Genomic DNA, 62,145 nt, shown 5'->3' on the forward strand with positions numbered 1-62,145 from the left:
GAGGAGCCAGCATCGCCACCCTGAGAGAAGTGATCACAGTACCACTGACAGGACCTGTCACCGTCCCTCTGAGAGAAGTCAACGTCGTCATTCCAAGAGGAGACACCGCAGTCATTCTCAGAGAAGACACCGTGGTCACTCTGGGAGGAGACACCGCGGTCACTCTGAGAGGAGACACAGCAGCCACTCTGAGAGGAGACACAGCAGCCACACTGAGGGAATCCATCAGAATCTCCCCAAGGAGAGGCTCAAGCACAGCTCCCCTAAGGAGAGGCCCAGACATAGTTTGTCTAAAGATTCCAAGAGTTACTCAGCCATGCCTCCCGCAGACCAAAACGAGAACTTCAAAAGCAAGACGAGTTTGGAGGCCCGAAGCTAGTAGATGAGGAGAGCTCTGCCCCTGTTATAAATCGTCTTCCTTAAATTTTCACCCTTTCCTGGCTTCTTTCCTGCTCAGCCACTGCCTCCAATTCCTGCACCCTCAGCAATGAAAGGGCTGCTTGATCTCTCTACCTGGGGGAGGGGGACAGAAAATGAGTCTGTAATTTCTCTAAGATCAATAAAGGGGCAATAATTGATCTCCATGTGCATCTACAGGACCACGACCGGGGTGGGTGCGGAAAACTGGGACAAGTGTTGTCGTGCAAAGGGACTGAGCACCGGGCGGGAGGCCAGGGGCCGGCTGGTCTCCAGACCCCGCCCCCTCGCTCCAGCCCCGGGCCCGCGTTCTCCCAGGCCCCGCGCCGCAGTGGGGGGTGGGGTCTCCGGAACCGAGGGGGGCACGTCACATGACTCTCCAGCCGCAGCCCCCTCGGAAGCTGCTAGGCGGAAGTAGACGTTCAGAACCGGGCTAGGCGGCGCCGAGGCCACATCCGGGAGAGGCGAGGAGAGCGGAAGTGGCGTTGGTCTGGCCGGAGCCCTTGGGTGAAATTGTTAGGCGTGGAGAGGGAGTGATGTCTTCCAGACTCGGTGCAGTCCCCGCTGTGAGTTCCTTGGGGTGACCGTGATGCTTTAGAGGGAGCGCTGTCGAGCCAGGAGCACGCGGCCCCTCGCTTTTGTCCTGTGCTCAGAGTTGGTTTTTATCAGACCCCATCGTAGGCCCCACCCTTTTAGATCAGATCCACCTGCCCCCCTCTTCTTTCCCCACTTTTTTTGCTTGTTCCCCACCTCCCTAGATTCAGTTCCTCTCCAGATTGCCATTAGTTTCTGTTTCTTTTACATCCCACAATGCCTCCCATAGCCGTTGTCTTTTTTCGCCTCCCTGTTAGAGCCTCTGCCTGGGACAGAGCTTTGGGAATGGGGGAAGATGAAGGCGCAGGTATTGTCACCCGCCTGTGCGTTGTAGGAAGGGAGCACCGTATACTTTTTCTGAAAAGTGCTGCCTTTTTCCGTTTGAGGTAGTTGCCCCGGGAGAGCCTCATTTCTTCTGGGCACAAGGGGGAGTCATCTCTTTGTGGTCGAGGTCCAGAGGACCCTAGCCCTCACCCTGTGCTTGTGATTTGCTAGACCCCGGGACCCACGTCCTTTAAGCAGCAGAGGAGCACCAGGATCGTGGGAGCTAAGAAGTAAGTGAGGTTTTTCTGAGGTCTTTTTTTAATTGTGTCGCCAGAGCTGACAATTGGATTGATGAAAATATCCTGTATCCGCACTGCCCAGTATCGTAGCCACCAGCCACGTATGACTTTTAAGCACTTGAGGTGTAACTAGTGCAACTAGCAAATGGATTTTAATTTTTATTACATTTTAATTAACCAAATTTAAATAGCCACCTGTAGCTAGTGGCTACTGAATTGGACAGTGCAGGTCTAAACCTAGTGTAGTGTAGTGGAGGAAAACAGCTTGCAAAAAAAAAAAAAAAAAAAAAAAAACCCAAAAGAACAAATTATAATAAAACTAGAACATATGATTCAATGGTAGTCCAGCATTTCTCCCCACATGAAATTCGTGCTCATAAATACATTGATGATCTTGGAAGGAAGAGAAAATATGGTTGGGGGAAATTCTTGTATTTTCAAACTATTTGGCTGCAAGGCTGGCTTATTATTTTGTATGCTGAATGTGCTAAGTTTTTAATAGTTAAAAGAAAAAAATTGAGACTCTCATTAGATGGATGAATTCATTCAGATAACATTGACTAAATGTCTGCTTTTTTGCCAGCTGTGTATTTAGATATACAGAAATGGAAAACAAAAGTAGAAATCCAAAGAGGGGATTTGCAAAAAACCAACAAAATACGATGTAATAACTAAATATTTTAAAGTGAGAATTTAATATAGCTGTTAGGAAAAGGGAGTGATAGTCTGAAAGGGAGCAATAACCACAATAGATCATCTGTAAGCATAGGCTTGAAAGTGGAGGAATGATGCAGTTAGCCAGGAGAAAGGATTTTTCTGAAGAGAGAACAATATTTGAATAGGTAAAAAGTAAATGGGATAGCAAGGTGTTCTATATGACTGGAATGGAGAATGGGGTGGAGTGGTCATTCAAAGAGGTTAGCCAGATCATGAAAGGTCTTTTTTTGGGGGGGGGGCGGGGGGAGGATACCCGTTATTGAATTCAGGGGTGCTTGACCACTGAGCCACATCCCCAGTCCTATTTTGTATTTTATTTAGAAACAGGGTCTTACTGAGTTGCTTAGCGCAGGCTTTTGCTGAGTCTGGCTTTGAACTCAAGATCCTCCTGCCTCAGCCTCCCGAGCCCAGCTTGAAAACAAGCCTTTTTTAACAGCATGCTCAGGTGTTGGACTTTTATCCTGGAAGGGAAAGGTCACTCTGGTAACTTTATGTAAGATGGATTAGGAAGTGTGTTGGAAAACTGGTTCAGAGGCTATTTTAAGAACAAAAGAGAGGAATGAAGAATATGTGGGGAACAATACATAGGAAATATACATGATGATATAGGCTAGAGCTAATCAAAAGAAAGACAGGATGTCTGTGGGTTTCTGGCACTGGCAAACAGCTGAAGGTTGGAGTAATTCACTGAACTGGGAATTTCTGAATGAGGAGCAACATTTGGAACAAACATAAATGGATATGGACCTCAGGTGAAGGGCTGGTCTGAAATGAAAAATTGAGAATTATTCGCTATAAAAATTAACTGAAAACATATTTTCTTCTACAAAATGAGTATTCATGATATCTTCTAGGGAATGTGTTTAAAGCAATATTTCTCAATGTGTACCTTGGTTCACCCAGGGATGATTCTTAAAAAGTATAAACATGGATGGGCTTCCATCCATTAATCAGAATCCAAATCATTGGGATTAGGGTGTGGGAATCTTTATTTAACTAGCTTCTTTAGAAATTGTGAATTTGAAGAAACAAAGGTGAGAAGAGACTAAAAAAGAGTAGAGGATGAAACCATGGAGAATGTTAGCCTTTATTTTAATTTAATTTTTTTGGATTGAACCTAGGGGTGCTTAACCACTGAGCCACATCTCCAATCCTTTTTATTTTGATACAGGGCCTTATTAAATTGCTGAAGCTGACTTTGAACTTGAGATCCTTCTGCCTTAGCCTCCCAAATTGCTGGAATTACAGAATTGCTGAGAATACAGGCATGCACCACCTGGCAAACCAGCCTTTATAAAGATTTTGTAGAATTAAAGAAGTCTGCACACTGGGTGCAGTGGCGCATGCCTGTAATTTCAGTGGCTCCGGAGGCTGAGGCAGGAGGATCATGAGTTCAAAGCCAGCCTCAGCAGAAGCGAGGTGCTAAGCAACTTAGTGAGACCTTGACTTTAGATAAAATACAAAAAATAGGGCCGGGGATGTGGCTCAGTGGTTGAGTGCCCCTGGGTTCAATCCCCCTGTACCAAAAATAAATAAATAAAAGTCTACAAAGAGTACTGGGATGAACTAAAATACTTTTTTTAGTGAAATCTAAATATTTACATGTAGAAGAATGAACTAGAAGGTCTTAAAAATTCTTATAGATCAGAAAAGGGTTGAAAATTGGCTTAACTTTTCATCTTTGTAATCAGAAGCAGAGACTTGCCACATTGGTGATAAATTATAAAATCACCATAATTATGATAGCCATTATATCATAACAAAGCTTTTTCTTGTTATGTTTATGGAAAGGGAAGTTTGAGGTTAATCTGGTTTCCACAAATGGTCAAATGTTCTGAATTGATAGTATAAAATATTTAATGGTTTTTGTTGAGTCCTTTACAAACAAAAGACAGACTTAGAGACAGGGATCCCTAGCTATCATGACTTAATCTCCAGTATATTAATCAAGTTGATCATATGATCAACTCTGGATCTTTTACTGTGTTCATGCTTATTCATGAGAAAAGATATATGTATTTCTGTGTCTTACACTAAGAAACTTGTATAGATGGGGCTGGGGATGTGGCTCAAGCGGTAGTGCGCTCACCTGGCATGCGTGTGGCCCTGGTTCGATCCTCAGCACCACATACAAACAAAGATGTTGTGTCCACCAAAAACTAAAAAATGAATGTTAAAACTCTCTCTCTCTCTCTCTCTAAAAAAAAAAAAAGAAACTTGTATAGAGTTTCCTGAGAGTAGTCACATGGGACTTGGCTGTTAATGGCTGGTTGGTACAATCAAGTCTTTATTGAGTAGTGATTGATCCCAGTGTTTAGGATGGTGGGTTTCAGCCCTAAAGGACTGCCAATTTCCATTTGAAGTATAATTGATATAAAATAGACTGTACTTATTCAAAGTGTACACTGTGAGCTGGGGGAATATCTTGGTGGTAGAACATTTACCTAGTGTGTGGCAGACTCTAGGTCCAGTCCTTACAAATAAATAAATACTACCTTACAATCAGTTTGTTTATAAAATGCATCTCTGAAACCATCATTGTAATCAAGATAACAAACCTTTCTATCTAACCCCAAAGTTTTTTTTTTTGTTGTTTCCCTTTGCAGTCCATTTCTTTCTCCTCTCCCATCCTTAGGCATTACAGTCCTATTTTCTGTTTATGTACAGTGGTTTACATATTCTAGAATTTTATAAAATGAAATCACAGTGATTCTCTCTCTCTCTCTCTCTCTCTCTCTCTCTCTCTCTCTCTCTCTCTTTCTCTCTCTTTTTTTCTTGTACCAGGAATTGAACCCAGGGTTGCTTAACCACTGAGCCACATCCCCAGCCTGTTTTTACTTTTTAATTTGAGACAGGGTCTCACTAAATTGCTGGGGGCCTTGCTAAGTTGCTGAGGCTGTCTGAACTTGAGATCCTTCTGCCTCAGCCTCCCAAATCACTGGGATTGTAGGCTTGCGTTGTTGTGCCCATCTCATATGAGTCTTATATGGACAAATATTTCCATTTTACTTGATTAGTACATAAAATAGTATCTCCCATCCTAGGTTGACTGGATTATGTGGCAGAGTATGTTTATCTTTTTATGAAACTGCCTATGCAAAATAGTATCATTTAAATTCATACCAGTAACATAAGAATTGATCCTTTTAATTTTAGCTAATTTAATAGTTGTATAGTGATGTGATTTTAATTTTTGCTTTTTATTCATTTTAAATGATGTTGAGCATCTTTTCATGTTCTTGTTGGTCATTTATTTATCTTCTTTTGTAAAGTATTTACATCTTTTACCCATTTTTAAAAAATGGGGTTGTCTTTGTTTTAATATTTAAAAAAATCTATACTGAATATAATTCCTTTGTCTAATAAATATGTCTTGACAAACAAAATCTGGTTTGTTTTTCATTCTCTGAGTGATGTCATTTGAAGGACAAAAGTTTTAAAGTATCATTAAAAAATTGTTTCATTTGCCAGGCATGGTAGTATTCGCCTGTAATCCCAGCCACTCAGGAGGCTGAGGCAGGAGGATTGCAAGTTCTAGGCTAGCCTCAGCAACTTAGTGAGGCCCTAAGCAACTTAGTGAGACCTTATCTCAAAATAATAAGTAAAAAGGGTTGGGGATGTGTCTCAGTGGTTAAATGCCCCTGAGTTCAAGTCCCAGTACCAAAAAAAAAAAAAAAAAAAAAAAAAAAAATTGTTCATTTATGTTTCTTGCTTTTTTATTCTCTTTAAGAAACCTTGCTTCCCCTAATTGCAAAGATTTTCTCCTATCTTCTAGAAGTTTTGTAGGTTTTTATACATAGGTCTTTGACCCATCTAGAGTTAATTTTTGTGTGTGGTGTGTGGTGAGGGTCAATGTCAATATTTTTACATTAGTATATTCAACAACTGTTGAAAAGACTTTCCTTATTGAATTGCTTTGATACCTTTATCAAAAATCACTTGAAGCCGGGCATGATGGTGTACACCTGTAATTCCAGCTTCTTGGGAGACTGAGGCAGTAGGATCACAAGTTTGAGTCCAGCCTGGGCAACTTATCAAGAACCTCTTTCAAAAAAATTTTTTTAAAAAGGTCTAGCTACACCACACACACACATAAAAATTCAGTTGCATAGAGCTGGGGATTATAGTGCATTGGTAGAGTGCTTGCCTGGCATTTGAGAGGCCCTGGGATCAGTCTCCAGAACCTAAAAGAAAAAAAAAAAATCAGTTGAACATGTATCTGTATAGGTCTGTTTCTGGATAGTTCTTATTCTGTTCTGTTAATGTTTAGAGTTAAGTCTTGAAATTAGATAAGGCAAGTCTTATCTCTTTTGGCATTTAAAAAAATAATTTTAGTTATTCTAGGTTTTTTACATTTTTATATAAATTCTAGAATCAAGTTGCCAGTATCTATAAAAAGAAACATGTTGAGTATTGATTGGTATTATATTGGATCTAGAGATTCATTTGAGGAAAATGCCATTTTAACATTTTTCTTATTTATGAGCATGAGGTACTTTGCCGTTCATTTAGGTTTTCTTAACACTCTTGGCAATGTGTTGTAGTTTTCATAGTAAAAGCCTTTGGATGTCTTTTGTTAGTATTTTATGTTATTGTAAATGGTATCATTTTTACGTCACTTTCTAGTTGCTTGTTGCTAATGTATAATAATTGACTTTTTTTTCCTTTCCTTTTCTCCGCCTTTGTTACTGGGTATTGAACCCAGGAGCACTTTACCACGAAGCTATATCCCCAGCCCTTTTTGTTGTTGAGGGTCTTGCCTAGTTGCTGAGGCTGACTTTACATTTGTGATCCTCCTACCTCAGCCTCCTGAGTTGCTGGGATTACAGGCCTGTGCCACTGTGCCCCACTTAATAATTAACTATTGTATCTAGCTTTGTATCTTGCCACTTGGTAAATTCCCCCCCCCCCTTTTTTTTTGTGGTGCTGGGTATTGAACCCAGGGCCCTGTGCATATGAGGCAGGCACTCTACCAGCTGAGATATGTCCCCAGCCCTGCTAAATCCCTTTATTAGTTCTAGTAATTTTTGCAGATTCCTGGTATTTTTCTTTGTAAACAGTCACATAATCTGAAAGTGTGGACAGTTTTACTTTCTTCCTTTTGATTTTTTTTCCTTTTTGTAACCTTATTACAGTGTGTTTCAACATGAAATAATCTGATCCTTGAGGTTTTTTTTTTTTTTTTTGGAGAATTTGACAATTTCAGTTTAATAGCTGTAGGACTATTCAGATTTCCAGTTCTTTTTTTTTTATGTCATTTTAATTTATTGGCAAAGAGTTATTCGAATTATTCTCAGTACTTTAATGTTCATATGATATGTGATAATAACCTCTTCAATTTCTGATATTACTTATGGTATCTTTTTTTAAAAAATTGATCAGTCTAGCTATAGGATTCTCAATTTTATGATCATTTCAAAGAACCAGATTTTCCCTATTGTCAGTTTCCATTGTCTAGACCATCGATTTTTCATCTTTCCTTCTTTGTTTTACTTTGCTCTTCTTAAGTTATCGTAAAGTTAAAACTTTAGTTATTAATTTTTAGTCTTTCTAATACAAGCAGTCAAAACTTAAGTTTCCTTCTAAGTACTTTAGTTTCAGCCACACTTTTTTTTTGTACCAGGGGCACTTTACCACTGAGCCACCCCAGCTCCCCAGCCCCCTCCCCTTTTTTTAAAAAAATTTTTAAATTATAGATGGACACAATATCTTTATTTTTTTGTGGTGCTAAGGATCAAACTCAGTGCCTCACATGTGCAACGCAAGCGCTCTGCCACTGAGCCCCAGCCCTCCCCAGCCCTTTTTTTACATTTTATTTAGTGACAGGCTCTTATTGAGTTGCTTAGTACCTTGCTGAATTGCTGAGGCTGGCTTTGAATCCTCCTGCCTCAGCCTCCTGAGCTGCTGGGATTATAGGCATGGGCATGCGCCACTGTGCCTGGCTCAGCCACACATGTATATAAATTTTTCTTGTTTCTCCAAATATTTTCACATTTCTCTTGCAATTTAATTTTTGACCTCTAAATTATTTAGGAGCAGATTATTTAATTTCCACATAGTTTTATTTTTTAAGTGTTTTTCTTTTTTTTTTTTTTCAGTAGTTTACTATTATTGGTTTCTGTTTTCATTTTGATGTGGTCAAAGAATGCAATGTTATTTTCATTCCTTTAATAAAAGTTTAAAGTTTATGGCCCAGCCTGTAATCTTTCTTGGTGTGAATGCACAATGCATTCACTTGAAAAGAATGCATATCCTGTATATTGGATGTAGCATTCTATGAATGTTAGTAACTCAAACAAGGTGGCTACTAATGTAGTTTAGTTCATTTATATGTTCACTGAATTTTTGTCAAAATTCTACCAGTTGCTGAGAGGAGAGATTAAAATTTCCTAAAATTGTGGAATGTCTATTTTCCCCTTTAATTCTGTCAGTTTTTGATTTGAGTACTTTGAGGCCCTATTATAAGGCACTTACAACAGGTAATTATGTCTTCCTGATAATTTGACATTTTTGTCATGAAGTGTCTATCTCTGGCAATCCTGTCTGTCTTGAAGTCTGTTTTATATGAAATCAAAATAGCTACTCCAACTTTCTTATGTTTGCTGATTATCTGGGATAGGTTTTTTAATTAATTTACTTTCAATCTGTCTATGTCTGTATTTAAAGTGTGCCTCTTGTAAGCAAATATATTAGTAGGGTCTGCCTTTTTATTGATTATTTCAATCTCTGATTTTTACCTGCAATGTTTAGACCATAAGCATTTAAATTAATATCGGTATATTTGGATTTAGGTCTGTTCATATATTATTTGTTCTCTTTCTTGTTTTTTTCCCTTTGTTGTTCTTTCAGAGTATTTGAGTGCTTAGTGTCCCATTTAAATGTATTTACCATAACTGGGTTTTTGTCTATGTCTCTTTGTATTTTTTTAAGTGGATCCTTTAGGATTTATAATATTCATATTTATCCTTTAACAGTCTGTTTAGATTTTATATCTAACACTTTGCTTAATTGCAGAAACCTGGGCTGGGGGTGTGGCTCAAGCGGTAGTGCACTCGCCTGCCATGCGTGCAGCCCAGGTTCGATCCTCAGCACCACATACAAACAAGGATGTTGTGTCCGCCGAAAACTAAAAAAAATAATTATTAAAATTCTCTAAAAAAAAAAAATTTAAAAAAAATTGTAGAAACCTTACAGCCATATAGATTCTTTTAATCTTTTGCCCACCTCCCATTATAGTATAGTTGTTTTATGTATTGTACCTACATACCATATATTGAAAAACTCTACAAGATAATGTTAAAATTTTGCTTTAAAATTTTAAAAATATTTACCCAGTGTTTACCATTTCTGTTGCTTCATTCTTGAAAATCTAAGTTTCTCTCTGGTATCATTTTTCTTCGGCTGGAATTTCTTCAGCTTTAGCATTTCTTAAATCTCTTAGTTTTTATTTATTCGAAGAAATATATATATATATATATATATATATATATATATATATGTATATATTTTAGATAACTTCATTTTATTTGTTTATTCTTTCTTTTGTGTGATGCTGAGGATCAAACCCAGGGCCTCACATGTGCTAGGCAAGCATTCCACTGAGCCACAACCCCAACGCTGCCCCCCCACCCCCGAAATATTCGTAAGTGTATTTTCACTGAATGTAGAATTCTGAGTTGACAAATCTTTTCTCTCAGGATCTTACAGATTTATTTATCTATTTATTTATATTGGTTCTTTTTAGTTATACATTGCAATAGAATCCATTTTGACATAATTATAAAAGCATGGAATATATCTTGTTCTAATTCAGTCTCCTGTACCTCTCCTTTCCCTTCCCTCCCTCCACCCCCTGGGATCTTACAGATATTGTTGCATTGTCTTCTGGCCTCCTTGATTTCTGTTGAGAAATCCATAATGGTGTGAACCTCTGGTCCCTGTAATGTAAGATGTTGCTTTTCTGAAGCTGTTCTCTAGATTTATTTTCAATTTTTACTTTTAAATAATTTTGTTTGATTAAGATGTGTCTGTATGTGTTTTCTTTGAGTTATCCCACTTAGTGTTTGTTGAGCTCCTCGAATCTTTTAAACTTATGTCTTTCATTAAATGTGGGAGGTTTTTTTATCATTAGTTTTTCCAAATTATTTTTCTTTCTCCAAGGAGAAGAGAAGGTATCTCTTCTCCTTGAACCGTAGCTACACTTAAGTTAGAACTTGGAGATTGATCCACAGGTTGTTGGGTCTGTTCTGTGAACTGTTTTTTTTTTTGTTTGTTTGTTTGTTTTTTTTCAATTTCCTTTTTCTCTTTGTTCTTCAGATTGGATCATTTCTATTGCTCTGTCTTCAAGTTCACAGACTCTTTCCTCAGTCATCCTCATTCTGCTACTGAACCCATGCAGTGAGTTTTTATTTCAGATATTGCATTTTTCAGTTCTGAAATCTCATTTGATTCTTTTTTATGCTTTCTGTTTGTTGATAATTCCTGCCTTGTCTTTCATTTCATGTGTATTTTCCTTTATAAGCAACTATAATAGCAGCTTGAAAGTATTTGACAGTTCTGGTATCTGTGATGATTTATTCCTTTGAGAATTACATTTTTCTGGTTTTTTGTGTTGCATGATTTTGGAACTTATCTTTAATATTGTGAATATTATTTATATAAACTTTGGATCCTATTGTAATCTTTTGTAGGAATCTTGCTGTTTTTCTTTTAGCAGGCAGCCTGTTTAGGTTCAAGCCCTAAGTTCTGCCTTACCTTCTGAGAGCAATGGTTAAAAATCTCAAGTTTTGTCCTTTACATTTTTGCTATGATGTAAATGGGGACTCATCTCATTCACAATAGCCCAAGAGTTAGTTTGAGATTTCTTCAGGTGTCTCAGATTGTCAGTTCTCTAGGCTTTTGCTGCATTGTTTTGGGTCACTTAGTTCAAATTTTATTTCGGTTTTCAGTCTTTACTAGACTGATTTTAATATGCCTCTCACATATCTTGCTAAGGTTAGGCTGTGATTTGTATGGCTTCAAATGCAAAATTATGGAATCGCCTTCTGTGCCTTTCTTCTCTCCAGAATTTTCCATACTCTTGCCAACAGGGATTCCTTTTCCTGATTATGTAACCAGAAAGTTGGGGTTTCTGTTGGAATTTAAGCTGCCCATACTGCTCTGCACATAGGCCCAGCATTGTTGCAGAGTCATGAAACAACTGGGAAACTCATTCCACATAGGTAACATCTCTCAGTTTTTACTCCCCTGCATAATCCACTGCTTTTGTTTAATATCAGAGTCCAAAGTTTATCAGTGTAATCAGCAGGAAGGATGGGCTGTAGTGAGCTTATGCTACCATACCAGAACCAGGACCACTCTATTGAATTTGCAATACGGGACCTCGCGCAGAGAACTGAAAATTGTTCTTCCCTACTCATAGGATACTGAAGCCATCTTCTTTTATGTTTATGCTGATTTCCATCCCCTTCCTCCCAAAGGAAACCATGTAAATAGGTGTCATGTTTGTCCTTAAATATTTATGAATCCTTTTAAAACTGGAAGAGCTGCTTTATATATGTATTTATTTTTAATTTACTGAGATGACATTGTAATAGATTCTGTTTCTTTTTTCATTCATCAGAGAATGCCTTTTAGTTAAATTCTGTGTGTAGAATTGGCTTATTGTATCTGACAACTACATAGTATTTCATAATTGGTATCTATCACATTTTATATATTTTCCTAAGGAAGGTCACCTGGGATAATTAACTTTCATTTTCTACTCTTACAAATGTAAGGTATGTGTGATTTTTTTTTTCTCCTCCCCAAGATTGGGGATTTAACCCAGGGGTGCTTTACCACTGAGCTACTCCTTAGTACTTTTTTTCTTAATTTATTATTTTGAGAGAGTCTAAGTTGCTATGGGTCTCACTAAATTGCTGAGGCTGGCCTTAAATTTGCAATCCTCCTGCCTCAGCCTCTTGTCACTGGAATTACAGGCATGTGCCACCATGCCCTGCTTATTAATTTTTTAGAATATTTTTAAAATTTTTGATGGACCTTTATTTTATTTATTAATTTATTTATTTGTGGTGCTGATAATTGGACCCAGTGCCTCAAATATCCTAGGCAAGTGTTCTACACTGAGCTACAGCCCCAGCCCCTCAGTAATGCTTTTTAATTGATATACTCACTAGTCTTAGATTTAGGAATCTAGATCTAGCTTTTTATCAGGAGTCTCTAAACAGTGTAACTCAGGTAAGATAGCATTTTTTTCTTCAGCTGTAGAAGCTAAGCATTGTGTTGCCAAGTTAAGACAAGGCAGCTCTCATTATGGTTTATAGAGGAGACTGAGCAATAAGGAAGATGGATCAGATTAGTGTCTACAGACTGGTTTTTTCCCTTTCTATTCTCAGAGATATCCTTTAGTTACTGTCCCTCTAGCAGAGAGAGAGGGAAATTTGGACATATCTGGTTACTGATCTAGGGGATCTGAGAGTCACAGAATACCCAATTACATTGCTTAAAATTTCTTTTTCTTAGATAAATCCAGGAAAGAATTTCTTCCTTCTATTGCAAAATGGACTGCTTACTCTTTTTGATTATAATGAAGTATAATAATAATTATATATGTTGTGTTAGACTGATCAATGTAATTTTTAGATTACAATTTATAATTTTTTAAAAAAATTAGCCTTCTTTATATATATATTTTAGTTGTTGATAGACCTTTATTTTATTCATTCATCTATGTGCAGTGCCGAGAATCGAACCCAGTACCTCACACATGCCAGGCAAGTGCGCTACCACTGAATCACAGCCCCAGTCCCAAAATTAGCCTTCTTAATAAAATAAAATTAGCTGCCTTAGTTTTTTGCACAAGTAACCGACTTGATTATCTTCCTATGATAAAATAATTAATAAGGGTTTTACTCCAGACCCTCGTTGGTACATGATTTTTGTGTCGTGTTAGTAGCAGGACCCAGTGCTCCATAAAGGATAATAGTTTCCAGTACACTATCCCTCACGATGACTCCTTAAGCGGCTCATCATCTGCCTCTTCATGTGAACCAGTGAGTGATTTTCCAGCATCCTTCCGAAAATCTACCTACTGGATGAAAATGAGGAGAATCAAACCAGCTGGAACGTCTCGTACTGAAGGTATCAGAATTAATGTCTGTTTCCAAAGGCAGTGTGCTCTGAAGTTATATTTTGAGATAGTTGCTATAAGTGATTCTTTTTTTTTTTTTTTTTAGTTAGGCACAATGCCTTTATTTTGTTTATTTTTATGTTGTGCAGGGGATTGAACCCAGTGCCTCACACATGCTAGGCAAGCGCTCTACCACTGAGCCATAACCCCTGCCCTATAAGTGATTTTTAAAGTATTAAATGCCACAGACGTTTAACCTCATTAGTGATTAAAAGATTTTAACGTGGTAGGCTATTGTGTACTGTTAGCTTCATGAATTGTCTAATAGAGTAAAATACTGCTGACTCTACTCTTCTAGTTTAAACTTCAAATCAGCCTTCTTCTCTATGGGATTTGAACTTCTTTCCTGTGTTCTGGTTTGCTCTTTTTTTTGCGGATGTAAGGGCTGGATAAAGAGTCATGGTAGTATATTCTAGAGAGTCACAGTCACAAGTGACTGGTAGTAGCTCTCTATCTTGAACAGTTCTTCTACTTCAGTGATAGCCTCAAATCAAGAAACAAAATATTTCCTGAAGACTTTTTTTACTCTTAGGGTAGAATTGATGATTCCAGAGTGGAGGGTCAGTCAGTTAATTAGAAATTACACCAGCTTTTCTAAAGATACCACAACACTTCTTTGAGGCCTGCATTCACTAGTGATCTTTCTCTTTCATAGTCTTGTGAATGATGTCTTGAAGACAGGCCCAGAAGTTCATTTACAAACTGTACTGAGTTGGTGTTTTGTTTTTGTGTGATATTTCAGGGTCAGGTGGAGCATCAGCAAAAGGAAAAAGGAAACCCAAGCAGGAAGAAGATGAAGATTATGGTGAATTTCCTCAGAAAAAGCATAAGCTTTATGGTAAGGGGTTCATTTTGCTACTTTTTCCTTAGGTCACTAGGCTTTATTCTTCGAGGATAAAAGAGAATGAGACTTTGGGGGCTGGGGTTGTGGCTCAGTGGTAGAGTGCTTGCCTAGTATGTGTGAGGCACTGGTTTGATTCTCAACACCACATTATAAATAAGTAAATAAAACAAAGGTCCATCAACAACTAAAACAAAAAGAGGGAGGTTTGGGCCTTTGTTGTCTTTAGGACCCTTTGAATTTGGGGGTGGGAGTAGCCTCATCCTAACTTTTGTGACTTAAAGGAGGCAGGCAGTTGAATGAGTGGGGTTTTGTGTCCAGGTGAAGGGGAGGGAAGAGATTTTGGTGTTAGGGAGGGGTTAGTAAAGGTAACATGTTGAACTCCATGTCTCCATCTTATGTCAGGGAGGAAGCAACGGCCTAAAACTCAGCCTAATCCCAAATCCCAGGCTCGTCGTATTCGGAAGGAACCGCCAGTTTATGCAGCAGGTATGCTTTCTTTTGGAAGCTTTGCGGGATGTAGTATAAACTCTGGTTTATTTTTGTTGTCCATGAGGAGTGATGTACTCAAGCATTTCTTAAGGAGGCATTTGTTAAGTGTCTGTTTTGGAAAAAGATAACTTTTAGAAGTTATATACAGGAAGAATCTGTATATAATAGCCAGGAAGGGGAAAAACCATTTTATGACACTTTTCCTAAATTGTGAAATTATGATTTTTGTTTCTTGAGAATACTGCAGATCACAAAGTGTCATTTTTCTCTCCTTTGTAGGCAGTTTGGAAGAACAATGGTACTTAGAAATCGTGGATAAAGGCAGTGTTTCCTGTCCTACCTGCCAGGCAGTGGGGAGGAAGACCATAGAGGGTTTAAAGAAACACATGGAAAACTGCAAACAGGTTAAATATCTTGTGGCATTTCATAATGGTTAGGACTTTTTACCCAAAATTTAGACCTGGTACTGTGTATAATATGTTGAATACAGAGGGTTAGGGGGAAGCGTTGTGTGGCAGAGAGAATGTAGACTTTGCACTTGACAGACTTGGGTTTGAATCCTCACTTAGTTATTTGTTAGTTGTGGCATTTAGCTTTTTATATGTGGACTTTAGTTTCCTCTTTTGTAGAATGGAGAAAAAATAACTACTGTGGGTATTCCATGTGTGGATAAGAAAGAAGTAATGCATGCTAAGTGTTTAGCCCACTGCATAGCAATTTGTGGTATTCTGTTTCTCTGTTGAACAGTGGGGTACTGAGTACTATGTTTTTCTTTTAGGAAATGTTTACTTGCCATCATTGTGGGAAACAACTTCGTTCACTGGCAGGGATGAAGTATCATGTCATGGCGAATCATAATAGTTTGGTAAGAGTGTCTTCTTTGTGAGCTCATGTGGTGTGTGGATATCTTTTATTAGGTGAGTGTACATATCTCAGTGCAGGTGATTGAGGTTCTGGGACCTCATAGGTGTGTAAGAAGACTCTATTCAAGATTTATGCACAATGAAACCATGGAGGTAGACCGTAGATACTTGTGTGGGTAGGTTATCCCCAAAGGCTCATATCCTGGGAGGAAGAGGCTCAGACTCTTATTTATATTCTCTTTACTTCCTTTGTCTGTCTAGAAGATGGAGAAAGCTAGATCTTGGAGAAAACCAGAATATTAGCTTAGCTGCTAGTCCAGTTCTTCATTTTCTGTGTTTCTTTTGCTGTCTGGCATTTCCATGAATCATCTACTTATTTGCTTCTCTTGATTTCTAGCCCATTTTGAAGGCTGGAGATGAAATAGATGAACCAAGTGAGAGGGAACGGCTTCGAACAGTCCTAAAGAGACTGGGAAAGCTCAGGTGCATGCGTGAGGTAAGAGCTCAAGGACAGCAACTGGTCCCTGGAGTCCCAGGTCATTGTCTTTCTTTTGTTGTTCTCCATTTCTCCTTCTTTTCCTTTATGGACTTCCTAGTTCTTACAGCATATGATGGCCCCTGCTTCTCTAGGTCTCTTGAATTCATTTATAGTTCTTTATTTTCTTTCTCATCCCCCAAAGTGCCTTCCTCTTTGTTTAGAGGGATTTCTTTACCAACTTTTTTTTTTGTGTGTGTGTGTGTGATGAAGTAACCTCACTGTGATGAACAACTTTAATGTTGCTGGCTGTTTGATATTGGGGTGGGGTTGGATCACAGACCAAGCAGGAAACTATGATACAAAGTAGGTGCCTGGTTATAATTCAGCAAATGCCAACTGTATTAGTCAGTTTTTTACTGCTGTGACTAAAAGACCTGACAAGAACAATTTTAGAGGAAGAAAAGTTTATTTGGGGCTCACCATTTCAGAGGTCTCAGTCCATTCCTTGGGGCTCAATTAAGGCATGGTGAGTGTGGTGAAGGAAGGTAGCTCACATGATGATCAGGAAGCACAGGGAGACTCCACTTGCCAGATACAAATGTATACCCCAAGTGCATATCCCTAATGACTGTTCTCCTCCAGGCATACCCTATCTGCCTTCAGTTCCCACTCAGTTAATTCCATCAGGGGATTCACTGGTGGGGTTAAGGCTCTTATAATCTAATCGTTTCTCCTCTAAACCTTCTTGCAATGTTTTACACGTGAGCTTTTGGGGGCACACCCAAATTACAACACTAAATAAACTGATTGAATATCATGGCTCACAGATAGGACATCCAGGGAAAAGGAAGGATTGTACCAAGGGGAAATGTTAGAGAAAGTCTTATAATATCACAGTGTTTTTTTGTATTTTCTGGTGGTGAATGGTTTATAGCTTTTTATAAATTTAGGGATCATGTCAAAAGATGTAAGATTCTAGCTGGGTGGGACGGCATGGCAATTGCCTGTAATCCCAGTAGCTTGGTAGGCTGAGGTAGGAGGATCACAAGTTCAAAGCCAGCCTCAGCAACTTAGCAAGGTCCTAAGCAACTTAGTAAGACTGTGTCTCAAAATAAAAAATATAAAGATCTGGGGACGTGACTCAGTGGTTAAGCACCCCTGGGTTCAATCCCTGGTACCAAAAAAACCCAAGATTTTAGATTCTAATGTGGGTCTGTTTCCTGTGTTCAGAGTTGCTCCAGTACCTTCACCAGCATTATGGGATATCTATACCATGTTAGAAAATGTGGCAAAGGGGCTGCAGAGCTGGAGAAGATGACCCTGAAGTGTCACCACTGTGGAAAACCATATAGATCGAAGGCTGGACTTGCGTATCACCTGAGGTCAGAGCATGGGCCTGTGAGTATTGACTCCTCTCTAGACCCTTTTTTGGGGTTGTAGTTGGTGGTGTGTACCCCTGCCTCTTTCTGTATATCTTGGTTTGTCCTTTTGTGTCAACTTTTAATCTTTGAATGCTTTTGTTTTCTCTTTCTAATTCTTTTTCTCATTCTTATTTCTGACATTGGGACATTATTAGGTTAGGGAAATGAAAATTCAAAGTATAGTCCAGAGCTGGAGATGTTGCTCAGTGGTAGAGTACTAGCCTACCATGTACAAGGCCCTGAATTCTACCCTGGTACCACAGAAAACAAAACAAACCAAAAAAACTAAAGTATATTTAAGGAAGAAGTGAATGTTTTTTATTTTTCCTTGGTACTGGAAATTGAATCCAGGGGGCTTTTTCTATTGACCTGTAGTCTCCTGCCCTTTTTATTTATCTATTTATTTTGAGATAGGGTCTCATTAAGTTGTGGAAGCTGGCCTGGAACTTATAATCCTTCTGTCTCCCAAGTAGGTGAAATTACAGGGATGCACCACCGCATCCAACTTTATTGTTGCATCTTTTAAACTAAAAGCATTCCCCTTTAGTTGGAAATTTTTTTGGACTCTGTCCAGCTTGTCTCTATTCTAATTTTTGTTTTGTGTAAATGTGTGTTGACTTTTTTCCCCAGATTACATTTCCAAGCTTCCCTGTTGTATGTTTTTGAGAGTCAGGTTTATTAAGATATAATTTACATATGGAATATTTGCCCTTTTTTTTTTTTTTTTTTGTGATGCTGGGGATTGAACCCAGGGCCTTGTGCATAGGAGACAAGCACTCTACCAGTTGAGTTGTATCCCCAGCCCAATATTTGCCTTTTTAAATGTACATTTAGGAGTTTTGGCACCTGCATTCATGTAACCACCACTGACCTACACGTCCAGTGTAGTTTTTTGGTACTGGGGATTGAACCAGGGTGCTGAGTCATATCCCCAACCCTTTTTATTTTTTATTTTGAGACAAGGTCATACTAATTTGCTTAGGGCCTTGCTAAATTGCTGAGCCTGGCCTAAAACTTGTGATCCTCCTGCGTTAGCCTTTTGAGCCATGGGATTACAGATATATACCATGACTCCCAGCAGCCCTTTATTTTTCATTTTGAGAAAGGATCTCACTAGTTGTCAAGGCTGGCCTCAAACTTGGAATCCTCCTGCCTCAGCCTCCCGAAGTCACTGGGATTGTATGCATGTGCCACAGTACTTGGAGATAGTTTGTGTTTAGTGAAGTGTCTGTTCAAACCCTTTGATCATTTTTTGGGCAGATTTTGGGGGATTTTAAATTGTTTTATTAAGTTGTAAGTATATTTAGTTATTCATATATTCTGAATTCAAGTCCCATCAGATATATCATATTTTACAAGTTTTTCAAATAACAGAATTTTACATTTCAATAAAGTTCAATTCATTTTTTTTGTTTTTGTGGGTTTTGTATTTGTTTATCTAGAAAATCTTTTCTTTTTCTAATTTGTAATTTTCTGCGGTTGCTGTAATTCACCACAAACTTAGTGGCTTCCAACAACACAAATGTTTTACATTAGTTCTTTAATTATTATTATTATTATTTTTGGCATTGGACATTGAACCCCGGGGCGCTTAACCACTGAGTCACATTGTCAGCCCTTTTTTTTATATTTTGTTTAGAGACAGGGTCTCGCTAAGTTGCTGAGTCTAGCTTTGAACTTGCAATCCTTCTACCTCAGCCTCCCAAGCCATTGGGATTACAGGCATGCACCACCATGCCTGGGTCCCCTGCCTCTTCTGCTGTATCTCTCCTACTTAAAATCAACTGATTATGGACTTGAATCACATTTATATAGAATTCCCTCTTATCATCACCTAGATTAGTTTGATTGATTTATGACATTAGCCTAGCCAAATTGACACTTTATAATCACAAAAATTGTTTCCCACAGTTTCTTCTAGAATTTTTATAATTTAATATTTTACAGTTAGAACTGTGGTCGTTTTGAGATAATTTTTGTATATAGTGTGAGGTATGGGTTGAAGTTCATTTCTTTGTATATGAATGTGTCTTGATTTTTGACCACTTTTACTTAATACAACAGAATAGATTTATTTTATCTTGATAAGAAACTTTTTTACCAGTAAAGTATGCTCTAATCTGGTGGGCTCAATGTTAGTGGTAAAGTTAGTAAATAGCTCTTTTGCTACTTAAGGCAGAATGGACAATTTTTAATTGCTGGCCTGTGTTTTGTGTGTCTCATTCTTGCAGATTTCCTTCTTTCCAGAGTCGGGACAGCCAGAGTGCTTAAAAGATATGAGCCTGGAGTCAAAAAGTGGGGGGCGAGTTCAGAGGCGTTCTGCCAAGATAGCTGTATACCACTTGCAGGAGCTGGCCTCTGCTGAACTGGCCAAGGAGTGGCCTAAGAGGAAGGTGCTTCAGGACCTGGTACCTGATGATCGAAAGGTGTGGTAGAGACTTGTATTAATTTTGGAAACATTATGTTTAATATTGTGTTTACTGTATAGAGAAAATCCAGTGTACTTAAGTTCATGATAAGCAACATTTAGCTTCTTTACCCCTGGAGTTGGAGTATATCTGATTCAGCTTAAGTGTTTGGGGTCAGGTAAGGCTTAGCATAATAGTCTGTTTCTGAAGTTTCTCAAGTAGCCCTCTTAATTTTGTATTACTTCCAGAGAGAACCTGAATTCTCGGATTAGATTTTTGCTTAATCTTTGTCTAGTATGTTTCTGGTTTGTTAGTTCAGATGTAGTAGTTTATGTTTAGTTTAGGTAAGTGGTTTCAATTTGGTTTTGTAGCACTAGAACTCCCTGCCCACCAAATAAAAGTTTATGCAAAATACCAGTATATAAGCCGGGTGCAGTGGTACACACCTGTAATCCCAGAGATTTGATAAACTGAGACAGGAAGATCATAAGTTCAAGGTCAGACTCAGCAATTTAGTGAGGCCCAAAAGCAACTTAGTGATACCTTGTTTCAAAATAAAAAATAAAAGTGTTGGGGATATGGATCAATGGTAAAGAACCTCTGGGTTCAGTCTCAGTACCCCCATCCCCTGTCCCCCCAAAAAAAGAAAGAAAGAAAAACTACCAAAGCAGTCCATAAAATAACTTAAAAGCAGATCTGCTCTGGATAAACTGAGGGTCATGAGCCCAAAATTTATCTATTTGGCCTTCCCTTTTTTACTTTCATTATTCCCCTACCTGACCCCTAATATCCTTTTGAGGGATGCTAACCTGTTTGAAAGTCATTGGATTAGAATAGACCTTAGAAGAAGGAGCATCAGTCAAGAGGAGACAGAGGCCATAGACTCTGGGATCATCAGGGAACAGTTTGAGGGCATGTACAATATACAGTTAAGGTCTTGTTACTCTCCAGAGTATCATGAACAGTTTATATTTGGCTTAGGACATTGACTTATGTGACAGGAATGTTATGTCTTAGAAGAAATAAAGTCAAATCCTAGAATCTAACACACCTCTGTTTTGGTCAAAAAACCAGTCCTGTCCAAGGATTTGGATCTTGTTTTTAATATCAGAGCATCCTTTTTTGTTTCAAACTTACTTCTTTATTTTTTTTCCTCTTGCTACAGGCTATCTAAATTCAGTTTAAATGTGAACTTTGCACAGTGATGTGTATCTTGTGATATTACAGTCAAGTTTCACTGAACCTGGTATGTGGTAGGGAATTTGAAATAAATATTTAATTCATTGATAAGATTTAATAGTCTTATTTAGCAGATACTCTCCTAAAATTACAAAACAGTTTTATATTTTTGACAGTTATGGGTAAAGGGCATTATTTTATTTTATAGCATAAAATTTAATTTTGAATAGATAATATATATTCTACTGGTTCAAAAATTAAAATGATGATAAACATTGAGCTATACCACTCTCACCCTGTTCTTGTTATGATTACCTCTTCTGATTGGCTTCTTGTGAATATTTCTAGTGTTTCTAAATATACATGTAAGCAATATGTATTTTCTCAAAAAAATTATTTTTTGGTACCACAGATTGAACTAGGGGCACTTAACCACTGAACCACATCCCCAGCTCTTTTTTTCTTTTGAGACAGGGTCTTGCTAAGTTGCTGAGGCTGACCTTGACCTCTTTAAGTTGTCTCAGCCTCCAAGTTGCTGGGAATACAGGCGTGTGTCACCACACCCTGCTCAAAAGTTTTTAGTTTTGAAATAATTTTTAGATCTCTAGACCAGTTTCATAGTATAGAGTTCCCATGCACTCTTTTTTTTCATTATTATTTTTTAGTTTTAGGTGGATACAATATCTTTATTTTTATGTGGTGCTGAGTATTGAACCCAGTGCCTCATGCATGCTAGGCGAGCACTCTACCACTGAGCCACAACCCCAGCCCGCCCCCCCCCCCAATGCACTCTTTACCCAGCTTCCCCTAATGCCAACACCTTAAATGGCTATGCCACAGTATCCCACATTTTATTTAGTTATTATATCACCTTAGTTTTCTTCAATTTATGGTTCCCCTCTTTGTCTCTATGTCCTTGATGCTTTTAAAGAAGACTGACTGGCTGTTTTATAGAATGTTTCCCCACTATGGATTTGTATGCTGATTTTGAAAGATCAGCTTGAGGATTATATTTTTGGCTACAATACCACCCAGGCAATATTGGCCTTCTTCATGCATCATTTCAGAAGGTACATGATATTGATATGTCCTTTTTTTGGTTCAGGGATTAAACCCAGGATCTCATAACCACTGAGCCATATTGCCATCCCTATTTTTTAGGTTTTATTTTGAGACAGGGTCTCGCAAGTCTGTAGGGCCTCAATAAGTTGCTGAGGTTGGTCTCGAACTTGCAATCCCCCTGCCTCAGCATCCTGATATGTCTTTTTATTGACAATAGTAACTAATCAATTGGGTGAGGTGTGTTTTTCAGATATCTCCAGGGTTAAATTAAATAATCTTCTCCTTAATTAGTGGCTATTTTGTGGGGAGATTGAGAATATGAAAATAACCTGTATCTTATCATACTGCCCACTTATTAGTTTATACTAATGATTTTTGCCTGTAACAAGTATTATTATAGTATTTACCTAACGAAGATTTTTTTTTGTTTCCATAATTTCTTCTACAATTATTAATTAAAATTTATATCATTATAGTCTTCATTCATTATCTCTGGGGGATTGATTCTGGAACCTCTCAGTTACCAAAATCCTTGAATGCTTAAGCCCCTTACATCAGGTGGCATAATATTTGCATAGAACCTATGTACTTCATCCTATATACTCTATTTACTTATTTGTTTTTTAATTATTTTGGTGCTGGTATTGAGCCCAGGGGCACTTAACCACTGAGCCACATCCACAGCCCTTTTTAATTTTTATTTTGAGACAGGGTCTCATAAAGTTGCTAATACCCTGGGTAAATTGCTGAGGCTGGCCTCAAACTTGACATCCTTCTGCTTCAGCCTCCTGTAAGCCCCCTTGCTGGGATTACAGGCATACACTACCTCACCCAGCCTCCTATAACTATAAATCATCTCTAGACTAGTTATAATACCCAATACGGTGTAAGTGCTGTGTAAATAGTTGCTATAGTATGTTGTTTAGGGAATATTGACTAGAAAAATGTCTGTACATGTTCAGTACAGATGAAATATTTTTCTGAATATTTTTAATCCATAGTTAATCGATTCAGCACATGCAGAAGCTAAGGATGTGGGGGTGCCAGCAATATACTCATAGATACTTAATTTATTATTTTGTATAATTCAATGTATTATTTATTTTGCCGCTCAAATTTTCCCAGATTTAGGTACTTTTGAAAGATATTTCAAGTGGGCCCCTGTGTCTCTTTGACATTGCCCTATCATTTTTTTGAACAGTTTTAAACTTTTTATACTATGCTCAGCTTGCATTTTTCCTGCCCCACATCTGGAATCAACCATTTTCCAAGGAACACTCCTTCCTTTTTAGAGATTATGTTTATAAACTAAGACTTTAGTGTTAGGTGTGCTCTTTCCTACTGGGCTTTCATTGTTTCTGGGCTTTCTTGGTACCTAGAGCTAAAAGGTATACATGTTTGTATATTTGTGTATGCACAGAAAATCCATGTTTATTTCTATGCCTATCTGTATGTATATTAAAAGTCATAATACCTTTAATTCCAGTCAACACCTCAAATTTCATTCTAGTTTTCCTCTTCCTTATTTGTTACTCCTTTGTCCAAAAGGAGTTTTTATGAGATGGATGATCATATGTCTATATTTCCCTCTTTTTTTTTTTTTGCACTCTGCTCAGATCTGACTCTTGTTATGTCCAGTATCATTACACATTTTCTCAAATCTAGTATGACATCCAGTAGTTTCAGAATTGCTGACACATTCCCCTGTAGAGTAAAAGAATTACTGGAGAATGTTTACATGCAGTTTTTTTCACCCTTAGCCTTATAAAATATATAGTAAAAGTACAGTTTTCCAAATTTGCTTAGCTTGATTTTTTTTCTTCCTCACCCCCTTCATTATGCTACTCATTTGTAATAGGTTCATGTTTTATTCTATTATATTTGCGTTCTCCCACTTTTCTCCCTCTTCCTCAATTTAAATCATTTATTTTTGAAGGTTTGTGTAATATTACCATATTTCTAAGTCAGACTTAAAAAAGATATACTTCAAGGAGAGTCACTACTCCTTCCTCCAACTATTCCATTTCCATTTTCCTTTTCTTTCTGTCTGTTCCCACCTACCTTCAAAGATAACCAAACCCATTAGTTTCTGCTTATTCTTTCTAAGCATTTTAATGAGATGGATGATCATAAGTCTATATTTCCCTCTTTTTATTTTTCTGTGTCTCTTTGACATTCCCCTATCATTTTTTTGAACAGTTTTAAACTTTTTACACTTTTTACACTATGCTCAGCTTGCATACCTACTCTGTGCTCTGGTTTTTTTTTTGCACTCTGTTCTATTTCACTCTATAATATATTCCTAGAAATCACTCCATGTGTATTCACAGAGATTGTCCTCATTTTCTATTCTTTATTTCTTTTTTAGTTGTAGTTGGACACAATACTTTTATTTATTTTTATGTGGTGCTGAGATCTAACCCAGGGCCTCGCATGTGCTAGGTGAGTGCTCTATTGCTGAGCCATACCCCAGCCCCTCATTGTCTATTTTTAAGTGCTACTTAGTACATAATTTTTATAACTAAGGTCGTTTATTGTATAAAAGTAATAGTTATATAAGTATTCCCCTTTCACCATAAAAGAATTTTAGATGGGCTCATTTGTACTAGCTGCTGAGGAGAATAAATGCTTATAAATAATACCTACTCTATGCTCTGATTTAGCTTTACCAGGGCCTCTTTCAGCTACCTTCTTTCCCCCATTACCTCTCTGGGCTTTGATTTGCTTTTCTCAGAGTTCCAGTTCCTTTTAAGATACTTTATTGTTGAATCATGGAGACTGCTTGCCAGAAGTAAAGCTCTTACCCAGGTGGACTGTGCAGGAACTGTCTCTGCAGGTGCTGTCTCTGAAAGCTCCACTTGCAGTTGTTGTACATGTAACTCATGTCAAAGTATGTGAAAGGAGGTCTAGAAATTATTCTGCTTTTGCAGATAAGCAAAGATTACATGTTATGTTTTCTGGTTTCTTTGCATCTTTTAGATTGAACTTCAGTTGTTTTGTTTTAGAATTTAAAAAATATCAAAATTTAGCATGTTATAATTGAAGAATAGAAATACAGATTAAGGGCTGGGGCTGTGGCTCAGTGGTAGAGTGCTCGCCTGGCATGTGTGAGGCACTGAGTTTGATCCTCAGCACCACATAAAAATAAAATAAAATATTGTGCCCACCTATAACTAAAAAAAAAAGAAAGGAAATACAGATTAACAGAGGAAAACATTAAAATCATCCCAAATTTGATTACCCAGAGAATACTACTGTTAACGTTTAAAAGTTTATGGCTTCTTTTTATCATCTACATATATTTCTGTTGAAAGACTATATGAATACATCTTTATAGTCCTGTCTCTTTTTTCCCTTCTTTTTCAAGGTACTGGGGATTGAACCTAGGGGTGCTCTATCATTGAACTACATCCCTAGCCCTTTTTATTTTTTGAGATGGTGTCTAATAAAGTAGCCTAGGCTGGCCTGGAACTTGGGATCCTTCTGCCTCATCCTCTTAAGTAGCTGGGATTATAGGTGTGCACCACTGTGTTCAGCTCCTTGTGCGTGCGCTCTCTATTGCTCCTCCTCCCTTTGTCGTCCTCCCTCAAATATTTTATTTCTATGTATATGCTCTGCAACTTTAAAAAAAAAAAAAAGAACAGAAAAATGTTTTAACAACAATGAAGCTTTATATCCAAAAGTCTTCTAAGCCTAAATAAAGCCACTTATATTTGTCAGTTTTGGGAACTTTAGAGGGTCTTACATCTTAGATGTTTTTCTATATGAAGATAAACGTGGATTACTGAAATATATAACCTAAAGAGGTGGGTGTGAAGCTTTTGGGATATTTTCATTGGGAGTTGCAGTCCTGCAATAAAATGTTTCTTATCTTCTAGTTAAAATATACTCGCCCTGGGCTACCTACCTTCAGCCAGGAAGTACTACACAAATGGAAGACAGATATCAAGAAGTATCATCGTATTCAGTGTCCTAACCAGGTAGTTCTTTCTCTTTCATTAATTCAGTAAATGTTTCTGAAGTGTCTGCTCTTGTTTTCAATTATTTATTCCTTCATAACAAAGCCCTTGAACTGTAGTGGCTTAAAATAACAGTTATTTTTATTTCTTCACAATTCTGTAAATGAATAATTCTTGTCAGATGAGCAGGCCAGTGCTTGGACTGGAATGTCCCAGATGGCTTCTTTGCAGTTGCATTCAGCTGGGAACCTGGCCTTCCATCTGGCCTCTCTTTTTAGCAGGATAGTGGGACTACCAGCAGGGTACACAATGACTATTCTAAGAACAGGAAAGCAGAAGCTGCATATCTCTGAATGCCTCACTTTAAATTTTCACAGCATTACTTTCATGGCATTGTATTGGTCAAAAACATCACAGGGCCAACCCAGACTCAGAGGGAGGGTAAATAGACTGCACTTCTTGATGACAAGAGAGGCAGAGATTTTTTAGCCATCTTTAAGATTGTAATCACAACTATATAAGCAATACTTAGAAATAAATAAATAAAAGGAGTAGGAGACACATTTGCACTACATAAAAAGGATTTTTAAAAAATCTAAACATGGAATTTTCTGTATTTCTGTTAAGTATCACAGAAAATACTAGGAAAAGAAATGGATTTAACTTTCCTGAACAATTTATTGACTTTCTTTTCTTTTTCCCTTTTTTTGGATCCACCTGTAGTCTTGGAGATTATATCCAGGGCTTCATGCATGCTAGTCAAGTGTTCTTCCACTGCACTATATTGGCATTCCTTGTTTTCCTTCATGCTTTTGTGACTCACATGTGGATTCATTTTGTGTTTGTTTTGGGGCACTGTATATTTATCTTCTAAATGTACAGTTGATCGTATAAATGGCCAGATTGCTAAGAGAAGGATGTTTTTGGTGTAGCCTTCACCTTATTCTTTTCTTTTTCAGGGTTGTGAGGCTGTCTACAGTAGTGTATCTGGCCTTAAAGCTCACCTGGGCTCTTGTACATTGGTTTGTATTTTTTAAAATTAATATTTTAATATATCCTTTAAAATAGTCTGACATGGAAGAGAACTCAGTTTAGGTGAACAGCTAGTCATCCTGTTTACTGTTATCTTCAGAGGCTGCTTTAAAGGCTTCTGTGTTGCAAAGATTCTTGGTCTCATATTGGATGGGATTCCAGGGTATGCCCAAGACACAGAGAAGACATAGCTGTACGCCATACTAAATAAAGGAATTTGGAGAAAAATACATGAGTTCTGAGTCCCTACCAGAGATTCCCTCTGAGCCTCTCCCACACTGGACCTGTTCTGTCTTATTGGACCTTAACTTTCTGGGGAAAAAAGCTACATGTACTTATCTGGATTGGTGAAGATCTTCCAAACCTATTTGAACTATATGGCCTCTGGGGATGGGAGATGGGATAGGGTGTCAGACTAACAGCCATTCACCTCACTGAATCTTTTCCATGTTGACCCAGGTGTCCTACAACCCACGAGCCATGGGAAATGCTGCTACTTTCCAATCTCATTCAGAAGTATCTCCTCACACAAAATGAGCACCATGGAAACCTGAAGCTTCAGGAGGGGAGAGAAGTCTCAGTTGAAGCCAATAAGGGAGTTGTAGGCATCCCAACCAGATCTGTCCAGGAATGCTTAGGAGTTTGTCATCTTGATCCTAGTTTTTGAGTCCTTAAACTAGGCATTATGGATGGTATTCTTCTAATTCTGGATTTCCAAGGCACTCTTTGCAGCAGTGGATTATAGTGGGAAGAATTGCATATTGGTGCTTCTGGTGAACTTGGGGAGTTTGCTCATTTGGGGGAAGAACAAAAGAACCTGAAAGTGAAGTGAAAGGAACCTGAGAAAGTACAAAAATGTGGCATTGTACATAATATAGAAGTAGAAAGACATCAGGTCTTGTTGAAGTTGGAGTAGGTGTTTGTATAGAATTGCATTAGGACAGATTTGCACTGGTGAGAGTCTAAGTTGGTTTTCCTAAACATACTGCTGTTTTGGATCTTTTCCTTTGCTCTAATAATATCCCCCTTTTCATCTCTAACAATCCCTGCACATAATCCAGGTGTGTGTTCCTGATTTTACCAATAACTTTATTTTCTTTCTCTTTTGGAAATAGGGAAACTTTGTGGCTGGAAAATACAAGTGTCTTTTATGTCAGAAAGAATTTGTGTCGGAGAGTGGTGTCAAGTATCACATCAACTCTGTCCATGCTGAGGTAAGGTCTCTGCTTTCCCACAGTGGTTTTGTAATCCTATGGACCTGATACGTAAGCCGCAAGAGAGGTGGACTTTGTCCCTGATTTTATGGTCTAGGAGTGTCAAAAGAAAGTAACTACGGTACCAACTGAGACACTAAAGCTAAAATACTCTCTAAAATTAGACATAATTGTGTTTTTCTATGAAAATTTATGAAATCACTATAATTGAGAGCATCCTTAAGCTCTTCTCTTAAATCCAGACAGATCAGGAATTGGGGAACTATGTTGAATTCACATGTTTGACATTATTGTTTCAAACAATCTCCATACATACTGTTATGCTTTCTGGTATTCTAATGTCTATTGGCAGCCTATTTATTTATTTACTTTTTTTGTGGTGCTGGGAATCGAACTCAGGGCTCATTCATGCCAGGCAAGCACTCTACCACTGAGCCACATTCCCAGCCCTAGCAGCCTATTTTTAATGCTGTTCAATATACTGCATAAAACAGCTATAAAGGAGGGCTGGGGATGTGGCTCAAGCGGTAGCGCGTTTGCCTGGCATGCATGTGACCTGGGTTCGATCCTCAGCACCACATACAAACAATGATGCTGTGTCTGCCGATAACTAAAAAATATTTATTAAAATTCTCTCTCTCTCTCTCTTTTAAAAAAAAAACCACAAACCAACTATAAAGGATTATTGCAGATTCCATATATCATGTTAAGTGTAAATGATTCTTTTGATATGTATCTCTAAAAGATAAAAATTTTTAAAAACATATATCCACAAACATCATTATGCCTAAGAAGAGTTACAGTGATTCTTTAGTATCTTCATATATTGAGTCATTATTTAAATTTCCCGTTAATTGTCTTGTTTTTTCCCTTCAGAATTGGCTTATTCAAATCAAAATCTAATATTTGGTCCATATACTGCAATTTTTTGCTTTTATCTAGAGCATTTGCTATTGTAATAGAAATGGAATGTGAGCCATGTATATAAAGTTTTTTAGCAGCTGCATTTAAAAATATATAATTAAAACAGGTAAAATTAATTTTAATCCAGTATATCCACAATATTATTTTTAATATGGCCATCAATTAATAAATTATGAATGAGATATTTTCAGTTTTTTCATGTGAAGTCTTGAAATTTGGTGTTAATTTTTCATTGAAAGATTATTTCAATTTGGACTGACCACATTTCAAGAGCTCATTAGCTACATGTGGGCAGTGGCTGTTCAACCATGCAGGTTTAGAAGCTTTTTTCTGGTTGCCATTTACTGGTTGGAGAAACTAGATCATTCATATTCTGGATTTTGCTGATTGCATCTTCTGGTGGTATTCTTCTATCCTAGCTGTTTCATATAAATTGATAGTTCTGGAAGATTGATGACATCACTGATTAGATTCAGTTCTTTTTGTATTCTTTTACATTTTTGGCAAGAATACTTTCTAATTTGATTTCATATCCCTTACCCATTAATTTTTTTAATATTTATTTTTTAGTTACAGGTGGACACTATCTTTTTTAAATTTTTTATTCTAATTTGTTATATATGACAGCAGAATGCATTATAATTCATGTTACACTTATAGAGCACAATTTTTCATATCACAATATCTTTATTTTATTTTATATGGTGCTGAGGATCTAATCCAGTGCCTCATGCATGCTGGATGAGCGCTCTACCTCTGAGTCACAACCCCAGTCCTACCCATTAATTTTTTAAACTGAAGCTCAGAGAGGTTAAGTAACTTGCCTATAGTTACATAACTAAAACAGAACTGGGAATTGCACTGAGGAGCACTGGCTGCATAGTTCATGTTCTTGGCTGGTGTGGTGGTGCATGCTTGTAATCCCAGTGGTTTGGGAGGCTAAGGTAGGAGGATTGCAAGTTCAAAGTCACCTCAGCAATTCAGTGAGGTCCTAAGCAACTTAGTGAGATCCTGTCTCAAAAGGAAAAATAAAAAAGGCTAGGGATGTGCCTCAGTGGTTAAATGCTCCAGAAATTAAATGGTTAATTTCTGGGGTCATTCCTCTGTGGCCCACCCCACCCACACCACACAAAAAAATCATGTTCTTGTTCACTACACTGTCCATGAAATAAAAATCTTCTGTGGTTCAGTGCTTTACATCTCATCATGAGATTTATATAAAAGAATGAAATGGATGGGATGATGCTCAATAAAAAGACTGTAGATCATTTATTAAAAGTACCCAGAATTGGGGCTGTAGCTCAGTAGCAGAACGCTTGCTTAGCACGTGTGAGGCACTGGGTTCGATCCTTAGCATGGCATAAAAATAAACAAAATAAAGGCATGCTGTCCATCTACAACAACAACAAAAAGTATCCAGAATCATGTATTAGGTTTCTTCAATTTAAAATATAAAGTTCTGGGGTTGTAGCTCAGTGGTAAAGTACTTGCCTCCCACACATGAGGCCCTAGGTTTGATCCTCAGTACCACATAAACATAAATAAATAAATAAATAAATAAATAAAGTATTGTGTCCATCTATAACTAAAAGAATATTAAAAAAAATATATAAAGTTCTAAGGTATGACTCTGTATACCTGTTTCTTCCTTACTATTTTATGCCCTAACCACGCTTTTTCTTTCATTCTTCCTATACCCCTTCTGTATGTTCTTTCTGTGTTTCTCACTAGATGACTTTTCTGTTCTGCCTCTCTAGGATTGGTTTGTTGTAAATCCAACAACCACCAAAAGCTTCGAAAAGCTGATGAAGATAAAGCAGCGGCAGCAGGAAGAAGAAAAGCGGAGGCAGCAGCACAGGAGCAGAAGGTCTCTTAGAAGGCGGCAGCAGCCTGGCATTGAGCTTCCTGAAACTGAGATGAGTCTTAGAGTAGGGAAGGATCAGAGGAGGAATAATGAGGAACTGGTCGTGTCGACCTCCTGTAAGGAATCAGAGCAGGAGCCAGTGCCCGCACAGTTCCAGAAAGTAAAGCCCCCAAAGACGAATCATAAACGAGGAAGGAAATAGGCAGTCAGTGAAAGTGCTCCTAGGAGAGTGAATGTGATGCTCTTGTCACAGGGAACTATGTGGGGAGGCCTGAGTGGTGGGGCTGAGCGAAGATGCTTTCAGCTATTCGTGTAAGGCTGTGACTTTCTCAGCTCCTTTCTCCTGTGTAAATTTCATTGTCTTCTCTACTAACTCACTTTCATTCTCTCTCTTTCCCCTTTTAGTAGGTTTTCCTACTATTCCTCTTTGGAGTCCTCTTGTTTTTCTCTTCTCTTGCCCAAAGAGCTCCCTCTTAAGGCCAAGTATATGCCCCTCTTGCCCTATTCAAGATTAAGAAACCTGTTTGGTTGTCTTTTCCTTCCTGGGGTTTGAATGTTCTTGGAAGCTCCATTGATTTAGTAGCCATTCCATCATCTAGCTTATAAAACAATTCCAAACTAATTTTTTAAAACCATACTGGTTTATCATTTTGTATTTGTGATATTGTTATAGAAGCTAGAACTGTTGTCACTTATATAGTAGGTTACCCTGTCCTCTTGGGAAGCAAAACTTTATGGAGGCTGTTGTGTGTCCTCAATATGGTTTTAGGATTGAAAGTAAGAAAAGGACTTAGCAAGAAAAAGCTAGAACCTCCCTCCACTGGTTATACTGGGAAATCTTTCTACCAGGTAGCAGTGACTACTAACTAGACCCACAGGCATGAAAAGCAGCCTTAGGAGTAATGTGGCTCAAACATTAAAATGACTAGAAAGAAAAAAGTAGAAGCAATAAATACTGCTCCAAACTTTCTGGGGCCTGAAGTCTCATCTGTTGCAATGATGCCCTCCTGAAGCTTGCTTTTGCTCCCTTGATTCTAAGGATTGAGAAATGTCACAATGCCCCTGACACAGTAGCCTACTGCTCCTGGTAATGCCATTAAGATTGGAAATCATGGTGCACATTCCTTCTGCCCTGGATTTTACCTCACTTGTTAGTCTATAATCCTGCTAAGTCCTCATCCATTCCTTTAGACAACCCTGTGTCTGAATTTTCTGAGAATATTGTCCTTCTACCCTCTTTTATATATGAAGTTCTATCCTCTTTATATTCTGACACTTTGACACCAGATGTAGATATTAATCTGGAGCTGGAAAGTAAAGTTCTTTTTCTGTACCTCATACTTACCTGGTAATGTTTAATGGACTCTTCCCCTTTGAGGGTGGCTTTCTCTGGAGCATTGGTTAGAGCAGCATTGTCGTGTTTCTGGATTCTCTTTCCCCTTTTGCATAAAATGTTGGTCTTATATATTCTTGCCTATTTTGTGGCATATGCCACTTAAAAAATTAGACTTGATGTGGATGAATACTACCTTTCAAATTCTGAAGGCTATTACCACCCTTTAACTCTGTTGTTTGTGCTCCTCTGAATAGCTTTAACATGTGGGCTTTTGTGAAGACCACTTTCAAACAAGGAGCATTGAAACCTGAATTAGATACTGCCAGAATAGGTAGTTTTGAAACAAGTGAAGGAAATGGAATGTCTACACTACATTTTTATTGGTAGTTGCATCCTTAAAACCTTTCAGTAGATGAGGGTTGTCAGGGAGGAGAAATGAAGAAGCTATGTTAATTTCTGGTGAGTAAGACTTGGGGAATGTTTGGCAATGACAAAAGAAATAAATGGCTCTCACTTAGAATGATGTTTCCAGTTGTTTTTTGATTTCGACCTGGACCTGCTGCTTGACTCTTTGCTGGTGCTGTATGTGGGGCTAAGAAGATGGCTGGAGGTGGGGATGAGTCTGAAATAAGTCCATATGCAATTGTCTCAGTAGTTCTATAACTCCTCAAATGAAGAATTTGAGGCTAAAGTGAAATGATACAGGAAATATATTGTCCTGTTTCATCCAGGCCCCTTGTAGCACTCCTATTCTGTTTGCTTCTCAAGGTTGAGGATCAGCAGGAGTCAATATAGATCATCCTCATTACACTACTCAGTTTTTTAAAAAAATTCATTACAGTAACTAAGTTTGGCGGTATTGAGTATATCTAGGATGTTTAGTAGTATAAACTTTCATGCTCAATTTTGGAGTGTTAATTGGCCTAATCACTTTGAAAATGATTTGGCAATATCTAGTAATAATATAATCCTGAGGCTGAACAGCTTCGGTCCTGGGTATATATAGAGAAATTCGTTTTGCTCACTTTAGCAAGAGAGTTGAACAAGGTTGATTATTGCAGTACTGTTTACAATAGAGAAATATTGAAAATGTGTATCAGACTACCTATCCACCTAAATCTGCTCTCATCTTCTGAAGTTATAGGCCTGTAGGACAAATGGCTAGACTGCTTTTTCCACTTTCCTGTCTTCTGGCAGTAAAGGGCTTGCCAGTTGAGTTCCCTCTGTGGAATGTGAGTGTAACCTTCCAGGCTAGCAGTTTGAAGACAGTAAGTGTACCTCTAAGCTCTCTTCCCCCTTCTGCTATCTAGACACAGATGATGTTGGGGAGAGCACAAAATGGAAGATAGTTGACTCCCTGAGTCACCCTGTGAAGGAGAATCATTTGCTAACCAAGAACATTTATCTGAGACTGTTATGTAAGCAAGAAATAAATGTGTATTTGAGACATTATACATTCTTGGGTCTTTTTGTTAGTCTACTATAATATATAACCTTGTCCATCAAGAAGATGGATAAATTGCAGGGCAGTTACACAGTGGAATGCAAGCTATAAAATTAGCAAGGGCTTCTTGTTATTATGAATAATTATCTCAAAAGTGATGTCTGGTTAAAATAAGTTACAGATACTTTGTACTGATTACATAAGGTTTAAAAACATGGAAAACAATGTTCTACAGTATTTATTGCTATAAATATGAAAACATGCACAGGAATGTTAAACACTATATTTGGGATAGTGTTTCTGGAATCTAGAGGGACTTCAACTGAATTTGTAATTTAAGGTAGTGACTTGCAGTTTTCTATATATATATATTTATATTTCTGTAATATTTAAAAGATAGTTGATACCAAAAAGAATACTATATTCTACCTCCTCTTTGTTAATTTTTTTTTGTGTGTGTGTGGTGCTGGGTAATGAATCTTACCACTAAGCTACATCCCCAGCCCTTTCTTTATTTGTAATTTTTGAGATAGGGATCACTAAATTACCTAGGCTGGCCTTGAACTTGTGATTTTTTTTTTTTTTTTTTTTTTTGATACCAGGTATTGAGCCCAGGTATTGTAGCTTAACCACTGAGCTACATCCCTAGCCTGTTTTTTTTTTTTTCGTTTGTGTGTTTTTTTAATTTTGCAATAGGATCTCATTAAGTTGCTCAGGGCCTCACTTAAATTGCCGAGGCTGGCTTTGAACTTATGATGCTCCTGCCTCAGCCTCCTGAGCTACTGGGATTACAGGTGTGAGCCACTGCCCTGGCTTCTTGTGATCATCTTGCCTCAGCCTTCCAAGTATTATGGGATTATGGACAGTGCCACTGTGCCCAGCTTACTTCCTTCTTAAAAGGGAACCCTTAAGAAATTTTACTTCCGTTTTACCTTAATCTTTTTCTTTCACCCTCTAGTCACTTCTTACCCAGCAAAAGGCACCACTGTGTATCCAGAAGCTGCAGTCCAAAACATACTTTTTGTCTCTTAATAGCTTCATCTTCTTTTGCCTATATTCTTTAATCATTCCCCAACTATACTTGGGCCACATGCACCTTTCTGTTCTTTGTACTTAATAAGATTTTTCTGATTTTAGGGCCTCTACATCACTGTTACCTCTGCCTGGAATGTTTTCTTCCCCAGTTGTTTGCACTGTAGACTTTGTTTTATCATTCAAGTCAGCCTAATTTTTATCTTGGACACTTTGTATAATATAATCACCCTGTTTAATTTTCCTCAGATAAAAAGTAGATTGACATCTTAGTTGGCCAGCCTACTGCTCACATTGGGGTATGAATTTCAAAGTATTTTACTAGGTTAGATTCACCCTTACATGTCAGACCCTTGTTCTGAAAGGAATGGCCATGAACAATATATTAAATCCATTCTCTGGAATGATAATAAATTAAAATACTGAGATCAGATGGAAGTTACCCACTCCTGAATGAAGATACTCAGGACTGCAATGGCAGAAATGAAATTAATAGCAGAATAGTATAAATGCAAGATCCTAATAAGTATTTTCTAACTATCAGCCTGAGAGATATGTCTTCCTTTTTTTTTTTTTTTTTTTTTTAAATATTTTCTAGTTGTCAGTGAATCCTTTCCTTTAAATGCGGTGCTGAGGATCGAACCCAGGGCCTCACATCTGCCAGGCAAGTGTTCTACCAGTGAGCCACAACTCCAGCCCCTTCCTGGGGTTTTTACATCCACAGAAAATAGAGCTTTCAATTTGTCTTGAATCCCATGCCTACAAGTTTAAACTTTCTGTATTTTGGCTCACAAGTAGGGATATTTAGGTGAAGGCAACTACATGTGTCTAAAGTCCTAATTTCTGAATTAAAACTAGTTTTATTATTTGCAAACTAGTATAAATAAAACATAGAAGTGGAAAATAAGAGTGATGAGGGAAAAAAAGTCCAGTTATTGGAATAATAAAAATCAGTGTATAAATTATAAGTAGGCTTTTATTTTTAGTAAAAACATTGTTTAATAATAAACCACATACTTAATAAAATGTTAAAACCAGAAGTTAAAGGCATATTGAGGAAGAATTTTTTAAAATTTAATTTTAAATGAATTTATTTTACATATGAATGAACCCGAAAACTCAGAAATTTTGAAGTTTTTCTGGAAAATATAAAGTTGATTATATTTTCCATTAGAGAAGCAATGTTAAAATATGGGATCATCTCCTATATGTGCAAGGATTCACATTCCAATAAATCACTGGTCTAGCCTCAGTCAAATGCAAAAAATACAATTCCTCTAAATGAAAGTCTACACTAATTTAAAATAAGAGTCCTAGTTCTAAATGAGCATAAATATATGGAACATACACATTACGAAGGAACTTTGTGTACCACAAAGTACATATGTAAGAGAAAACACATGACCTGAAATACTTAGAATTTTTGTCATCTTAGAATTTCAAATGCTGCTACAGAAAATAAATGGAACAAGACTCAAAAAAGAAAAAAGGTATCCAAATATCTTAACACTTTTAAAGCAGTATTTTAAATTAGTCTTTTAAGGTAGTTGTATTTTTTGTATTTATGACAGACTGAGGCTAGACCAGTGATTTATTGGACTGTGAATCCTAGAACAGAGTATGATCCCATATTTTAACATTGTTTCTCTACAGGAAAATATATTCAACCTTGTTTTAGAAATTGTAGTGATGAGAAATCTCAAAATGATTTTCCACAACGGATATTTTAGCCTAATAATCTGCAATCCAAAAGCCTTCCTAGTACGTTTATGTAGTAACTAAGAGTATTTGCTCCAATTCTTATTTCATGTTATTTTAGGAATTACTTTGGATTTAATTCTTGCTTTGGTGCTGATAGGGCTCAATGTGGTCTTTGTAGCACCTTCTTCTTTTGGGCACCAGTGAGGCTTTGCTTGCAGTCTTTGCTTCCCCCTGATTAAGCATTCCTGATACCACTGTTCCTGCTCCAGCTGCTGCTTCTGGTTTTCTAACTGGCTTCGAGCAGCCTTCAACTTCTTGGATACCTCAAGTAGCTGCAGTAATTCCTCCTGTAACTGTAGGTTCTCTTTGTAGACCCCACGGCAGAACTCAAAACTAGACTTCTGTGCTATGGACTCCAAGGTCTGTGCCTTAATAAATTTTTTTCTCTCTCCTGACTGCTTCTTGTATGGATTAGTCAGTTGCTTCTCCAGGAGTGCTTTTTGCTGGAGGAACTGCAAGTGTGCTTTCTGGTCCTTTAGTGGTGTTTCAGCTTTGATTTTCTCTTTCTCCTTTTCTAAGGACTCTATTCTCATGTCCTGTTTTTCCTTTATTTTTGAAATGTTCTTCAAGGCCTTCAACTGCTCTTTTAAATTGGCTTGTGTCTTTTTCCCCTGCAGTTGTTGTGCTTTAAGGTCTGAAGTTTGCTTTGCATATTTGGAGGATAATTCTTGTCTCCTTTTTTCTATTGCCCCACATTTTTGAAAATACTCCTTCCAGAGGTCTTCATGTAGCTGTCTACAGTGCTTATTTTTCTGGGCTAGGTATTCCAGAAAGAATTTGCTGTCAGCTTCAACAAGTAACTTTTCCTTGTGTAGTGCTCTGCATTCCTCCAGTACCAGGTCCCTGTGAATTTGAACTTCTTCCATTTCCTTGTTTAGCTTCTTCAGTGCCAACACTGTCTTTCCTTTAACCCTTTTCTCCCACTTTGTTAGCTTGTCTGGTGTGAAAAATTTATGTAACATACTTAGATACGCTGATGTATGAGGACTCATGTGGGTCTCAGCAAACCTGAAGAACAAATGAGACATTTGTCAGTTCTTAGTGACAATTTAGGAAATAAAAATAAACAAAACCCCCACACAATTGTCCTTTATTCCTAAAAAAAACAAAAAACCTCTTCCAGCTCCTATTATATTCCAGACACTATGCAAGTTATGGAGGAAACAACTAAGTGTAGAGATCAGTAATGTAGCTTACAATCCTCAGAGATGTATTCCCTACAGTCCCGGGAGGTATTAGGTCAATTTTAAAAAGGAGAAAACAGGTTAGGAGTGTAAGTGATTTGCCCAAGACTTAATGCTGTTAGCAAGTGGCAGAGCTTGGGTATGAAATATTGACTTTAGGAGTTACAGAACACTGTAGAAGCTACAAAGGGTCAAAGAAACAGACAGGTTGATGGGACTATGAATAATTTTCTCAGCTCTTTGATCATATTTCCCGTTTCCAAGAGCCCTTCCGTGCAAACGAAGCTACCTCTCTGTATACCTACCTGCTCCCGGAATCCAAGCGTTCACTAGGGCAACTCTGTAATTCAGTGAGGGTGACTGCGGAAGATCGAGCACTAGTGTCAAGGGTCTGGCGCGGTTCGAAGCTTTCATATACTGGAGGTTCTCGTGATCGTTTCTTTCGGTGGTCAATGAGACTCTGCTGTACCCGGCAACTCCGGAGATCGCACACTGCCATACTTGTGGCTGGTACAGATATTAGCAGTTTAAGCACCTCAGGGGACAAATGAGGCCTAGCAGCCGCCCCTCTAGCAGTTTGGTATCCCGCTGCTTTGGGGCAGACAAAGAGGTGCTCGCTTCTCGTTTTCGAACACCCCTCAGTTCCTACTCGACGACGTCAGTGCCCTCCTCCTGGCTACCTCCAGTCCTCCTCTAGTTTGTCCAACGTCCCCACCTCCCCGCCACTGTCATTAGTTGGCTCCAGCAGGGTCGGACGCACAGAACACGCCCTCACGTCGGCCCAGCACCTCAGCCCTCGGTTTTCTGCGAATTGGATTCTTTGCACAATCGCAGTCTCGAACATCGCGGAAGACTCTCTAGGAGGACAGCGTCTCTATGGTGGGGTGGGCGGGGCCAGGGGGAAGATGGCGGCGCCCGTGGCAGCGGCGGATTCCGGGACTTCGGGAACTGCTAATCTCCCTGTGTGTCTGTTGGTGCTGGGAATGGCAGGTTCCGGAAAAACCACTTTTGTACAGGTGACATATATGGCACGGTCTTTGTAGGGGCGCACGTGAGGTTGCCTGTGGCGGGTGGAAGGCCAGGGAAAAAGGGAGGTCTCTGGATATTTGGAGGGTGCTGGCGCGTGGCTTTCAGGGGACTTCCTATCTACTCCATTTCTTTCTTCTGCGAAGTCTCAGACCCTAGCCTCCACTTGCGTACCTCAGTGCCTGATTGGTTCAGTTTATCATGTTTTAAATTGTCCTGCTCATAAGATTGCCAACTTTTTGAAGGCCGGAACTTATGAGTAGCTAGAGATTAATACACAGCTAGCACAGGTTTTCAGTGAAAAGTTGCCAAAGCATTATTTCTTGTGCACCTCATGTTCTAAGCAGTGAAAATGAAGTTGACAAGGTTCGTGCTCTCATGTTGTTAACGTTTTTATGAAGAAGAAAACCGTAATGTGCATCCATAAGTGATCTAGAGCATGGGAGGCACTGTTCGATGGGTGATAGGGTAGCATTTGAAATGAGAATTGAAGTTGTGGGGTGGACACAGCTTGTGGATATTTTAGGTAGAAGGAAATAGTGCCGAAGTTTTCAGGTAGAGTGGATATAAGAGTGGAAGTTCTCTCTGGTTCCCCTTACCCCTTTCTTCATCTTCCTCCAACCCTCTGCATATGTCTGCAGAGGCTTACGGGACACCTGCATAGGCAAAGCTGTCCACCTTACGTGATCAACTTGGACCCAGCTGTGCACGAAGTCCCCTTTCCTGCCAATATTGGTGAGTAGACCGTCCCAAAACTTGTATGAAGTGCCTCAAAGAAAATTAAAAGCTTCCATCCTGAAAATCTCAGTGCCTTCAGTTTCCTTCCTTCCTTCCTTCCTCCCCCCCTCCCCCCTTTCTCCTTTGACTTGATTTCCTGGAATCCCTAAACAAAAAAAAAAAAAAATTTTTTTTTGATACTAGGAATTGAACCCAGAGATGTTTTACCGCTAAGCTATATCCCCAGCTCTTTTTGATACAGGGTCTTGCTAAGTTTCACAGGGCTTTGCTAAATTGCTTGGAGCTTGTGATCCTCCGGTCTCAGCCTCCTGAGTTGCAGGGACAACAGGCTTGTGCCACTGTGCAGGGCTAGGCTTGTTCCTTATTCACGTTTTTCTCTGTTTACTCCTTCCTCTTTCCTACATTTATTTGTGCCCTTCCCATTCATCTTTATCCCTCCCCTCTTTCTAACCCTAGTGTGCCAGGTTATTGTAATTTGGGAAAGTGAAATGACACAAAGTCAGTCCATTGGAAAAAAAAAATTCAGTTTAATAAACATCTATATCATAAACCTTTCAGTTGACTTTAGTACATAGACCTTTTCCACTTAGTTCCTTTTCTCAGTTTATCAGAGTGTACGAATTATTTTGCTATTGTTCACTCACTAATCTGTAGGACCTTTTTTCCACTCCCAAAGTTACATGGGAAAATGTGTGTATATATGCATCTGTGCATTGTTCTGAGGAGAGGCTCCCAATATTCATCAGATTTTTAAGAGGAGTTTGTGACTATACAAAAGATTAAGAATAGATGTTGGATGTGGTTGTGCACACCTTTGAACTCTGTAACTCAGGAGGCTGATGCAGGAGGATCACAGATTTGAGGCCAGCCTGGGCAACTTAGCAATAACCTTTCTCAAAATAAAAAATAAAAAGGGCTGGGTAAGTAGCTTAGTGTGGAACACCCCTGGATTCAAGCCCAGTACTAAAAAATAGAAAAAGAAAAAGAAAAAAAGAGAATGGGTGAGTGGTCCAGTGTGATGATTCTTGATAAGATCCAATAGTTCTGATTTTTAAGCTATTATTGTGTGATAAATCTAATGCTCTCCCTTCTGATGAAGCCAGAATTTGACAGGCTGGTAGGCGAGGGTCAGATCTGAGAACAGAGGAATTGAAATGTTAATTCCTTCAGAGCCCTTCCTCCACCCTATCTAGATAACCTACCCCTGCTCCAACCTGTTGCTAAAGTAACCTGTCCCAGGAATTGCCCTTCCCTACAGGGAGTTATAAATTTGTAAATTAATGTGTCCTGGGCTGTTCCATCTGCTTCTCACCTTTTGGTCATCCCACCTAGAGCATCTCTTGGGCCTAGTTACTTACTCTGGAAAGATAGAGATAAGGGAAAGAGAGCAGGAGAACAAAGGAAATCTAGGACATATAAAAAAGGCAGAACTGCCTGGCTTCTTGGGAAGTGGGATACCAGTATACCAGCTATGGCCCTCTTCTCCCTCTTGGGAAAAGTCTGTGTTACCACTTTTTAAATAAACCTTGTATTACATGCTTGCCTTGGCGTGCTTCTCTAATATTTTACTTCAACATGTGAGGGAGCAGTGAGGCAACCAAGGTATCACTGTCACTTCTTAATCCTGTTAAGCTTCTTGACCCCAAACATAACATATAGAGGAAAACTTTATATTAAAAAGCAGATATGATTTGGAGAAGAGTTGGGGAAAACATTTCTTATCTTCTCACTTAAAGGGTAGAATTTTAACAGTTGATGGGAGAAAACTATAGGCTGGTGGTTAGGTTTAGGTAGTTATTAGTGGGTTCATTTTTAAAAATCTTGTCTGTATTGTCTTTGTCACCAGGAGGCAATTAATTAGTAACAAATGTTTTTTTCTTGACTTTAGCTTCTCTTTTTCTGGGCATAGGATTACTGATATTTAAATCATATAACTTTTCACCTTGTTTAAGTCTATCTCTACCATAACTTGAGAACTCCTAGGTAATGTTTTTCATGGGTTACTTGGCAGTTGTCTTTTGTAAGGAAGGAAACTAGGATAGAAGTAGAGAAATTTAAAAAAAAGAATGTGGAAGAAAAACTCAAAAGGTTAATTTTAATTTCTTGCTGGTAGGGAAGGTGCTAATAGGGCAACTTTTGACCTTGTATTTTATCTTCTTATGGTCTTCTTTTCTAATCACAATTCGATGATCTTATCTTTAAAACTTAGAAAATATTTGAGAGAAATTTTTTTTTTTCAGAAATGACTTGAGAGACCACATTCACTTTTTTTTGTATTAAGTTTCAATTAATTCTTTTCTTCCCCCCATTCAGATATTCGTGACACTGTGAAGTATAAAGAAGTCATGAAACAGTATCCTTTTCTGTGGCTACTATGGTGTTGACCCATTCCTGACTCCTTGCTACGTGTTTTATGGTTTTGAGAGATTTTTTTTACATTTTCTTGTTGAAATATATAAGTAAAAGCATTGATTGTTTCAAAGTCATTTATTTCCTTTCTTCGTCCCTCCCTCCCTCCCTTCTTTCCTTCCTTCCTTTTTGAATCCAGGGGCACTTAACCACTGAGCCACATCCCCAGCCCCCCCCCCCACCTTTTAATATTTATTTTTTAGTTGTAGTTGGACACAATACCTTTATTTTATTTTTTTTAGTTTTTTATATAGTGCTGAGGATTGAACCCAGGGCCTTGCACATGCTAGGTGAATGTTCTACTGCTGAGCCCCAGCCCCAGCCACTTTTTATATTTTATTTAGAGACAGGGTCTCACTAAGTTGCTTAGGGCCTCATTAAGTTGCTGATGCTGGCTTTGAATCTGTAATCCTCCTGCCTTAGCCTCCTAAACCACTGGGATTACAGGCATGCTACTGCACCTAGCTAAAGTAATTTTATTAGGAAGATGATTTTTAGGGTTTTTGTTGTTGCTGTTTGTTTTTTGCAGTGCTTGCAATCAAACCCAGCACCTTGTATGTGCTAGGCAAGCACTCTACCGTTGAGTTATACTCTTAACCCCTAGGAGGATGGAAGATGAATAAAGGAGAGGTATTGTAGTTGATTAGAAATAACATTTAATCTTATGATTTCAGTTTTCTTACCATCTCCGAAGACCACAGACTATTGTAATTAGAACAGAGAAAAATGAGGGGCTAGCTAGCACCTCCTTGGGTCCCACAAGGTGGCTTTTGCCTTGGAGGAGAGATACATTCATTGATTACTATCTCTTCAGACTGGAAGGCTCAAAATGAGTATGTTTAGTGGAATTAATTCTTAGGACCTTGCTGTGTGAAATGTGTACTCTCCTTATAAGTAAGTCTAGGTAGGAAGATTAATTCTAATCATCTTGATTAGTTGCTTGATTAGTGAGGATCAGTGCAAGGAGTGTTATGGAGATGGTTTTAATGGCCAAAGACAGTAGGCTGTCACTGCCTGATAAATATGTTTATTACATTTGGATCACTTTGCTTTCTTCATCTTTCCTGGCCATCCCTAAAGTGATAAATGAATGGGAAAACCTTGATAGCAAATGTTTACCTGTTAGACTAAGGTTATATGATCATCAAGGATTACCTTGCCAGCTTTAATTAATGGAACACTAATATAATGCTGCGTAGGTAAATAATGCTCTGGTTATGAATTTTATAATCTAATCTGTGCATTTGAAATCCTCAACTGAGTGTCTAGATATGGCCTTGGGCCCAACGGTGGCATAGTGACCTCTCTCAATCTCTTTGCTACCAGATTTGATCAGGTATGTCTGTCTTTACATTTATAGACATTGCTGTATAAAAAAAAATCCTGACTCTTACATGCCTTATCTAGATCACATTTCAGCAAACCTGAACAGAAAAATAGAAAATAAGTTAGCGTTTTGGTAGACAGAGAATTAGTCTATGAGAGAATGACAAGTATTGTGAGACAGTTCTCATTTAATATTTGTGACAGCCATCAAAATAGATCTGACACCTGGGTTCTTTTCCTGATCTTATTGGCTTATTGTATTACCCTGAAGATGAGATGAGGTCTGGGGAGTAGAATGGGCTACCAGGCATGGAATGGCAGATAATGATGCTTTTTACTTGTGACAGATGAGTTTTTTAATAATCATTAGGTTTTTTACTCTTATGAGATAGGCCATTGACATTTGACCAGAGCCACCTACTATTAGTCTCAGATACTCAGGAAGCTGTGGCAGGAGAATTGCTTGAGCCTAAGAGTTTGGGGCTAGCCTGGGTAACACAGCAAAACTTTCTTTAAAACAAAAACTGTTTTTTTTTTTTTTTGGACCAGAGTGCCAAGATGTATAACTTGACCGTGACATGTCTATAATTAAGCCTCTCAGGTTCCTTGTGTTGTGCCCAGAATGTTGTAGTGCTGGTGATGTGGCTGTGTTTCTTTGGCTCAGTGAGTTTATTAGTTGGTGTCCTAAGAATGAGAACAGATTCAATAGGGATGTTTCCTATGAGGTGTGTCACCCTGGAAAGGCATATGATTTTGTGTTGAAATCAGTTCCTGTTGTAATTGGTATGTCTTCCTTTTAGGTGATGAAATTTATTGAGAAGGCCCAGAACACATCTAAGTAAGTGATTTCAGTTGAACACCTATTTATTATTCTTTAGTTGACATATTTCTAGGCTTTTGAGAGGATCTGGGCTACCATCAAGCTCTGAATCGATCTTAAGATGAAGTCATTATAAGAGGGGAAAAATAAAAAGATCTTGGAATGCAAGAGAGGCATACTGTCCCTCTCTTCCCTAAGAGGACTCACTCCCTTAAGAGTGTTCCCTTTCCCTTTTCCTATCCCTTCAATAAATTCCTGCCTGTTACAAGTAAATAGGGCTGGGGATATCACTCAGTGGCTAAGCAGCCCTGGGTTCAATCATCCCTGATGCCAACAAAATAAAACAAAGGGCTGGGGATATAGCTTAGTTGGTAGAGTGCTTGTCTCATGTGCATAAGTCCTTGGGTTCAATCTCAGCACCACAAACAAACAAACAAAAAAATAGCTTTATTGGAATACAATTCACACATTACCTAATTCATCCATTTTCAAGTGTATAATGCAGTGACTTTTAGTACTCACAGAATTATGCAGCCCTCATCATACTCAATTTTAGAACACTTTTAGCACTTCAAGAAGATGCCCTATATTGTGCATTTCTGTTTCTGCATCCTCACTCTCTCTCCCCAACAGTCTCCCATTCCCAAGCAACCAGATGGTTTCCCAAGAGATTTGCCTTCTGGTTTGAGTCTCTCATTATTAAGTGATGTGTTTCTGTAATTATGAATTTCCCCTGTGATCCTTTGCTGCACTTCATAGTCTTTTGCTTCTGTTCATGTAGCATGAATATTAGACATGGAACAAAGTCTGGAGGAGTGTGGTATGCCTTATTAGTTGAGGACTGTGGCAGGAAATTAAACTTTGTAGTGTACAAAGGTTATTCCAGTCTTGGATCACCAGATATCATTGGTTTTTAATTTTTATTTTATGTGATGGAATATCTTTTAGCAATGTGCAAGTACAACACTTTATTAATGGTCTTTCTTGGCATAGATATGTCTTGATTGACACACCTGGGCAGATTGAGGTGTTCACCTGGTCAGCTTCTGGGACAATCATCACTGAGGCCCTGGTGAGTATTCTGGGTCTTGTTGATGAGAATAGCTAGAGGGCTAGACTGATTTAGCATCTGTTTAATTGCCTGGGACTGTACTTGAGGAAATTGCAGAAGCTCTGAACGCTAAAGTAGTTCTCCCTCACTGAGATAGGTAGGGAAAGAGCTCCCATGCCTATTCCCAGCCACTTGGGAAGATGAGACAGGAAGACAAGATGAGAGGATTGCAAGCGTGGGCAACTTAGTGAGACCCTGTCTCAAAAAATAAAGTGGGGATGTAGCTCAGAGGTAGAGCACCCCTGGGTTCTATCTCTAGTAATGCCGTAAGAAAAAAAAAATATGGGAATAGGTCATGAACTCTTTGACCAAGCCTTTAATTATTTTGTGGCTTTAGGCATCCTCATTCCCAACAGTTGTCATCTATGTAATGGACACATCGAGAAGTACTAACCCAGTGACGTTTATGTCGAATATGCTGTATGCCTGCAGGTAACTGATTATTGGTGGGCATAGTGTTCCATCAAAGTATGCGGCCTCCTCTTCCCTTCTGCCTTTTTTGTTTTTTAAGTCCTGGTTGTTCACTCCTGAACTTGTGCTTATTTAGATTTTTCTGCTCAGTTGAGTGGCTGTGAATAGGGGCCAGGTCAGAGAAGAAAAAAGGTACATGTGCTATTGGCATTCTCTCTCAGCTCCTTTTTATCTTCCTCCCTTAATTGTTACAGAAATAGGTGCTGTATCTGAAACTCATGGTAGTTGTTCCAAACTTTGTGGTAGTTGCTCCCAGTTGAATGAAATCCAACTCTGAATAGATATGAGCCTTTTGGTCTGAATTATGCTCTTGTGTTTTATAATAGGTACAGGGAAATGGTAGCATTAGGCGATACTATAAATGAAAAGGTTTTTCTATAATTCAGAGTGCAAGGTTTGCTGCAAATGTTGTACCATTAGGAGAGGAAGGATTTGCTCACTAGACTATGTCAGTGCATTAAGGCTGAGGAGCAAGGCAGACTGTTATGAAAGCTTAGAGAATTAATTTTGGAACTACACAGAAGCCATCTACCAACATTTGTCCATCTGATATTGAGTAGAAATGTCCATTCTTGTTAAATGCTAGAAATCTTAGAATTGACAGTATTATTTCATTTTCATAGTAATTGTTTGAAATACAACCATTTGATTAGCCTAATTGTGATAATCTGTTCACAGTGTATATGTAGATCAGAACAGCACAGGGACTGGGAATGTAACTCAGTGGTAGAGCACTGGGAAGTCCCTGGGTTCAATCCCCAGCACTGCAAAAATAAACAAACAAGTAAATAAATAATAAAGATCTGCTCTTTCCATGTATTTTATTATTTGCACATCTTAAATATATATAATTTTAATTGTCAGTTATGCCTCAATAAAACTGGTAAAAATATTTTAAAAATTTTAATGTGTAATACAATATTTGTAAGTTTCTCCCTCAGCTTTGAGATATGAATAACAATTAAAAATTGTATGTATTTCATAGCATTGGAATTAAAGGAGACAATACATATAAAAGTACTTAGCATAGGGCCTGGACCATAATAAGGTATTAATAAATGCACATTTGCTCCCCTGGAAACAAAAAAGACAATTATCTGGTAAACAATTAAAACCAGGATCAACAGCAATGCATTATTACTCTGAGAGTGAGTGCCTTCGTTCGTGCGTGTGTTGTTGCTGTTTGCTTGACATTGCTGGTTGTTTACCTCTGCAAGAGACTATGTGAATGCCTTGTTTTTACATCTGCATCCATTCTCTTTCTCTTTATGTAGTCCCAACAGATTGACACCAGGCAAGCAAGAATTTACGTGCTTTAATTAATTCTGTCTCAATGTTTGATTTTCAGCATCTTGTACAAAACCAAGCTGCCTTTCATTGTGGTTATGAACAAAGTAAGTGAATCTTCCATATTTTGATTTCAACATGTCTTTCATTAGAACCTTGTGGATTTTAGGTTTAGATGGGTGAGAAGAAGGATTATTTAGGTCCTGGAGGACAGATTCAGGTTTCACTGAAACTGGGTCATAGGCACTTCTAGGAAATAGATTCAGTCAAATGGAATGAATGTTTATGATATTGGCTCTTATCCAGAGTGATTTTGGGATAGAGTAGCCCCTCAGAGCTGTGTAAATAAGGGAGACACAACCAATCTATTGACGTAGCAGCTTGTTTTACTAGAAGAGGAAATGGGGAAGGCAAAGAAAGAAAATGCATGAATGATATGCTCTTGCGATCACCACTTGATTGAAGAAATGATTTTGCCATTATCTAGTATATAACCTCATCTCTGGTTGCTAATAGTTGACTTCTTTCTGGTACAGACTGACATCATTGATCACAGCTTTGCAGTGGAATGGATGCAGGATTTTGAGGCTTTCCAAGATGCCTTGAATCAAGAAACTACATATGTCAGTAACCTGACCCGTTCAATGAGCCTGGTGTTAGATGAGTTTTACAGCTCACTCAGGGTAAATATTTTACCTCTGGATCTGACATTCTCTTCAGATTATTTCTAGACCTATAGAACTGTCTTTGAACCTAGCTTAGAAAAGAAGTTCATTACTTTCTGAAAAGTAACTTTTAAAGCATTGTTCATTGAAAACTGGAAGTTGTGGGCTGGGGAAGTAGCTTAGTAGTAAGTAATTATAAGTAATTCTACTTATTCCATAGTAGAATTCTTGCCTAGCATATGGATTCATGAGGCTCTGGGTTCGATCCTCAGCACCACAAAAACAAGACACAAAAAACTGTGGAGGTTTACAAGATAAATAAGAACCCTACCTTCAGAGAGTTTTGGGTCTAGTTTAGGATAGAAGACTTTATACAGAATTAAAATATTGTAGTAGATGCCTTGGAAAGTTTAGCCTGATTCTTGTGAGGACAGATCAAAATGAGAGACTTTGGAGGGTATAGAAAGGATAAGATTTATGTAAGCTAAAGTAGGTGTTGGTTGCAGAGTATGTTGATTGCCCAAGCAATCAATCAGTGGTTTGATTTGGTTTGTTAGGGAATAAATCATAAGTCCTGGTCCTTGTTATGACAGTTTTATGATATTTAAATGAAATAGGGCACACCATTTAAAAGTATATAGTAGTTTCCTCAGTGGTATTTATGATGCTTTTTGGCAGGTGGTGGGTGTCTCTGCTGTTGTGGGCACTGGCTTCGATGAACTCTTTGTGCAAATTACCAGTGCTGCAGAAGAATATGAAAGGTGAGAACAAAGGAAGGTTCTAATGACGACATTTTTTAAGTAACCCACAAATCTGATGATAGCAAGTTTTGCCAGGTAAAGCTTTTCATCATGTATGCAGTATGTTTGCCTTGCTTATGTGTACTGGACCTGACCGTACCTAGGAGTAACAAGTCTCCATTAACCTCTTTGAAAAATAGAAGTATAATATCTTCACTGTATTGGCTGATTAAGAGGCAGGGGTCGCCAGTCTTTTTCTGTAAAGAGTCAGTTAATAAATAATTTAGGCTTTGTGGGCAACTAAACACTTCTGCCATGGTAGGACAAAAGCATCCAGAGCTAGTTTATAAATGGTCAGTGCTGTCTTCATGGAAAACATTATTTATGAAGTCAGGCATTGGGCTGTGTTTGGCACTAAAGTCCCTGTGAGATTTATTTGAGGAAATATGTGTAAATCCTTAGCACAATTTTTGACACATATTTCCTAATAAATGGTTGTTATAATTATTATCATTGTTAATAGTTGAATTTCATTTACCTGAAAGAAAGGGAGTGGTCAGAGCACCTGTACACATAAGGCTGTGGCCTGATAGGCTGCTTGTTAGCGTTCTCCTTTGGCTTCATATATTGTAATATACTGACAACCACATAACCACATTGTCAGTTTCAGACATATTTTCATTTCAATCATCAGACAAGGGTGTGTATGTTACCAAAGCCTCAGGATAGACTCTTTTCTGTATCCTTTCATGTTGTGATTCAGGTACATCACTTTGTTATACATTGAACTTCTCGAACAAAACAGGCCTGTCGTCTTTTACACATCTCACACATTTATCTCAAATAAATGTTAAGCTCCTCAGTCCTGGTCTTCTCAGTGCTAAGCTTTGCAGCCCAGCAGTCAGGAGTTCATTTCTTTCCTCAGTTTTCAGCATGGGGTAGTTACCTTGGCTTTAAATTCCATAGGGATAGACTCAATGACTTAAGACATGGTACATTGGATGTTCAGTGATGTCAGATCTTAGGACAGAGTCATAGGAAAATACAAGTTATAGGGGTTGGGGCAGGCAGGTTGGATTATTAAGCAGAGAAATTTAGAGTGTTTTTCTTTCCAGGGAGTATCGTCCTGAATATGAACGTCTGAAGAAATCGTTGGTAAGAAAAGATGCTGTTGCACATGCCTATAATCCCCAAGCTTGGGAGGCTGAGGCAGGAAAATTGAAAGTTCAAAGCCAGCTTAGTGAGGCCCTGTCTCAAAAAATAAAAAATGGGTGGCTGGGGTTGTGGCTCAGGGATAGAGCACTTGCCTAGCACATGCGAGGCACTGGGTTTGATCCTCAGCACCACATAAAAATAAATAAATAAAATAAAGGTATTGTGTCCAACTACAACTAAAAAAAATTTAAAAAAATAAAAAATGGGGGACTGAGATTGTGGCTCAGCGGTAGAGTGCTCACCTAGCATCTGTGAAGCACATAAACCTTAGCACCACATAAACATGAATAAATAAAATGAAGGTATTGTGTCTAATTACAACTAAAAAAAATAAATATTAAAAAATATTTTAAAAATGGGCTGGAGATAGGGCTCAGTGGTTAAGCACCCCTGGATTTAATCCCTGGTGCTGAAAAAAGAAAAAGTGTATATTTTAGGGCCATTTAAAAAAAAAAAAGAAACAAAAAACTGAATCTGAGTGCCTTGGTACATACCTGTAGTCCCATCTACTGGGGAGGCTGAGGCAGGAGGATTGCTCAAGCTCAGTAGTCTAGGCTAGCCTGGGCAGCATCTTTTTAAAAAACACAGAAAAAAAAAAACAAAACCTTTAATCCTCCTGACATCAATGCCACTTTTTTTCGGGGGGCGGGGTGGTGGTGCTATCCTGTGTCTCTTATTTAACTTATTTTTCCAACTTTATTGAGGTATAATTGACTAATAAAATTTCAGTGTATCTTTTAATCCTTGTTAGTCCTTTTTGGTTGTATTGGTTTTGTTTGAGACAGGGCTTCACCATGTTGCCCAGCTGGCTTTGAACTTTCAATCTTCCTGCCTCAAACTCCTGGGCTCAAGCAATTTCCCGTCTCATGTAGCTGGGACTATAGGTGTAGGCCACTGCATCAGGCTTTACATACTTAAGTTGGTAAATTTGTGTTTGTTTGTTTGCAGAAAGTTCCCTTAATTATTTTTGTTTGTATTGGAATTTTTTAAAATGAGATTTTTCCTGTTGCACTACAAATAAGCCCTTCTTATACCCCACCTCCATCCCTACTCCAACATAAATTTAAAGGCTACTTGTAGAATTTTGCCTCTGAAAAGAAAGGTGGCTCACAACTCTTCTAAATGGCCAACTATCCTGTCCTAAGAGACTACCTGGGGTCCTTCTTGCTAGGTCTACTAGGAGGTTCTTTGGATATGTTTTTGTGTCTTAATTTCTGAATTCTCTAATCCAGCCTGAAGAATAACCTACTCTGAATTTATGCTATCCTCTGGGCTCACATTATTCAGTGTTTCTGCCCCTATGTCAGCCATCCCTATTTGCTTCTAGAATTGTATGATTTTCTGTCCTCACTTAGAAGTCTGGCGTCTAATTTGGCTCCTGTTGTGGTTTAGATTAGGTGTTCTGCAAAAGTGTGAGACAATACAAGAAAGTTTAGAGGTGAAATGATTGGGTTAGGAAAGTTTTAACATAATCAGTGCATTGATTTGCTGATAGGGATTAACTGTAGGCAGGAAGGGTGTGGCTGGAGAGGGTGGGTCACTGAGGGCGGGTCACTGAGGGCATGCCTTGGGGATATATATTTTGTCCTTGTTGAGTGGAGCTCTCTGCTTGCGTGTTGTAATGGCCTAAGTAACTTTCCTACATCACACTCTTCCACCTTGGAATTCTGCCTCACCTTGGTCCCGAAGAATGGAGTTGGCCTTCTGTGGACTAAGACCTCTGAAACTGTGAACCCCAAAATAAACTTTTCCTCCTTAAAATTGTTCTTGTCAGGTATTTTGGTCACAGCAATAAAAAAGCTGACTATAACAGCTCCTTTTTAATTTCATTTTTTGGTGCTAGGGATTGAACTTCTTGTACATTAAGCATACACTTCGTCATTGAACTTCCACTTCAGCAGGGATCCTCTTTTAATGTGATGACATTTTCCCCTATGTATATAGGCCAGTGCACAGAGTGAACAGCAGAAAGAACAACTGGACCGCCTTCGGAAAGATATGGGCTCTGTAGCCTTGGACACAGGGACTGCCAAAGGTATCGGAAGAGCTCTTGGTATCAGAAGTAAAAGGAAAAAGGAGAGTGGACTTATTTTTTCTATTCTGCAGGAATATGCCTATGTGAGAGGGAGAAGGTGAAAAGGATGATGGAAATATGGAGATAGTTATTTATTTACAAATGGCTTGGAAAGGCAAATACCTGAAAATTGTATTAGAAGCTATTTCAGATCTCTACCACTTATAGCACTTAAGAGTTTCTCCTTTAGGAAGTTGTTATTTCTTGATTTTGCTTTTCTTTGGCATGATAACTGATGTTTGCTGTGACTTTTTTTTTCCTACAATTTTAACCACTTTTCCCAATTCTTTTTCAAGTTTTTCTTCTTTTTTTAAAAAATATTTTTATTAGTTATTGATGGACCTTTATTTATTTATTTATATGTGGTGCTGAGATTTGAACCCAATGCCACATATATGCTAGACAAGTACTCTACCACTGAGCCCTAGCCCCAGCCCCTTCAGTTTTTCTTGATATAATTTTAGATTTATAGAAAAATCGCATGAATAATAAGTAATTGCCCTAATTCTTCAATCAGATTCCCAAAATTTAACGTTCTACTACATAACTTTTTATTATTTTTCTGTGTGTGTATACATATAGCATTATATATTATTATATAATGTATAATATTATATATATATGTGTGTGTGTATATATATATATATATATATATATATATATATAACCTTTTCCTGAATCATTTAACTTACTCTTAAAGATGTGATGCTCTTACTTTAAATAGTATCTGTTTCCTAAAAACAAGGATACTATTTCATATAACATCAGCACAGGGGCTGGGGATGTGGCTCAAGCGGTAGCGCGCTCGCATGGCATATGTGCGGCCCGGGTTTGATCCTCAGCACCACAAATAAAAATGTTGTGTCCACCAAAAACTAAAAAATAAATATTAAAATTATTAAAAAAACAAAATAACATCAGCACAGTAATAAAAAAATTAGGAGATTAATATTGACACAATACTATTATTTCATATATAGACCTTATTTAGATGAAACCATTTTCTCTTTCAAGCAGGAGAAAATCCTACATGTGCATTGCAGTTAATTCTCATGTGCCTTAATCTTCTTTAGTCTAGAACGGTTCCCTATTCTTTCTTGTATTTCATGACATTGTCTTTTTTTTTCCAACATAAAGTATCAAATATAGGGCCTGATCCACACTAGGCAAGCACTCTATGGCTGACCTACATCCTCAGCCCTGATAGTGATAGTATTTAAGTATATAGGACAGTTGTCTTATGGAATGTCCTTCAATTTGGGTTTATCTGGTATTTCTTAATGATATGATTAAGATGGTTAATTAGTGGCAGAACCTTATAGTAGTGAAGTTGTGGGGTTTTTAATGTTTTTATTAGTGCATTGTAGTTATACTTAATAATTGGTTTTATTTTTTTTTTGTTTTTAAAATAATTTTTATTTTTTAAAAGTAAATTGTACATTACAGGAAAACACACACACACACACACACACACACAAGCAAAGAACAAAGTCATCCAGTCACAAGAAGCTTAGTTGGACGTGTCCCTCTAGGTTGTGTGCATATATACACAATATCCCATTTTGTGTGATTGAGATTGTGGTGTGTGCTTTTCCACACATCATGAATATTCACCAATAATTGGTTTCATTTTGACATAATCATAAGTGTATGTAGTTTGCTCATTTTCAATCCATGGAAGTTGTGTTTTTTAATATATCATGTGAGGACTCACATGTTATTGTAGGAAGTAGAGTCTACCAGGTTTTCTCATCACTAAGCTATTATTTTTTCCGTTTTTTTTTTTTTTTTTTAAGAGAGAGAATTTTTTTTTTAGTTTTCGGTGGACACAACATCTTTTTTTTTTTTTTTAAAGAGAGAAAATTTTTTTAATTTTCATTTTTTAGTTTTCGGTGGTCACAAATCTTTATTTTATTTTTATGTGGTGCTGAAGATCGAACCCAGAGCCCGGCGCGTGCCAGGCAAGTGCTCTATTGCTTGAGCCACATCCCCAGCCCAATTATTTTTTCCTTTGTAATAATAATTTTTGGGGTAATGCTTTGAGACTATGTAAGTAATCTTAGTTTTCAAATGTTCACCCATTAGTTGTTTTTCTTTGTTTTTAATATTTTTTAGTTGTCAATGGACCTTTATTTTATTTATTGATATATGGTGCTGAGAATCGAACCCAGTGCCTCACACATACAAGGATTAGTTTTAATATTACTGTCATCTGTGACATGTTGTAAGTACTTTGACTATCTTTAACAATTATCTTTTGACTTTTTTCATGGTATTATTTTATCATGTAATAATTTTTTTTCATGGTATTATTTTATTATGCAACAGTTTTTGTTTTGATTTGATGGAGTCAGATCTATTTCTCTTTATTGTTTCTGGATTAAGTCCTAGTTAGGAAGTCTTTAGTCTACACTAAAGGAAATTTATCCATGTTTATTGTAGTATTTAGATGGTTTCATTTTCTAAATTTGATTTCTTACTGGTGATGGTATGAAGCAGACCTCTCTGTGTATTTTTTCATCAGTAGGTATATCTGCACTATTGATTTAAAAATCTACCTTTTTTTTTTTTTTGCCTGTGATTTGAGATGCTACTTGTATAATATGCTGAAGTGTGATGTGCTTGGCTGTTTCTGAACTCTATATTTTTTCCAATAGTTTATTTACTTATATACCTCTACTATATTGTTTTAACTATGTAGCAAGTTCCCCATGTGTTTCCCTAGCTATTTATTATGTTTTTTTTTTTTTTCCCCATAGGCACTTTAGCTTATGGAAACTTGCCTAGCTCCCTAAAAAAGTTTTTTTTTTTTTTTTTTTTTTGTATTAGTATTGTATTATATTCATTATTTCAGCAAGAACTTACATTTATATGATCTTTAGACCTACCTAAGAACAAGAAATGTTTTCATATTTGACAGACCTATTTGTGTCTTTCAAGAATGTTTTAGTGGTTTCCTCAAGTCTGTGTTGGATATTTCTTGTTAAATTCATTTCAAAGGTTTTGTCTTCTTTGTTACATTGAAAATAGGATTTTCTGAACCATTTTGTCTTCTATTTGGTGTATGTTTGTGTATAAGAAGGCTTTTGATTTCTGAATATTGGTCTTTTTGTCCTGCTACTTTTATTGAGTTTTTTGCTGTTTGAGTTAATTTTAGTTTTATCATTGACTCTCTGGGGGTTTCTAGGTTGGTGCTTAGCCACCTACCAACAAAAACTCCTGGACCACCCTCTAAGTGAGTGTGGTACAATGTGTTGAAGCTCAGTGGGATCAACTTGGGTTGATTTTTTTTTTTTTTTAACATTATGCTCCATTTAACATTTATTTCGGTAATAAGTTGGATGTACTTTTATTTTTTCTTTGCACCAGCAATACTGGCATTTTCCCCCCCTCTGGTATATATTTGTTAAAGCAGTGCAGTTTCTGTTTGTGAAAGTATTGGTTGATTTCTGGTAGAAAAAAATCAAAGCTGGAAATTGGGTTTACCAGTTAACATGAACTCACCTGTGCCATCCTTTGCAAACACCTCAGAATCACGAATTTCTGTGTGTCAGGGGCCTTCAGAATCACTTCTGAGTACATGAAATGGCAAATGATACATTTGTGGCTACATAGGATCTGCTGTATTCAGCTAAGCTGTTCAAGGTTAAGAGAGTTTCAGTGGGTCATTTGAGGAAAGTCACAGTATAATCGGATAACTCTCAGTTGGGCACAAAATGAGCAATTTTTTAAAAAATGTTTTAGATGTTGATGGATCTTTATTTATTTATTTTTATGGGTGCTGAGAATCGAACCCAGTGCCTCACACATTGGCAGAGGCAAGCACTCTGCCACTGAGCCACATCCCCAACCCCAAAATGAGCATTTTTTGTCAGCCCATCTTATCTTCTTTTCAGGGCCATAGGCCCCTTGAGATTTGTGTCCCTCAATATTGCTGCCTTCAGCCACCCTTATTCCCTAGTTGAGCTCTTAAAAGCCTCATAGGCTCCTGAAGAGAGAATGATTCACCCCACAGGCTGAATCCCTGTCAACATACTTAATTAACTAGACTTTCTTCTGATTATTGGGGCTCAGCCCTTACTAGTTTCTCTGAGTAGGAAATTTTACCTCTATTAGTATATTTGATTTTCCATTGTTTATTTTCCCTGCCTTTCTTGAATAATAGCTAGCTTCTCTTCTCTGTATCATTCTGCCCTGTATTTTCTTCAGATCCTCTCTGAACTTATATTCCACCAGGAGACTTCCTTAGCACTCATATTTTCACCTTGAGTTATCAGCACTGGATCTGCTCACATGTCTTTAGCCTTCATAGGAAAAATCATTACCCTCATCCAAGCTGTGAGCTAGTGATAAAAAACACTGCTGCTCCTAGGAAAAGTGTCTTGGGTTTTCTTGAACTAAAAAAAAATGGAACTCCTTGCACTCATGAAAGTACTTGGTGAACTAAACTACTATAGAAATGTTAAGTGTGGTTAATAGTACATTTAGGAGGAGCATAATCCTGCATTTATGTTTATCATGAACACTTTGATCTTATCATTATAATCAGTTACTGACTGGGCATGGTGGTGCATGCCTGTAATCCCAGTAGCTCAGAAGGTAAGTTCAAAGCCAGCCTCAGCAACTTAGTGAGGCCTTAAGTAACTCAGAAAGACCCTGTCTCCAAATAAAATATTTGAAGGGCTGGAGATGTGGCTTAGTGGTTAAGTGCCCCTGGATTCAATCCCTGGTACCAAAACAAAAATATATATATGTGTGTGTGTGTGTGTGTGTTACTGATTCAGAATCACTCTTTTTAAAAAATTATTATTATTATTATTTAATATATTAATTTTTATTTTTACGTGGTACTGAGGATCGAACCCAGGACCTCACACATGCTAGGTGAGCGCCCTACCGCTGAGCCACAACTCCAGCCCCAAGAATCACCTTTTTGAAGAGACACTTATACTTATCAGTAGGTGTTTTCACTCTAGAGAGCAGATCTCCTGTGTTGGACCCCTCTGACTTAATCCTGACTCGAGGAACCTTGGATGAAGAGGATGAGGAAGCTGACAGTGATACTGATGACATTGACCACAGAGGTAAGAAGTGGCTGAGGTGGCTCATGAAAAAGAATAGCTGCATTGTTTGCTCAGGAGTTTTTCATTGTTAAGAGAGGTTGCTAGTAAAGAGGGAAAGAGGAGACAGTAATGGATGCAGTACTAGCAAAGTTTCCTATATTAAGTCTAGGAAACTTTAGCCATTCCTACTGAATGGCTAAGATAGAGCTGACTTCGTACCTTTTGTTTGTGTTGTGTCTTCTTATCCTTATGTCCTAATTCAGTTTGAAGAATTCAGGATTTTGGCTAGGATTGTGGCTCAGTGGTACAGTGTTCGCCTAGCATGCATGAGGCACTGTATTCTTTCCTCGGCACCACATAAAATTAAAATAAAGAGGGCTGGGGTTGTAGCTCAGTGGTAGAGTGCTTGCCTTGCAGGTGGAAGGCACTGGGTTCAATCCTCAGTATCACATAAAAATAAAATAAAGGTATTGTGTCCATCTACAACTAAAAAATATTTTTTAAAAAGATATTGTGTCCACCTAAAACTAAAAAATAAATATTTAAAAAATAAACAAATTCAGGATTCCTTTTGGTTGCTATTAGTTTCTTTTGTTTGTGGTGGAAACCAGGACTTTGTACATTCTAAGCACCCACTGTACTATATACCCAGCCCCACGTTTTAAGAATACATAAGGAAGTCTTAGCAGAGACCTGAACAGTTAAAAGTACTCTTAACAGTGAGCATAGAATGGGTCTAGAAGCCCAGTTCCACTTGGTATAGTTTTTAGGATTGTTAGCAGGATATAATTTGTTAAACAGCTCCAGGATGTAGGTCCTAGCTCTGACAAAGAGCAAACCTTTTTACTCTCAAACTGGGAGCTAACATGAACACTGCTTTATTAAATCAGATTTATTGAGATGGAACTTACAACCAGTAAAACTAATCCCTTTAAGTATATAGTTTGATGAGTTTTAGCAAACATTTGTCATTACTATGATAATTAAGATACAGAGCACTTTTCTCTCCCCCAAAAGTCTTCTCATGGCCTCTTATATTTAGTCTCCTTCCCGAATACCTAGTTCCTGGCAACCACTGGCTAATTTCTGTTCCTATAATTTTCTTTTCCAGAACATTACATAAATGGAATCACAATAGTCAGTCTTTTACAATAAATTTTTTCCACTCAGCATAATAAATTTGTGATCTTTTCATAATGCTGCATATATCAGTACAGCAGTATGTTCTTTATTTTATATATATTTTTTGATACCAGGAATTGAACCCAGGGGTGCTTAACCATTGAGCCTCATCCCCAGCCCTATTTTGTATTTTATTTTGAGATAGGGTTCACTGATTTGCTGAGTGCCTCACAAAGTTGCTGAGCTTTGAACTCTCAGTCCTCCTGCGCTGCTGGGATTATAGGCATGTGCCACTGCACCCGGCTATATTTGTTTATTTATTTTGCTGAGAAATATTCCATTACTTGAATTTACTACCATTTGTTTATCCATTTGGGCCAACTGGAGCTATTATGAGGTAAAGCTGCTATAAATATTTTGCCACTAAGTGTGGTAGTGAACACTGGTAATCTCAACAATTCAGGAGGCTGAAGCAGAAGGATCCCAAGTTTGACGTTAGCCTCAGCAATTTAGCAAGATCCTCAGAAACTTAACCCTCTCTCAAAAATAAAAAATAAAAAGGACTGTAGGTGTAGCTCAGTGGCAAAGTGGATTCAATCCTTAGTATCAAAAAGAAAAACAAAACCAACCAACCAAACAAAACAAAACACCATTTTACAAATAGTGTTATGTGGACATGAAATACCTATGAAGTGAGAGACTTCATTTAGCCACTAATATATAAGGGAGCTCTTTTCCCTTCCCTCCTTATACTGAAGCTATACATTTTGGCAACATGGTAAGTAGAGCATGCTTCTGGGAGACATTTTCTTATTGTGAGAAGCGAGCACCTTAGTTTCTTAGAAATGAAGTATTGTTTTTAATGGGTAGGTGACAGGAGCTCTGATCCACTAATCTACTCAGAGTTTTAAAAGAATCATCCTTCTTTTTCCCTTGCAGTTACAGAGGAAAGTCACGAAGAGCCAGCATTTCAGAATTTTATGCAAGAATCAATGGCACAGTACTGGAAGAGAAACAACAAATAGGAGATTTTAGGAAATTTCAGTTGATTCTAGAAGTCCCAGATTCTGGGACTCCATATGAAGAAACTATTCTTATCGCTGATTCAGGACTAGGATGAAGAACAATTTTCTTCAGAATAGCAGAATTTTTCTTTTGAGAGAATCTTATGACTCAGAAGAAGTCAGGGAGATGATTCTTGGAGCTGGCAGGTAGATATGTCAAGTCTGCCTTGGCCTTTCACTTACATTTATGCAAGGAAGGATATACTGACTGCTTTTGGAAGCTGACATGCCTTCAAGCCTAAGTTTTATCATTTGAACTTACATACTTCTGCTGGTGATAGAATACAGAGAGAACTTATCCTGGCAATCACTTTAGATCTTAGCCTCTACTTCCCCAGCACCATGTCCTCAACTTATAACCTGAGTTGTTCTTTTAGTAGAAAGGGAGAGGGACACATAAGCTTGTCCAGGGTAGCAGTGGAGTCTCCTTGGCAAGTCAGTGTTGTTATGAAATATGTCTCACACTAGTAGCTCATTAGAGGACACCAAGTTTGTTGAAGAAAATGGGTAGAACATAAGATTTCTGAATAAGAATTCTCTTAAATGGTAACTTGGATAGAGTTTCTAATTATAACTTTATTCTAAGCCTGCCTGCCTGTCATGATTTCAAATTAGAAAATTGTATAGTAACAAATAGATTCCCTTGTAATTAAAGCTTAAATTCACATGTCTAAACCTGCCTGTTAAGGGGGTGATATTTACTGAAGCTTCCCACATATGCATAAGTGGAAACCAGGTACAGAGTCAGGCCCTGTTTGTATTGACTTTGAAGTTAATGCAGAGTATCCTTGGAGACTTATTGAAAGGCTATAGACTTTAGTCAGGTGCACATTCCATGCATAACAACCATTATAAGGGTTTGGCTTCTGACTCATTGGTTCTCAGAGCACAGTCTCTGGACCGCAAGCATCAGAATCACTTGGGAAATTGTTAAAGGCATCTCAAAACCTACTGAATTTGAAGCTCTGGGAGTGGGGCCCAGCAACTTGTTAATAAGCCCTCCAAGTGATTCTGATGTACATGAGTTTGAGAAACACCTCTCCAATTCAAACAGCCTGTGGTAATTTCAGGCTGGGTGAATCAGGTACCATCTTCATATGATTTACTTTATCAAAGTAGCCTAATTTAAACAATAAACCAACAAAAGTTATCTTACCATTAACTACTAAATTTAACTACTAAATTTCAATATTCTGTTCTTAGCAGGAACCATTGGTCTAAAAATTTGACTGGTTCTTTCAGGGGAAACCATTAATAATAAAACAGTCTTGATTTTTCTCTGTAGTGCCTTTGATCACATTTTCTTCCTTAAAAACTAACCTGTTTCCTTTAGGCTGTCAGCTCTATAAAGGCAAGGACTGTCTTAATCATCTTTGTATCCCTTGCATAAGACCAACATATAACAGGTGCTCAATAAATGTTTGCTAAATGAATGAATCAAGTACCCAGATGGCAATGTGATTAATAAACAAGGGGAAATGAAGTTAAGACTAGAACAGGAAGGCTTTAGTTGAGTGTACTGACTTATAATTAGCAATAAATTATTTAACAGTTAAAATATAACCACATTTTCTTGGCATTCACATCTTATTCTCTGCCTGGGACACTTAAGGCACTTAATATACTAATGAAGCTGTATCTTAATTTTGGTCTCTTAAAGGAGTGGTCTAAATTTTATAAGATTTGTGTTCTGCATTAGATAACCAAAGCAGTTTATTTAACATGCTGGTATCCATGACCAAATTATTTGCTTTTATTCCTAATCACTTCAATGCTACATCATTGATAAATATGGGTTGAGACAGCAACCATATGTGTTGGATGAGTAATATCAGTAAAGTTCAGATTTGATGTGAAGTTGAAAGGTATATATTATTTTTTTTCAAGGCTGCCCATCTTTATTAGCAGAAGCACAATGTGTAAGTTTGGAACTCTGGCAGTGCAATGGACCACTGATGACCAAGCAGATAGAACAAAGGAAATAGGCAAAGTCAATCCTATTCAGCCAAGTTTGCTTCATTCACAAAGGAGAAAATGAAAGGAACAACTGGAAAATAAATGGTGAAAATACTGGGCTGGGTGATGAGAGCCACAGCCTAAGGGGCCCCAGCAAACTTCCAGCTGCCAGCTGATGATTGGCTCACAGCAGCCCCAGCAAACTTCTAGCTGCCAGCTGATTGGCTCCTCTGCAGTGATGCTCATTGGGCTGTTTCCCCGCCCTTTCAGACCAGGGAGCTGCTCATTGGGGGACTTTTTTTTGGTTCCGCCCATGCAACCCAGCCAATAGGCCTCAAGCGCAGGAGGGGGGGGTGTGGGGGGGGCGCGGGGGCATTGAGAGGCTTGTGGGAAGCCGGTGGTGGCGGTTGGGCTCTGAGGGAATTCCTGAAGAGCTCATGTGGTCTGGTGTGTGTTCTAAAAATAAAGTTAGTTTCTGCTTGATAAGTGGCTCCTGAATTGTGCCCAGCCATAAAATAAAGGTATTTAGTTCAACTACAACTAAAAAATAAATATAAAAAAAAAAAGTCTTGAGTCAGTAGAAATATCAAAATAAAGGCAAAAAGGATGAGAATCGATGGAATAGACAGGTGAGATGATAGGGCTATTTGAATAAATTAAAACGCTGTTACATTACCACAGACCTCTGATTTTATAAAAGACTTCATAGACAGCAAAATCACTTTACAAAGATTAATGATAGATAAGTTTTGCTGTGTTTAGTTTCCTATAAGGAATTGGTACTGGATTCCCAATGACTTGAATCAAAAGAAAAAGTGACATCTGATATTGGCATATATTCCTGAGTCTATCCAAGTACAGTGTAATAAACATCTCAGTATTCCTCTGTGCAAGGTAGGTCAAAGTGGTATGAGTCTTCTCAACTGTGCAATAGAAATGGCTGCAGAGAAGCTAAGAAACATGTAGTTACATAGTAAAGACAACAATCGGGGTCAGACTTGATATATATTACCATTGTGATCCATGTGTGGCTTTGTTGTTGACGAAAACTATAAAACATGGTACCAAAATAAAATGCAACC

At 37.9% G+C, this 62,145-nt stretch overlaps 4 protein-coding genes across 11 annotated transcripts in view; 2 read left to right on the top strand and 2 right to left on the bottom strand.

Annotated features, from left to right (window-relative positions):
- Positions 1 to 836: 836 nt before the first annotated feature.
- Znf512 (zinc finger protein 512) lies at positions 837 to 33,075 on the top strand. 6 transcript variants are annotated; one of them, XM_046441515.2, is made up of 16 exons: positions 837 to 983; positions 1,507 to 1,565; positions 10,608 to 10,688; positions 13,031 to 13,066; positions 13,249 to 13,433; positions 14,225 to 14,320; positions 14,729 to 14,812; positions 15,095 to 15,219; positions 15,594 to 15,680; positions 16,076 to 16,174; positions 17,387 to 17,554; positions 19,809 to 20,003; positions 26,105 to 26,206; positions 27,145 to 27,207; positions 28,333 to 28,431; positions 31,113 to 33,075. In XM_046441515.2, the coding sequence occupies exons 1-16, from the start codon at positions 954 to 956 to the stop codon at positions 31,419 to 31,421; spliced, it is 1,818 nt and encodes a 605-aa protein (XP_046297471.1). In that variant the 5' UTR covers positions 837 to 953; the 3' UTR covers positions 31,422 to 33,075. The 6 variants fall into 6 exon arrangements, with proteins under 6 accessions (XP_046297471.1, XP_046297472.1, XP_046297474.1 ...); XM_046441516.2 differs by lacking the exon at positions 13,031 to 13,066 and having other exon boundaries at positions 13,246 to 13,433; XM_046441518.2 differs by lacking the exon at positions 13,031 to 13,066.
- A 2,914-nt stretch (positions 33,076 to 35,989) lies between these two features.
- Ccdc121 (coiled-coil domain containing 121) lies at positions 35,990 to 38,823 on the bottom strand. Its single transcript, XM_046441704.2, has 2 exons — positions 38,282 to 38,823; positions 35,990 to 37,800 (listed from the first exon to the last, which is right to left on the bottom strand). The coding sequence occupies exons 1-2, from the start codon at positions 38,473 to 38,475 to the stop codon at positions 36,837 to 36,839; spliced, it is 1,158 nt and encodes a 385-aa protein (XP_046297660.1). The 5' UTR covers positions 38,476 to 38,823; the 3' UTR covers positions 35,990 to 36,836.
- Positions 38,824 to 38,866: 43 nt separating this feature from the next.
- On the top strand, positions 38,867 to 60,548 carry Gpn1 (GPN-loop GTPase 1). The gene is made up of 14 exons (XM_046441524.2): positions 38,867 to 38,992; positions 39,644 to 39,737; positions 42,054 to 42,093; positions 43,419 to 43,485; positions 44,276 to 44,313; positions 45,289 to 45,367; positions 45,744 to 45,838; positions 47,226 to 47,271; positions 47,701 to 47,847; positions 48,508 to 48,590; positions 49,685 to 49,724; positions 51,729 to 51,819; positions 56,835 to 56,942; positions 58,983 to 60,548. Exons 1-14 carry the CDS (start codon positions 38,882 to 38,884, stop codon positions 59,066 to 59,068), a joined length of 1,125 nt encoding a protein of 374 aa, XP_046297480.1. The 5' UTR covers positions 38,867 to 38,881; the 3' UTR covers positions 59,069 to 60,548.
- A 1,182-nt stretch (positions 60,549 to 61,730) lies between these two features.
- The window catches only part of Supt7l (SPT7 like, STAGA complex subunit gamma), a 9,712-nt gene continuing 9,297 nt past the window's right edge, over positions 61,731 to 62,145 (bottom strand). For all 3 annotated transcript variants that reach the window (XM_046441528.2, XM_046441529.2, XM_046441530.2), the window contains exon 6: positions 61,731 to 62,145. This exon is cut by the window's right edge and continues 411 nt beyond it. The gene's annotated coding sequence lies outside the window, so the exon portion shown is untranslated.

The sequence above is a fragment of the Marmota monax genome, unplaced genomic scaffold, assembly GCF_021218885.2.
Source record: "Marmota monax isolate L192 unplaced genomic scaffold, Marmota_monax_Labrador192_F-V1.1 WCK01_AAM20220418_F8-fsc00010, whole genome shotgun sequence".
In the NCBI taxonomy this organism is placed as follows: domain Eukaryota; kingdom Metazoa; phylum Chordata; class Mammalia; order Rodentia; family Sciuridae; genus Marmota; species Marmota monax.

Bases quoted from the DNA above. Each gene is read 5' to 3' on its own strand.
- Znf512 (XM_046441515.2), top strand. From the start codon at position 954: ATGTCTTCCAGACTCGGTGCAGTCCCCGCT. The intron at 15,681-16,075 runs GTAAGAGTGTCT...CTTGATTTCTAG, and splicing joins TGGCGAATCATAATAGTTTG to CCCATTTTGAAGGCTGGAGA. The intron at 20,004-26,104 runs GTGTGGTAGAGA...CTTATCTTCTAG, and splicing joins TGGTACCTGATGATCGAAAG to TTAAAATATACTCGCCCTGG.
- Ccdc121 (XM_046441704.2), bottom strand. From the start codon at position 38,475: ATGGCAGTGTGCGATCTCCGGAGTTGCCGGGTACAGCAGAGTCTCATT. The intron at 37,801-38,281 runs GTAGGTATACAG...TTTGTTCTTCAG, and splicing joins CGCTTGGATTCCGGGAGCAG to GTTTGCTGAGACCCACATGA.
- Gpn1 (XM_046441524.2), top strand. From the start codon at position 38,882: ATGGCGGCGCCCGTGGCAGCGGCGGATTCCGGGACTTCGGGAACTGCT. The intron at 45,368-45,743 runs GTGAGTATTCTG...TTGTGGCTTTAG, and splicing joins CAATCATCACTGAGGCCCTG to GCATCCTCATTCCCAACAGT. The intron at 47,848-48,507 runs GTAAATATTTTA...GCTTTTTGGCAG, and splicing joins AGTTTTACAGCTCACTCAGG to GTGGTGGGTGTCTCTGCTGT.